This window comes from Zingiber officinale, chromosome 1B, assembly GCF_018446385.1.
Source record: "Zingiber officinale cultivar Zhangliang chromosome 1B, Zo_v1.1, whole genome shotgun sequence".
Taxonomy (NCBI): domain Eukaryota; kingdom Viridiplantae; phylum Streptophyta; class Magnoliopsida; order Zingiberales; family Zingiberaceae; genus Zingiber; species Zingiber officinale.
In genome coordinates, this window is record NC_055986.1 from 138,576,063 (window position 1) to 138,648,151 (window position 72,089).

At 38.2% G+C, this 72,089-nt stretch overlaps 3 protein-coding genes across 5 annotated transcripts; 2 read left to right on the top strand and 1 right to left on the bottom strand.

Moving 5' to 3' along the window:
- Window positions 1-12,419: 12,419 nt before the first annotated feature.
- LOC121981812 (60S ribosomal protein L14-1-like) lies at window positions 12,420-15,732 on the top strand. 2 transcript variants are annotated; one of them, XM_042534566.1, is made up of 7 exons: window positions 12,420-12,497; window positions 12,619-12,720; window positions 13,435-13,564; window positions 13,652-13,764; window positions 13,865-15,057; window positions 15,214-15,408; window positions 15,492-15,732. In XM_042534566.1, the coding sequence occupies exons 1-5, from the start codon at window positions 12,495-12,497 to the stop codon at window positions 13,919-13,921; spliced, it is 405 nt and encodes a 134-aa protein (XP_042390500.1). In that variant the 5' UTR covers window positions 12,420-12,494; the 3' UTR covers window positions 13,922-15,057; window positions 15,214-15,408; window positions 15,492-15,732. The 2 variants fall into 2 exon arrangements, with proteins under 2 accessions (XP_042390500.1, XP_042390491.1); XM_042534557.1 differs by having other exon boundaries at window positions 13,865-15,408.
- Window positions 15,733-18,543: 2,811 nt separating this feature from the next.
- On the top strand, window positions 18,544-25,666 carry LOC121981826 (calcineurin B-like protein 3). 2 transcript variants are annotated; one of them, XM_042534577.1, is made up of 10 exons: window positions 18,544-18,810; window positions 19,403-19,476; window positions 19,561-19,712; window positions 19,934-20,016; window positions 20,280-20,339; window positions 20,881-20,989; window positions 21,883-21,935; window positions 23,117-23,197; window positions 24,004-24,116; window positions 25,357-25,666. In XM_042534577.1, exons 3-10 carry the CDS (start codon window positions 19,592-19,594, stop codon window positions 25,412-25,414), a joined length of 678 nt encoding a protein of 225 aa, XP_042390511.1. In that variant the 5' UTR covers window positions 18,544-18,810; window positions 19,403-19,476; window positions 19,561-19,591; the 3' UTR covers window positions 25,415-25,666. The 2 variants fall into 2 exon arrangements, with proteins under 2 accessions (XP_042390511.1, XP_042390509.1); XM_042534575.1 differs by having other exon boundaries at window positions 18,544-18,760.
- Window positions 25,667-32,164: 6,498 nt separating this feature from the next.
- Window positions 32,165-37,445, bottom strand: LOC121981835 (110 kDa U5 small nuclear ribonucleoprotein component CLO-like). The gene is made up of 10 exons (XM_042534590.1): window positions 36,620-37,445; window positions 35,570-35,638; window positions 34,269-35,462; window positions 34,086-34,184; window positions 33,841-33,999; window positions 33,532-33,617; window positions 33,244-33,442; window positions 33,033-33,143; window positions 32,693-32,899; window positions 32,165-32,625 (listed from the first exon to the last, which is right to left on the bottom strand). Exons 1-10 carry the CDS (start codon window positions 37,391-37,393, stop codon window positions 32,527-32,529), a joined length of 2,997 nt encoding a protein of 998 aa, XP_042390524.1. The 5' UTR covers window positions 37,394-37,445; the 3' UTR covers window positions 32,165-32,526.
- Between the last annotated feature and the right edge of the window lie 34,644 nt (window positions 37,446-72,089).

Sequence of the window (72,089 nt, forward strand, 5' to 3'; positions counted from 1 at the left end):
GACAAAGCTTGTATCCCTTGGAGCTTGGTTGGTGGAAAAAGATCTTCATCTTTTGGAAGCTTTGTGCTTGGCCGAAACTTGAAGAAAGGAGAAGAAGGTGCTTTGGTGGATTCTCATCTCGGAAGATCGTTGCCCACACAACGTCCGAGGTTAGAAGAGGAATACGGTAGAAGATCAAGAGGTCTTTCTAAAAGGTATAACTAGTATTTTTTCTTTCCGCATCATACTAGTTATTTTTGGAAATAATACCAAATACAAGAGGCTTACGATTCTAGTATTTCGAATATGTTTTTCGAAGTTGTGTTCTTTTGTTTTATTTTTCCTTGTGATTTGATTGTTCTTTTCGGTTAACCTAAAGTTATTTTAGGAAATTAAATATTAGATTTCTATAAAAGGTTTTGTCTAGTCGGTGGTGGTTGCTCCCATATCCAAGAAGGTCATGTGCCTCGCCACGTCAGTACTGGGAACAAATTATGGAAATTAATATTTAATGAAATTAATAACTTAAGGTGATTTGGGTCGAACGTGTTAAGTTCCGCAGAAGATCCAAGTCAAAACCTAAAAGAACAAATAGATTAAGTTTTGGATCAAACGTGTTAAGTTCCGCAGGCGATCCAAAATTTAATTTAAAAGAACACATGGTAGCTAGGAAAAGGTTCAGACCTTTGTACAAAATTTTTGTACAGTGGAACCTCTAGGCTTTCCGAGTAGCAACCAACAGGTGCAGGTCCGAGCGCTGGAGCAGCGCGCTACAGAATTGACTGACCTGCTATCTGCTGAGAAAGAGAGTCGATCTGCCACTGAAGCTAAACTGCAGGCAGATAAGAAAGATCTCTAAGGAGCTCTCGACACCTCCCGAGCGGCGCTAAAGGAATACCAGGACGGAGAAGCTGACCGCTTCAAGGTGATGAAACAGAACTACCTTCGATCGGACGCATTTGGTGACAAGTTTAGCGATCGGCTAGTTCTGTCCTTCGAAGGGGGCCATCCGGGCGACAACTGTTTACCTGAAGGCCAAGGGACATCTCCCTGAGGATACCTCTATCCCTCCCCGAGACATGGCCGGCCTGCTGGAAGCTGTTCCGGAGTCCATCTTCGAGCCCATAGAGTGAGGAGCGCCTTTGTTCTTTGTCTGTTCCGTCTTCTTTGTCTGCCTACCGTTCGGCGTGTTACCGTTAGCTGTTTTGTTTTTTGCACTTCTAGACAATTAATCAATATCAAAAACTTATTTTTGTTGCTACTGTTTGAGCCCATACTTTCCAGGCAACATTCGTTAGTGTGCTCCCGGTCGGCGAACCGTTGAATGTAACTTGGAATGCCAACTTTTGCTCTGTTAGTCCTTCTCTTGGTGCTCCTTATGACTGCGTTATCCAGTTAACCCTTCTCCCGTATGGCATTTCTTACCTCGGTCGATCGATCGAACGACTTCTTTCTATGCCTGGTCTCTCTTAACTTCTCAACTTCGTCGCCCGGTCTAACGACTTTCCATTTTGCATGGAATTTCCGCTAGCAACTTGTTGAAGTGCTCTTGCGAGGCGCTGTCTCGACTGGGGGGTTTATAGTCGCCGGTTCGACTCTGGGGTTTAACGTCGGAGCTCGACGGTCTTCAAGCCGGAGGGTTTATAGTCGCCGGTTCGACTCTAAGATTTAACGTCGCTGCTCGACGGTCTTCCGGCCGGGGGGTTTATAGTCGCCGGTTTGACTCTAAAATTTAACATCGCTGCTCGACGGTCTTCAAGCCGGAGGGTTTATAGTCGCCGGTTCGACTCTAGAGTTTAACGTCGGAGCTCGATGGTCTTCGGGCCGGGGGGTTTATAGTCGCCGGTTCGACTCTAGGGTTTAACGTCGGAGCTCGACGGTCTTCAAGCCGGAGGGTTTATAGTCGCCGGTTCGACTCTAGGGTTTAACGTCGGAGCTCGACGGTCCTCCGGCCGAGGGGTTTATAGTCGCCGGTTCGACTCTAAGATTTAACGTCGCTGCTCGACGGTTTTCGGACCGGGGGTTTTATAGTCGCCGGTTCGACTCTAAGATTTAACGTCGCTGCTCGACGGTCTTCAAGCTGGAGGGTTTATAGTCGCCGGTTCGACTCTAGGGTTTAAGGTCGGAGCTCGACGGTCCTCCGGCCAGGGGGTTTATAGTCGTAGGTTCGACTCTAGGGTTTAACGTCGGAGCTCGACGGTCTTCCGGCCGAGGGGTTTATAGTCGCCAGTTCGACTCTAAGATTTAACGTCGCTGCTCGACGATCTTCAAACCGGAGGGTTTATAGTCGCCGGTTCGACTCTAGGGTTTTAACGTCGGAGCTCGACGGTCTTTGGGCTGGGGGGTTTATAGTCGCCGGTTCGACTCTAGGGTTTAACGTCGGAGCTCGACGGTCTTTCGACCGGGGGGTTTATAGTCGCCGGTTCGACTCTAGGGTTTAACGTCGGAGCTCAACGGTCTTCCGGCCGGGGGGTTTATAGTCGCCGGTTCGACTCTAAGATTTAACGTCGCTGCTCGACGGTCTTCAAGCCGTAGGGTTTATAGTCGCTGGTTCGACTCTAGGGTTTAAGTTCGGAGCTCGACGGTCTTCGGGCCGGGGGTTTATAGTCGCTGGTTCGACTCTAGGGTTTAACATCGGAGCTCGACGGTCTTCCAGCCGGGGGGTTTATAGTCGCCGGTTCGACTCTAAGATTTAACGTCGGAGCTCGACGGTCTTCAAGCATAACTGAAACCCGGTCAATCGGCACAGGGTCTTCGACATCGAGCCTATGGCTCGGATAATATACTCCCGGCCGAACGGCACGGGGTCTTCGCCATCGAGCATTTGGCTCGGATAATACATGCCCGGCCAAACGGCACGGGGTCTTCATCATCGAGCATTTAGCTCGGCTAATATACGCCCGACCGAACGGCACGGGGTCTTCATCATGCCTTCATACAACTATCCGATGGGCGCACAGTGCTCATGCCTTTGCTTTGTTCTTATAACTTTCATTCCTGTACCCAAAGGATACATCCGAACAGAATATTCATGAAAATATATTACATCGGCGCACCTTTCATCCGGCCCGATAGGGCTGGAGGTGGTTTGCGCTCCATGGCCTATCCAACTGTCGTCCATCCTCATCTTCCAAGTAGTAGGCTCCAGATCGGAGCTTCTCGACGACCTTGAAGGGTCCTGCCCAGGGAGCCTCCAGCTTGCCTACGTCCCTGACCGGCTTCACTTTCTTCCAGACCAAGTCGCCCACCTGGAATGCTCGAGGAATCACGCGGCGGTTGTAGTTCTGCTTCATTCTCTGCCTGTAGGCCATCAGTCGGACGGACGCTTTGGCTTGCTCCTTGTTGATCAAGTCCAATTCTAGCTGCCTCCGATCGGAATTATCTTCGTTGTAGCTCTGGATCCGGACGGACTCTACGCCGACTTCGACTGGGACGACCGCCTCACCTCCATACACTAGGTGGAACGGTGTTACTCCCGTTCCCTCCTTAGGGGTCGTGCGGATTGCCCATAAGACCCCCGGCAGCTCGTCCACCCAGCTTCCTCCCATGTGGTCGAGTCGAGCCCGAAGAATTCGGAGTATCTCCCGGTTGGCTACTTCGGCTTGACCATTGCTTTGGGGATACGCCACAGACGTGAAATGCTGCTCAATGCCATATCCATTGCACCATTCTTCGAGCTGCTTTCCGATGAACTGCCGCCCGTTGTCCGACACGAGCCGACGCGGGATGCCGAACCGACAGATGATGCGCTGCCAGATGAATTTCTTGACCATCTGCTCGGTTATCTTGGCCAATGGCTCGGCCTCCACCCACTTGGAGAAGTAATCTACTGCTACCAATAGAAACTTCCGTTGTCCGGTCGCCATAGGGAAGGGTCCTACAATGTCCATGCCCCACTGGTCAAACGGGCAAGACACTGTGGATGCTTTCATTTCTTCCGTCGGCCTATAAGAACAGCTGTGGTACTTCTGACAGGAAAGATACGTTGCGATGGTTCGAGCGGTGTCTTCGTGTAGCGTTGGCCAGAAGTATCCGACCAGCAGGATCTTCCTAGCCAAAGACCGGCCGCCCGGATGACCTCCGCAAGATCCTTTGTGTACCTCCTGGAGAATGTACTCGGCGTCTTCCGAGCTGACACACTTCAGCAGAGGTCGAGAGAACGCCTTTTTATAAAGCTGATCTCCGATGATCGTGAACCGGCCAGCTCTCCGCCTCAGTAGCTGAGCTTCGTCCCGATCGGACAGCGTGGCACCCGAGCGCAGAAACTCTGTGATTGTTGTTCTCCAATCGCTCGAGAATATAAGGCCATCCATCCGGTCCACGTGCGCTACCAAAGATACTTGCTCGATTGATTGCTGGATGACGACCGACGATATTGAGCTTGCAAGTTTGGCTAACTCATATGTCGCCTGGTTCTCCGCTCGGGGTATCTTCATGACCACTACCTCGGTGAAGCTGGTCTTGAGTTTTTCAAAGGCCTCCACGTACAATCTGAGTCTTGCATTGTTTATCTCAAAAGCGCCCATGAGTTGCTGAGCGGCAAGCTGGGAATCTGAGTGGATCACCACCCGACTGGCACCAATATGACGTGCGACCTGCAATCCGGCTATGAGTGCTTCGTATTCTGCCTCATTATTTGTTGCCTGATAGTCCAGCCGGACGGATAAATGCATCCGCTCTCCCTCAGGTGAAAGTAGCATGATCCCAATTCCGCTTCCGAGCCGAGTGGACGATCCGTCCACATATATTTTTCATGTAGCTTCGGGCTTGGGATTTTGTATCTCGGTCACGAAATCAGCCAAGGACTGTGCTTTGATCGCCGAGCGGGGTTGGTATTGGATGTCAAATTCACTTAGCTCCGTCGTCCACTTGATGAGTCGTCCGGATGCTTCAGGGTTCAGGAGTACCCTTGCTAGCGGGCTATTCGTCATCACAATAATGGTGTGCGCCAAAAAGTAAGGGCGCAACCTCCGAGCGGCAAGGACCAAGGCGAAAGCCAACTTCTCAAGACCGGTGTAGCGAGACTCAGCATCCTTTAAGATATGGCTTAAAAAGTACACTGGCTGTTCCTCGTCGCTCGGCCTTACTAATGCTAAGCCCACAGCATGCTCATTTGAAGATAAATAAATACGGAGCGGCTCACCTGCGGCTGGCTTCGCCAACACGGGTAAGGAATTCAGGTAAGTCTTCAATTCCTCGAATGCCCGATCGCACTCCTCGTCCCATTGAAACTTGGTGGCTTTACGAAGAATCTTGAAAAATGGCAAGCTCCGGTCGGCGGTCTTAGAGATAAACCTTGACAGCGTCGTTATCCAACCGGTGAGACGTTGTACCTCTCGGAGATTTCTGGGAGGCGGCATGTCCTGCAATGCCTTTATCTTGCTGGGGTTCGCCTCTATGCCCCGCTCGGTCACAATGTATCCCAGGAAGCGCCCACCTTTTGCTCCGAACAAGCACTTCTGAGGGTTAAGTTTGACGCCATATCTTCTCAACGTTTGGAAGGTCTCCTCCATGTCCGTGTAGAGATCAGCCGCCCGGAAGGACTTGATAAGTATGTCGTCCACGTACACTTCCAAGTTACGTCCGATCTGCTCCCAGAAGACCTTGTTCATCAGACGCTGGTAGGTGGCTCCTGCGTTCTTCAGCCCGAACGACATTACATTGTAGCAGTAGGTGTCGTCCGCCGTGACGAAGCTGACCTTCTCTTGGTCTTCTCGGGCGAGCGGCACTTGATGGTAGCCTTGGTATGCATCCAGCATGCATATCAGCTCGCACCCGACCGTGGAGTCCACTAGTTGATCAATCCGGGGGAGGGGGTAGAAGTCTTTCGGGCATGCATTGTTCAAGTCCCGGAAATCGATACAGACTCTCCACTTGTTGCCCGGCTTGGAGACCAGAATCACATTCGCAAGCCAACTCGGGAATTGCACTTCCCTTATGTGGCCGGCCTCTAGAAGTTTTTCAACCTCCGCCCGGATGATTACATTCTGCTCCGCACTGAAGTCCCTCTTCCTTTGCTTCACCGGCCGAGCGTCCGGCCGGACGTGAAGTTCATGCTGCGCTACGCTTGGCGAGACCCCTGGCAGCTCATGGGTCGACCAAGCGAAGACGTCGCAGTTTCGCTGTAGGCATTTGATCAACTTCTCCTTCTGCTTCTCCTCCAGATCAGATGCTATGAAGGTGGTGGCCTCCGGTTGGGAAGGGTCAATTTGCACCTCCTCCTTTTCTTCATAAACCAAAGAAGGTGGTTTTTCAGTAATAGCATTTACCTCGACTCGCGACACTTTTCGAGCGGACTTGGATTCGGCTCGGACCATCTCTACATAGCATCTCCGAACCGCCAGTTGATCTCCCTGCACTTCCCCCACTTGCTCTTCCACCGGGAACTTGATCTTCTGGCAGAAGGTAGAGACGATCGCCCGGAACTCATTGAGAGCCGGTCGTCCCAAGATAACGTTGTACGCTGAAGGAGCATCAACCACGATGAAGGTGGTGGTCCTTGTCCTTCTGAGCGGCTCCTCGCCCAACGAGATAGCTAGCCGGACCTGGCCGACCGGCAAGACTTCGTTCCCAGTGAACCCGTAGAAGGGGGTCGTCATTGGCAGGAGTTCAGCTCGGTCTATTTGCAGTTGGTCGAAGGCCTTCTTGAATATTATGTTGACCGAGCTGCCTGTGTCAATGAAAATGCGATGAATAGTATAGTTAGCTATTACCGCTCGGATGATCAGGGTGTCATCGTGTGGGACTTCGACTCCTTCGAGGTCCCTAGGCCCGAACCTGATCTCGGGTCTGCTCGCCCTCTCATGGCTGCAGCCGACTGCATGTATCCTCAGCTGTCTTGCGTGTGCCTTCCTGGTTCTATTGGAGTCTCCTCCGGTTGGGCCTCCGGCGATGATGTTGATCTCGCCACGAGATACGTTGCCCCTATTTTCCTCCTCCCGCGCGAAAGGTCGAGATCGTTCGTGCGATGCCCCATGGTGAGCTCCGGGCTGGTGACGATGCTGCCGCTCGGGGGATCTCCTTTTTGTCCTTTGAACGGGGCTCCGTTGTCGATGTTGACGGTCTGGTGAGGGCAATCGGCGGCGGTAGCTCCTTGGCGCTGGATGAGAGATGGGGGGGAGGCTCCGACAGTCGTGGGTGTTGTGAGTAGCCGACTGATAGAGTGAACAAAACATCGGGGTCCATACCTTCCCCCCTGGGCTTGGGCCGATCATCCGTTACTTGCTGGACGGCGTGCGACCGAGTGTGCTGATGAGGACGTGCGGCTTCGGCTCACGGTCCTCTAGGTGGCTGGTGACTGATGGGCTGCTTCTGCTCGGCGGAAGCTGGTTGGTCGCTCAGGGCTTCTTTCCTTCTCGCCGCCTGGGCTTCCTCCACATTGATGTATTCGTTGGCCTTGTGCAGCATGTGGTCATAATCCCGAGGCGGCTTCCGGATGAGCGAGCGGAAGAAGTCACCGTCCACGAGCCCTTGCGTGAACGCGTTCATCATTGTTTCCGAGGTGACCGTTGGAATGTCCATGGTCACCTGGTTGAAGCGCTGAATGTACGCTCGGAGCGGCTCCCTCACGCCTTGCTTGATGGCAAAAAGGTTGACGCTTGTCTTCTAGTGATGCCTGCTGCTTGCAAAATGATGGAGGAACGCCATTCAGAATTTCTTGAAACTTGTGATGGATCCGTCCGGCAATCTCCGAAACCACCGATGTGTCGATCCCGACAGCGCGGTGAGGAACACTTGGCACTTCACACCATCTGTGTACTGATGCAGAGTGGCAGTGCTGTCGAACTTACCCAGGTGGTCGTCTGGGTCGGTTGTCCCGTTGTACTCTCCGATCGCAGGGGACACATAATGCTTTGGCAGCGGATCGCGAAGAATGGCGTCTAAAAACTGCCGGTTGATCCGCTCGGGTGACGCGTCCGTTCGGGGCGCCTTTCCTTTTCTGACGCCCCGGACGGGTGCTTCGTCCGATGAAGATCTCTTGTCTTGATTAGCTTGCGCTACCTCCGAGGGCGTCTGGAACAGAGCCCGATGAAAAGGTATCGGGGCGGGCGGCGCCCCCATCTGAGTGCCGGTCGGCCCCTTGTTTTGCCCCCATATTGAGAGCTGCTCCAGCTTATCTTCGAGCGGCGCTCGGCCCCCCGAGGCTGATGTCGCCTGCTGCACTGCCCGCTCGGCTTGAGCTTTCTCCTGTTGCTCCATGATTTTTGCTGCTCGCGCTTGGACGAGTGCTTCGAGCTATTCGGGAGAGAGCGTTACCAGAAGTTGACGTCCATCTTTTTCCATCTTCTTGGCTCGGATCCAGGTGCGTTCCCACAGACGGCGCCAATTTGATCCTGTCCGAGCGCTGAGTCGACGGACGCTGGGGACGTGGCACACTCTGCTATCTCCGACTGGTGGTGTAGATCTCCGGCGAACCTGCAAAGAAACCGAACCGGGAGGGGTTTCCCGGCGATGGCCCTCCGATGCTCAAGTCAGGTAACGAGAGAAGCAGCGTAACTGTGGCTACAGTAGAGATTTGCGCATACCTTTGTCGACGTCTGGGGTCCTTATATAGGACCCTGGGGAAGCGCGGGCACGCTTCCCCAAACATACCTTAACGAGCGTGTGACAGAAAAGTACCTCTGGCGTCATTCCGCAATCGTCCGAGCATATCCCGGATGTGACGGTGGAAGCTTCCACCGTACGATCCTGTGTACGGCTCGGCCGCCAACTCTGCTGTTTGTCGACGGCAGACGTCTCGAGGATGATGTTATCTCTTGCCTCCTTTGTCCTCTTACGCTTCTTGTCTATTCCGGGCCGAGCGGTTAGGCCACTCGGCGGGCATATCACCCTGCCTCGGTTGTATGCTCGGATGAGATTGCTCCTGCCTGACTTTGTTGTCTTGTGCCCCAGCCGAACGGACAGCCCGATTGGTCCTAAAACCATTTTACCTTGAGCATCGGAAACCCGACCTCTAGTCGGGTTGTCTTTTATTCCACGGGGTATTCCAGGCTGGTTGGCCTACTTCATCCGGTCGGTCAGCCAGAAATGTCCGGTCGGTCGGCTTGCTTCGTCTGGTCGGTTATGTCTCAGGGTTGAATCTCCTGACCCTTGACCTCCATATGTCGTTGACCTTCCATCAATGAAGATCCCTCGTCTTTATCATCGGATCACTAAAGTATTATACATTGATGAATTACCAAAAAGATGTACACCATGTTCTCTAATTTATCAACAAAAAAAATATGGACACCGTGTTCTCTAACAAAATATTTATCCATATTTTTTTATCCATATGGACACCATATATTTACATTTACACAAGTTTAAAATCCACCGCGCTCTCTATCAAATAATGTTTACCTATATAAAGATCAAACTCCATTGCTTCAGGAGATAGTCAAACTATGTCTACAAACAAAAAGTAAACGTAAGAGGAGAAAAATTTAGGATGGCAGTAGAAGTTTTTCATTGAAACTTTAAAATTTAGTCACCCCATCCCCTATCGACTTAATATTTTAAACTTCATTTGAGCATAAATAATCTAACGAAATGATAGCAATTACAATCTGTATTTGTAATTGTCTCAATAAGAATAAATTGAACAATCTCTACTCTTGAGAATTGTAACATACTTGAACATGCTTGTGAAAACATCCCAAAAATATAACATTCACTAGCAACCCGACTTTAACCAATTGCCATGTGAGTGTTTATGTTGATATTATGTTGAACAAATTCAAAGAGGAGACCATGGCTATAGAAACAAGATTTTGCAGCCAAAACAATATAGAGTGATAATTTAATAATATGTAACACTTCATGTGATATTAATAAAGTAATTGATAAACTTCATCATAAAAAAATAGGATAAAATACCTTTAACCCTCATATGTTTTCTGTCTAGTAGTATTTTGTTCCCTTATATTTAAAAAATAATATTTAACCCTCTTGACCAAAAGTCAAATGTGAGAAATTTTGTAAAAGACAATTGTGTTCTTATTTTTTTGTATCACTTTCGATAATAATCTTAAAAGGAAAAAAAGCACATTGAATAGATCATTATATCCTTCAATAAAAATTCTCATAAAATTTATATATATATCAATATAAACAATATAAAAACAGTAACTCTAACAGGGATAACAAACCAAAAACTCATTTTATCAGTCTCACCAAACCAAAAAAGAACATGAATTCTAAATTGATGAACCAAAATCAAATAAAGATAGAATGAAACTCATCATTAAAAATTTTCTCTCCGTTATCAAATGTGACAGACAATGAATAAAAGACAATTGTATTTTTTTTTAAAAAAAATTTATAATAACCTTAAGAGGAAAAAACATAATGAATTGACCATTATATCTTTCGGTAAAAAGTCTAATAAAAGTCATACATGGACTTGCATAAATAATAGAAAAACAACAACTTTAAAATGGATAACCAACCAAAAACTCATTTCACCACCTTCACCAAACCAAAAAAAAGCCAAAAATCTAAATTAATGAACTAAAATCACTCCTACTTCTTTGTATGCCACATTTGATGTTGAGGAGGAGATTTTTAATGATGAACTTTGTTCCATTTTCATTTGATTATCATTTATCAATTTAGAATTCTAGTTCTTTTTTGGTTTGATGGGATGACGGAATAAGTTTTTAGCTAGTTATCTCTTTCAGAGTTATTGCTTTTCTATTGTTTATAACAGTATATATATGAATTTTATAAGATTTTTTATCAAATGATATAATAGTCAATTCAATATATTTTTCTCCTTTATTATTATTAGTATTATTAAATAAATAATAAAAAATAAGGGCATAATTATCTTTTTCAAGATTTCTCATATGACTTTTGGTCGAAAGGAGATTAAATGTTATTTTTTAAACAGAGCAAGTAAAATGCTAGAAAATATAGGGGTTAAAGGTATTTTATCCTAAAAAATATAGATAAATGACATAAACAAAACATGATTAACAAAAAATTGAAAAACATGAGCGCTTACCGGCAAAGGGGCTTCATAAAGACAAGGGAGGGCATAGTGGGGAAAATCAACAAGGGAAGCAACTTTTCGACTTGCAAGTTTAAATTTAGAGAGAAGACTTGTAGATCAAAATTCAACTATCTTTTAAAAGTTTTTTCTATCTGAAATTTATGTTTACTGGCAATGGAGTTCCGTCGCGGTGAGGGAGGGAGGCGTAGGGAAATGGAAACCTTAGTTTTGTCATACACCTTGTGACGAGTGAGGGAGACTTGGGGGAGGACACAGTGAGGGTCAACGTTGCACAGGGAGCTTCGTGGTATCGAGGGAGAGAAAGAGCTCATCTTGTTGAGGGAGGGCGCCTTTGAGAGAGGGCTCGTTGAGTCGTCGCAGTGAGGGAGAGAAGGCGCGGAGAGGGAGGCTTTGGCGAGAAGAATCGCGAGGGTGAGAGAGCGAGAGAGGGTATATCTATAGATAGCTAGAAAGATATCTTGTTAATGAAAAATTTCATACGACTGCCCTTTATCTATAGATAGCTAGAAAGATATATTGTTAATGAAAATTTCATACGACTATCCTTTATCTATAGATAGCTAGAAAGATCTCTTGTTAATGAAAAATTTCATACGACTGCCCTTTATCTATAGATAGCTAGAAAGATATCTTGTTAATGAAAATTTCATACGACTGTCCTTTATCTATTGTGAGCCTTTGTTTTCATCCTCATGAGCTTGTAACTGATCTAGATCTGATATATAAAATAATATGTTCTTGTCAAATTTAAGAATATAAGTTAATTTTTAAATTGAACTTAGGCTTTTTTTAAATTAAAAAAAATTAACTAATAAAAGTTTTTATACGTCCTTCCTTGACTAAAATATTAATATTATTACACTAGAAAGAGTTCATCTTACTATTTAACTAAGAATCTGAACTTCTTAATAATCAATTCTTAATTAATTTAATAGAATTTAAAATTAAATTATATTAATATTTTTTTTCCTTTTACATCGAGAATAATTTTAAAATTTATTAGCATTTTCAACTTCTTATCTTTTTCATACATCAATCTATCTATACCAATTATTCTGGCTTAACCTATGATTAATAATCTAATTTCCTATCTTTCTTATTATTTTAAGATTTTTTTTATATATTTTTTTAATTATGTTTTTTAATTTAATTTTTTTTAAAATTATGTCAAAATTTTTATAAAATAAATCATATTATCATTAAACAATATTATTTAATTATTTTACAGTAAATATTATATTGATAGTTAGTTTTAATAGAAAATCTAATTGTAAATTATTTTTATAAAATAGCAATTAAGAATGTTTGGGGGAAAGCTACGCACTTTTTAGTAAAAATCCAATTATAGGCATTTTAAAGTAATTTGTCAAAAAAAAATGAGGGGTTTGGGCATTAATGTAATTATAGTATACCCTAGATCGGACGGCACTATAAAACCTTGGCTCTTCTCTCGACCGTCTCGACGCTCACTCCTCGCCTGAGACGCGGCTGATTTCCTTTTTCCTCTGTCGCCCCCAGGATGGTGAACTTTTCTTCCTTGTTTCTCTCGATTTCCGCTTCTAACTTCGTCTTTCGTGCGAATTCAAGTCCCTCTTTGTGTTCTCGAGCTGAGTTTGCTTATTTTCTAATGGGTTTTCCTGCAGCCGTTCAAGCGATATGTGGAGATCGGCAGGGTCGCCCTCGTGAACTACGGGAAGGAGTATGGAAGGCTCGTTGTTATCGTCGACGTTATCGATCAGAACAGGGTACGTAGCGTGTTCTTATTCTCAAAACTCCAATTTTTGGGGCCGGATTGAATTGCGTCGATCGACAATTTCATACTTTGATTAATTTTTGTTGCATTATTGTGGCAAGGTAGTATAATAACTTTACTATAATGTCCTAAATTATCCTTTTGTGAGGAATGACTTAATTATACACAACTACTTGTACTTCCTGTCATCTGTCCACTATTTCGAACTCAATGGTGTTGCATTGAGATGAAATTTTTTATATGAAGGTGGCCACAACAAAGTTGTAACGTCATAGGAATTTGGTGCCAAGGTCCTCATTGAACAACACGCATTAAATGCCAGCTTGCTTACATATATGTATTTGGATATACATAGATATATATTCAAGAGAAGAACAATGATAAAATGCTTGATTAGTGATATAAGGATGAATTGCATGAAATTCATTCTGTAGTTCTTGCTGAATTCCATCCGTCTCCATATTTTCAATTGAGATAATTAAGCACTTGAGCGCTTGAAGATGCACATAAGGCTACATGCCAATCTAATCTGTTTGTCTTGGTAATACTATGATGTGAGATTGTCTACAATTGCATATTAGTTTATTATTTCACTTGGATCATATGCTGACCAATACTGCTCTGCCTTGACTGGTTTTGTAAATCTGGAGTTATTGACTACTGTATTAATAATCTTCTTTTTCGGTTGCTTCTGTCACAAATTTAGGCTTTGGTTGATGCTCCTGATATGGTGCGTGGTCAGATTAACTTTAAGAGGCTTTCTCTTACTGATATAAAGATTGACATACCACGAGTTCCTAAGAAGAAGACCCTCATTCAAGCCATGGAAGCTGCTGGTACCATATCTGATATTGTCTCTTTAATGCAGTCTAACAATTTTAACATGTAAAATATGTAGTTAAGAGGTGAACATGACACTGTAGATGTTAAGAACAAGTGGGAGAACAGCTCGTGGGGCAGGAAGCTTATCGTGCAGAAGAGGAGAGCTGCACTAAATGACTTCGACAGGTTCAAGGTCATGGTGGCCAAGATTAAGGTAAATATTGCATGCATCAGAATGTTCTTATTTTCATGCCTTTACCATAAACTTCCTCTGATTTGGTCATTATGCTGATTATTCTTCACTATTTCTCCAGAGAGGGCGTGCCATCAGGCAGGAACTGGTCAAACTAAAAAGGGAGAATGCAGCTTAACCTCTTCAGGAATATCTTATGTTGTGCTAGTTGTCACCTGCTGAATTTTTTAGATACTAGTATTGTACGGCACTTGAACATTCTTCCTTGTAAGATGCTAAGTGAGCCTAACTCAATAAGTAAAGGACTTGAAAAAGTCTGAAAACAAAAGCTATTGCTTAATGCTTTACAATACTTGGATACACAATACACATTTGAGTCAAGTATCCAAGTATTGTAAACTATCAAGTAATAGTTCTCTTCCAAACTTTGTTTGAGTCCTTTGCTTGATTTGAGTTAGGCATACTTAGCCTCTTACAAGGCAGAACATTTAAGTGTCACACTAATATTTAAAGAATTTAGAACATGACTTAGTGTTGTTTTTGAAAGTTGGTAGTCAAAGTTATTGGATTCATTTCCTCGTTTAAAACTTGAATTTCTTCAAATATTCCAAATCACGATTTTAGCATTTGCTGATAAAGATCCTCCTGAATATTCGTTTGAAAAATAGATGGATATAATCTTCCTTGCTTTACTAACAAGTATAATCATTTATGAATTATGACGAATGTTTGGACATCCATTCCTGATCTTAAAATTCGATGCAGAAAACGATAGTATCACATTCGTTGCTCAATTAGCTTTGTTTCAAATATTCATTTATTCTTCGATTCTAATATCTGCAAAATTACTGATACTGAAACATGTTATTAATTTAAATGTTATTGATGCAAATGTATGCTTTTTTTCACTTGGACTAGGAATTCCATTGTCTTTTATGTAAAAAAAGGTTAAAGATATTAGTAGGCCTAAAAAAATAAATTTATTATTTCTAAAATGTAAATTTAAATATTTATTTTTGTTAAAGACCATGAAAAAGATATCCCAAGCTTTTAATAGACATCTACATCTATTATTGTTGAACTGATAATTTACAACGTCCAAAACAAACGAAAATCAATAAAATAATTAAGATGTGATTTTAGTGTTCTTGGTTGTCTGTTCTTCGTGCCCATTTCTGTCCCCCGACAATAGCGGCCCATCAAGACTATAAATATGCCCCTCAATTTGTCGTAATTTGTCAAGCCATCTCCCCTTCTTTTTCTCCCCTTCCCATTTCCTCCTCCTCTCGATCTTCTGCAAGAAGAATGACAACAGTAAGTCAGATTTTTTCTTCTCTCTTTTTCTTCATAGATCTAAAGTTAATTTGTTCGATAAAATCTTGCATCTCAATACCCTGACATGGAATATGTCGATTGTAGAAAGAAACATATATAGTCGATAGTCATTATGCGTTTCTTGAACTCCGACAGGACAAGGGCCGCCCTTTACCCAAGTTCGGCGAGTGGGACGTGAACAATCCTGCTTCTGCAGAGGGATTCACTGTGATCTTCAACAAGGCTCGAGATGAGAGGAAAACGAGTGCCAAGGCCCACGAAAAGAACTCGCCCAGCAAGGAGGAGATAGCTTTTAAGCAAGGAGGGCCTTATGCTTCCAAACCACATGCTGTAAGAGTTTATTCATAAATTTCTTCATTCCTCCGATCCTTTTCGTTTATATTGTCCGATTATCTTCTTATTGCGATGAGCAGAAGAAATGGTTTTGCTGCATGGCACCGGCAGAGCAATGAGGGATGAAAGCTACGCAGCTCATCATTTGCAGATTTGGCAGAGGCTGAGTGAAGGCAGCATTTTAACAAAAGGCTTGAAGAAAAATTTGGAGTACTGAATGTTCATACTTTTATGTAGTTTTGTTTTTCCTTGATTCAATCAATTGTTCTTAATGATTAATACGTATACATCTATGAAGGGGAGTATGTGAATTTGTATTAATGTGTCTATTTTATTCTTTGCTCCTGAAATAATTTAAATTATTTTATAAAAAATAATAAAAAAAGAGGTAGCTATCCCTTTAATTTAAAATGTATTTTTTAAAAGAAAATTTTAACTTTGTTAATTTAAAGCTGTCTAGTCCATTAAATTGCTTTCCTAAACAACTTTAGGCAAAAATTTCAATAAGAAAAAAAAAAAAGAGTGAAAAGGACTATTTAACAATATTAGGGTCCTATGAATTCTTGGTAAATTTTCTGTTCGCTTAAAAACTAAATATTAAAAATAACTCATTTTACTTAAAGAAACGTTCTAATCCTTTTTTTAGTTTGGATAAAAATATTTTTTAATTACAGATCTAGTTAAAAATTGATTAATTTATAAATATAATATAAACTTAACATACGTAACATTCATTATTATTCATTTTATTGCCACTAAAATAAAGAAAATTTTACATGCACTCCTCAAGCAAAATTTTACATGCGATCTCAGTGTCAAAAAATTTTATTTCCACTCCCTAACTAAATATAATGAATGTCAATTTACCTAATCACCCTTCATATTTTTTAAGTATAAAAAGTCTAAAAATAAGTATAATTTCTCTTAAATTCAATAAATTAAATTATAATCTAATATATTTTCTATCAAATTAAGCATGACTATTTTTCCACATCAATTGGATAAACAATATAATAGATTCTCTTTAAATAATACTCAATTGAATGAAAAATATATTAGATTCTCTTTAAATGATTCTAAATTTAGGAGCAATTATATTAAGTGAGAAAAAAATCATACTCAATTTTCTACTCCCTATCCAAACATAATGGATACTAATTTATCCAATTATCTTTCATAATTTTTAGGTATAAAAAATTCAAAAATAAGTATAATTTTTCTTAAATTCAATATATTTAATTAGAATCTAGTATATTTTCTATCAAAATGAGCACGACTATGTTTCCACCTCAATTGGATGAAAAATATACTAGATTGTCTCTAAATATTGCTCAATTGGATGAAAAATATACTATATTTTCTTTAAATAATGTTGAATTTATAGGAGGAATTATATTAATAGAGAAAATAACTGTGCATAATTTGATAAAAAAAAATATACTCGATTCTAGTTTAAGTGCTGAATTTAAAAGTAATTATACTTTTTTTAGACTTTTTATACATAAAAAAAATATGAAAGGTAATTAAATAATAATATTTGCATGAAAAAATTAAAGTAAATAAAATTTTACATACATAGACCGAAAATAATTTTTTTTTAAAGATAAGAACTGTATTTAAAATTTAAGTTATATTTAGAAATTTTTTTCCAATTCACCGTTAAAAAAATAATAAGTGTACTTTTATATTGGATAGTTACAATTTATCTGTCCTCTTTGAAAATATAATATTTTAATATGAAACATAAAAATAATATTTGAAGCTTTTATGTTGGATACTACATTAAAAAATAAAATATTATATTATATTTGAATATATTATATGTAGATGTAATGTGCTGTATTTGTAGATTAACCTTAAATATTTATTTTTATCTAACATAAAGGCATTTTTCCAAAAAAGAAGATCCTGTAAGAATTTATAACTATTTACTTTTTTAATAATAATAATAATAATACAGAGAATTTATGTCTAAAAAATTAGTTAAAAATTTAATTTTTTTTCAAAATAACACAAAAAAAATCCTTAAAAGCTTATTGGGGAAGACTTCTTCTAAGTTATCAAGAAATATGTTGAATTTTAGAGTTTGAAATTCTTTTTAGTAAGAGAATATGAAAAAAAAAATTAATGTGTCAAAACAAATATATATTATATTAGATATTCCCTGTGAATTTAAAATATACTATTTTATTTTTCTAAAATGAAAAGAATCACGATTTAGTGAAAAATGCGCCCCACTTGAACTCAAAATTTGATAGCAAAAATATTTAAATAGACCACTATTTTAAGTTCTAGTTTGAAAAAAAAAACTTTTTATTATCCACAAGTCTCTTATTTAAAATAACCTTTAAGTTTCATGGAACTAAATTTTAATTAAAGTTAAATTAAATGTCAAAATAAAATTATCACTCTTACAAAACTTATGATCAATATATCTTACGATTATTTATAACTTTAGTTAGAACTTTTCTTTTTAAAAATTAAATATTACCCCGACTATGATACAGTAATAGGGTATTCAAATTATTACTCAGATATTTACAATTCGAACATCAGCTATGTCACATTTGTAGAAGTTTTTTTTCTCTAAATGAGGCGTACTACCAAGAGATGTTGGTTTCTGGGATAGAAAATTTTCAAGGGACTGGATCGGACCGGTCACCCAGGGCTAACTAGATTTATTATTTTTTTAAGAATTAAATGTTTATATTTTTAATCAAGATTTAATAAAATTAATTCAATTTCAAAATAAAATGAATACATATAAAAAAAATGACTAGGATGCTAAAAGGGTAATTAAATAAATTGTTTTATTTTACTCCTTCATACTCAACATATAAAATTTAAATTTTTTATTTCTATTTTGGTACCAAATTCAATTTTGATACAAGAGTTCGAAGCTTCGTGGATATTTAGAGTGATTTAATGGATCTTTTCAATTTTCGACTTTAAGATTTTCTAAAAAAAAACACTAAAATTCTCGTAAAGGCAAGAATATGTTAAGTAAAGAAATTGGCAAATATAAGCAGAAAAAAAAGGGAGCGTCTGCATCTTCCTTAAACAAAAATACAAAATAAAACGTAATATTTAACTGCCATAATAAAAAAATGCAATAATACAAAATAATATCATCGTCATCACTCGTGATCGAGCTGTAGACGACGACGCAGCACATGTAATCCCTCTTCCCCGTTTCTTTTCTTTTCTCCCATCTATCGCTCGCCTCCACCGCTTTTGATCCGCGTCCCTTGTTTTTCTCTCATCCCGGTTGCTCTGTTATTGGGAGTCGTCTCTGCCTCGATCGGACTTGGGAGGAGGATCGTCAGCGGTTCCGTCGGCTTTAGATCCGGTGACTTTATACGCTCCTCACTTTTGGGATCCGTGAATCTTCGTGAAAAGGTTTTTTTTCACATCGGTTTTTGGTTTTCCATCTGCGCTACGTTGGTTTTGATTCGATGTTGGGCGCAGATTCTCGCCCCTATTCGATTTATTTGCCCGTGTTGTTTGATTCTTCTTCGCGGAGATAAAATCATGTTCTTGCGCTTTTGTGAAATAATTTCGTAGTTGCTAATGGAACTATGACGAAACTAATTCGTATGATTCTTTTACCGTGAATTTAAAAGGCTCAATTTTTTTCCCCCCGAAACTGATAGGAAATTAAGGAAATCTAGATTAACATGATTCCATTCATAGTGCGCAGATGATGGATCTCCATTTAGGTGTTTTGAATATGAAAATTATTGCATTACAATCGGCCAGTGGTCCAAAGGGTCCATTTTTTTCCATCTAATTACATAGTAGATTCGTAGTTTTAGTATTGTCTGTGCTTTCTCATCTCCTGAATTTGCTTCCGGAATTGTCAACAAAGTTGTGTTAGTTGTGCTGCATTGTTTTCTTTGTATCCCTGATGTTACACAAGACATCCTGCATTTTTGCTACATCCAGATCTCTTATATGTGAGTTTATGACCTGATGGGATTTCTCCTTTCAGATTCTGATTTGATTACACGCTGAGGTGTACCTTACTCGTGAGCTTGAACTAAGACAATATAAAATGTGGAAAAGGTCGTTCTAACAATATCTGCTGCTTTTCTATTTTCCCTGGAGTACCAGGAAAATTTAAATTGTGCTTGCTTCGTCAAATTACAGGTATGGAGGGTACTAACGATAGGGAGATATCATGTTGCAGTGTCTAGAATGGTTCAAGCATTTCATTGCTGTCCTGGGGAAGTGCTGTGATCTTGAGTTGTACCAGCAAAAAGAACTCAAGGATCCGGAACGGTTAGCTCGGGAAACAGTGTGTATGTACCTAGAGATGTATATATGCAAGATTTTGCATTAGCTACTAGCTTCTTACTTGAGATAATCTGTTTCTTATATATATTTTTTTTTTCAATTTTCATTATTCTTGGCAGTTGTGATTTGAAATTGCTATTGCTAACTTTAGGATGTATTCTTTTATTCCTCGCCATTGCTATTTGTCACTCAATCCTAGCTAAAGGTGTGCTTGTTTGTTTTGCAGTTAGTGTAAGTGAAATAGAAGCATTATATGAGCTATTCAAAAAGATTAGTAGTGCTGTGATTGATGACGGGCTGATCAATAAGGTACTGGACATAAATATTCTTATTTCCCTAGTCTGATTGATAAGCTGCAGTTAAGAATTTGTAACTATCCGTTCAGATATGGCCTTTTTCGTAACATGTTAAATGCATAGGTCTCCATAATTTCATCGTCTAACTGAAAATAGCTGAAACAACCACATTTATCTTAAATTGTAGAGGCTTACCTCTTTCTAGAAATGGTCCAACTTTATGTCAATCTATGACTTGGGATATTCAAGACTTAAACATGTTTTGTGATTGTGCAGGAAGAATTTCAGTTGGCACTATTCAAGACTAGAAAGAAGGAGAGCTTATTCGCTGATCGGGTATCTTTCTCTCTATATATGTGTGTTTTCTGTGACTTTTTGAGTTGAATTAAATCACAAAAGGGATCTAGATTTGGATGCTCAAGTGGAATTTGTCTCTTATTCCCATATTTGACTTTGTATTGTAAAAAAGGAGAAATGCACCAAATATATTTTTCTTTTGGAAAGATTGAGCTGTTTGTAATTTCAGATGGCTCTAGATTTACCCAGTGTGCAAACATCTTTTTTTGCATTTTTGCAAGCAAGTTTGATGGTTTCAACAACAATGTACGAGAAACAAAAAAAAGTTGTCTGTGAAAATCTTGTAAACAAAAATTGATGGCTCTTCCAAAAATTTGCATGAGTTATGAAATGATTTTCAAACTAGTAGTAGTGCTAATATTTTCAATTTTAGGTTCCTGTCAAACAATAAAGAGGTGTTGTGGATTCCCTTGATTATTGTCATCTCAAGGCTATATCTTTGGCTACCACTAAATTCATTTTAGTTTAGTCTATGATGTTCTATAGGCTATAATTTCTAAACTTTTTACTATTTTTGCAGGTGTTTGACTTATTTGACACAAAGCACAACGGAATTCTAGGATTTGAAGAGTTTGCACGTGCACTGTCTGTCTTCCATCCGAATGCTCCTATTGATGACAAAATCGATTGTATGCCACACTGATTTTCAATGTTTCATCATTTTTATGGTTAAATAGAGAGTAGAACCCAAATCCATCTGCTTGTTGCATCTCTTGTTTTACTTGATTGTCATATAGATGGCTCAATCTTATGGTTCACATTTCTGAGTTATCTAGAATCAATATTTTGATACGATCAATATTCAATGATATTATCTGTTAATAATGTGTAACATTCATTATATTGTGTTATTAAAACTAGCTGCAATATGCTTTTGTATATATGGATCATAACAAATATTGCATCTTTTACCAACTTGATGTTAACAAATCCTCACACCTAGAAATTCATTTCTTACAATTGTATCTTTTCAAATTGTTTTTTTTAAGAACCAAAAATCTTGGGTCAAAATTACATATGCAAAATAGAATAAAAGACCTTGAAACATAACTGACCTTAAAGCACTACTTGTATACCCCTGACCAAAGCCTCCCATACTCGGATTGCTAGTCAATGGCAATTTAAGCTTGATGATTTCACCCTCTAAAACAAGAGGTTCCAATCATTGTCCATCTATCTTAGTTAAAGCAAGTTCATCATTTGTTTTTGTAAGAATGGGAAGTTTGTGTTGGAAGGTGAATTTCTTTTGTTCCAATTGTGAAATTTAAATTGCCGATGCAATGTGCTAAAATGCTATTAATATTTCTTAGTCACTGGTTGTCTAAATCCACAACGTTGGTAAGTGGTAACCTCATGGATTAGTCACCTTTGTTTAATTTTTTAGCAATCCTAAAATTCAATTTGCTTGTGTATTATGGTCCTGCCTAATTTTAACCATTATGTTTTTGTCAAAACTAATCAATTTCTATTGATAAAAAATGTTTCTTGATTATATGGAAATTTGAATTTTTTTTTATTGTAGTCTCTTTCAAGTTATATGACCTTAAGCAACAAGGCTTCATTGAAAGACAAGAGGTAATATAATTGTTATCATTTATATGTTTTTTCACATGTGTTTTTAAAATCTTGCTTTCAGTGTCAATTAAACTAGTAATTTCATCATTTTGATCCACATAGTATTTTTCAACTTTAATATCATTCCATGTATACGTTTTATTTAGAACATGCTAAAAGGAAGGTCTAGAAAAATATCAGTTGTGGGGAAATTGGAAGACTCCTTGTTTATGATTTTTAGATTTAATAGAACAAAATAATGATTTAATTATACAATCCAGTATTTTGCACTAGTACTTTTCTTGTACGGTCGAATAGAAGGAAACATTTCTTTTCCAGGTAAATATCATTTTTACCCACAAAAAAAAAGAGATATTATTTAATTTCTTTTTTTCTATGGCAAAAACTTGCAGATTGGATAGCAATCTGGAATTCTGAATGGTTTCTAGTTCTAGTTTCGTCAAAATAAATTTCATTACTTAAGCTGTCCGTCAAACTGCCAATGTTGTTTGAAAGATGTAATTTTTCGTTTTCATTGGCAAAAAATTGCAGGATGGTTAGCAATCTGAACAATATTTTTAGTTCTGGTTTCCTAAAATTAAATTTCATGTTGGATAAAGTGTCCAAAATACTACCAATGTCGCTCCCAAATCTAGTTGATAAAGGTTCATATTCAGGTTATGCCTTGGCAATTAGTGTAAAAAATGTCTTAACCCATGGAATTCAGTGGCTGACCCTAAATAATTGGGACTAACATGTCTTGTTAAGCCATCTGAACCAGTTTGGCCATCTAATTTCTTCAGAATATGGATCCAGAAAATTCCTGGCTAAATTTAATACTATGCTATTACCTTTATATCTCCCATTACAGTCAATGCAAACTTAGATGCTACTGTGGCACGGAAATGTATACTTGGAAAGTCAAATTTGATAAAATACACTATAACTTCCAGCTCAGTGCTTTCAAAGTTTGGCATTAGATAGTTGCCTTATAGAGTTTCTTAAAAACAATTGATTTTTCTTTCTTATATTATTTAAAACAATTTTGTTTGAGCAATAGATTTCAGGTGGCCAACTGGTATTGAGCCTTATTTTGAATTTCTCAGTATGTTTAAGTTTGTTTCTTATATATAATTGCTAACTGAGAATCAATAGTGCTAACTATTCAATAACTTACATTTTTTAATCATTTTTTCATCCAGGTTAAGCAAATGGTAGTGGCAACACTTGCTGAGTCCGGAATGAATCTTTCAGATGATGTGATAGAAAGTATCATTGATAAGGTTGTTTTTAAATTTTGTATTTACTAGACCTTTCCAGTTTGCTGGTGACTGGTGTGAAACTAAATTTGGATTAAAATACATTCCTTGATTTTAAGGCTTGATTTTTGTTACAGCGGCTAATTGCTATCATATCTTGTATAACGTGTTATCCTTCAGGCTTCCATAGTATATGGTTTAAATTGATATTTTGTTTGGTTTTCTAAACCCCAAGTCCAGCTTGTGTATTTTAAAAGATGGACAATTATTTGCTTCCATTTATTACTTTCTTTTAGCAATTCCATCCTCTAATTAGATCCACCTTATGCAAAAACATTTGGCATCAGGTTCAATGTATATGTCCAAGATGGTTGAGTAAGATCAATATTTGCATTGGCACATCAATATCTAAGCCCTGTTTATCCTAGCTATATGGGGACCATGAATAATTTCATCTAGTTCCTTCCAAAATTCTCTTTTAGTTTTGATTTGATCATTTAATCATACTTGAGGGGCATATGCACTTATATATTTAGCATCTTATGTTCCAAAATCAACTTTAGCACAAAATTCTCTCCAAGTCTTTTTAACTTCGACAAGCTTATCTACACTATACCATATTTATTTGTTAACTAAATTAACTCTTGGGGAAAAAGAACTAATTGGCTGTCATGAATTTCATGTCATACATTTAGTTGAATGAGCAACATCACAAATGCATGGATGGAATGTTCTTAGTTTTTCACATAATCTGTTTGACTACATGTATCTTTAATGTGTAGTTCCTTTAGTTTCGGAATAATGTTTTTGTTCCTTCTATATTTGTGTAGACTTTCGAGGAGGCTGACACAAAACATGATGGAAGAATTGATAAAGAAGAATGGCGTAGTCTTGTCTTGCGGCATCCCTCTCTTTTAAAGAATATGACTCTCCAATACCTCAGGTGATATTCAGTGAACATTTTTACCTCTGTATGTCAGTATGAACAAAATTTAGGTATAAATAAAATTCTTTTACTTTTGAAACAGTTGATGACTTATTAATGTTACATGGTAAGTCATGAACAATTGACTCATTAATAAAATCAATATATAGATGATTTTGCTTGATTGTTGTCAAACAATTATGCAGATGACAATTGTAAATAACCCTTACCCGAGTGGTTGAGATATTTGAGCCCATCGCTCAGGTAATGGGTTCAACGATGCAATGATCTATAGTAGTGTATATATGGAAAAATATATACAAAGCACAATTACTTGGAACATGAACCTTCTTATTTTACTTCCAGGTGATTTTAAGTTGCAAGTCAAAATTTCCCATGTAGAAATAGATTTCTCTATTTGATCCCATTGTACTAGTCGCTAGGTATGTCTTTTACAGATATTTCATGTCACAATGAGCCATGCAGGCCCTATTCATGCATTTAATACTGACACGGCAGTGCTATCTAGATCATTGACTCTGTAAAAGCTTGCTAAAGGATGTTGGTCGTGACCATAAAGCTACCCTAGAAGTTACTCAAATTCTATTCAATAGTTTATTCTTCAAATCCTAACATCTTTATATACTATCTACCATGAACAGGTTAAGAATTTTTTTTTTTATGCAAACAGTGTAGTTATATGCTGACATCCCGTTCAAGCTAATTGAACTAAACTGCTACTTAAGTGTATAACAAAGTTTGTGTTGAACATATTTGACATTTCAGTGAACCGTCTGTTGAGCTAGTACATGGTGATTTCACATTTAGTTAAACAAACTCTAAAACTTATTTGGGGATCAACAAATTCCAAGAATATAGTGAGCAGGGTTGTTATGGTTTCTTTTTTGACAAATGTTGCTTGCTATCAATTCTGACATTGCAGTCTTATAGCTGCTCATTAAAATTGTGTTTCAATTTTCAAAATGTACGTATACTTAGGCTTCAGGTGATTTGTTAAGAGTGGCTCGCTAAATGATTAGGCGCCACCATTCACTGTTAAGAGTTGAATGGTTCAGTTTATTTGAGAATCCATTAGCTTTATGATACATTTATTTATCATTTTGGTTTATATGATAATTTAAGTGACTACTATTGCTCACAATCATCCATCTTTTTTTATATCATAAAGTCCACTTTGTTCTATTATTATCTCTCTCTATTGTAAACTTTTCCTTACTGTAACCTTTCCCTTGTGTAGGGACATCACGACGACATTCCCAAGCTTTGTGTTCCACTCTCAAGTTGATGATACGTAGGGCTAGGCTACGTGGGTGGGAACAAACATTTCTCCTTGTGGGCTTGTACATCTCTGCCGAATATCTTTCTAATTTTTTCCTGTGTAAATTACTAAGAAGAATGTTAATAAGTTGGAGTATTGGTTGCTTTGAGGAAATTTAGTGTGGTGATATTTGATTAGCGACTGTATTTCTGCTGAGGTTGAGGTTTTGGTTCCTTTGATGATTTAATGAGACTCAGGATTTAAATGGATGCTTACATTATTAGGATTGTGTTTTAGAGTAAGAAACAGATGATATGGTGCCATAGCTACATGCAGAATTTTGATTAGATGTGGCTCTAGAATTGTTGTTATAAAACTCAAAATGATGTTTTAAGTTGATGGCAGACGTTCTTCACTGTTTCCAATCAAGTAATATAGGGCACCAGTTTTTGCTAGAACAATAGTATTGTTGATTTTTTTTTTTTTTTTTTGAAGATTTTTGTTTTGTTTTTGATTTGATGATCTAGGTACCCAGCTGCATTGTTTGTTGACCCTATGAATTGTGCATTCAATCATTTGATCTATTCTAATCTAGCAGATAAGATTAACTAAATGCTTTTATTGAAATTTGGGGTAAAAATCAAAAGGGGCATCCCAAATTAAGAGAACACTCCTTGTTTTTTGCAAAAAAAAAATAAATAATAAATAAATAAATAAATGGATATCTCTCCTGTGATTTGATATTGTTGTGAAGGTTATTGTTAGAATCCCAAGGTTGTTTTGATGTGATCAACAAGTTAAGTTAGGTCTTGTGGTGTTTTAACTATATGTCTAAGTGTGCAGGAGTTTAGGAGCACAGGAAGTTGAGCAAAAGACGTAGCTAGTGAGAAGAACGACATGAGAGAGAGCCGATAGGCTCGGTGCGTCTGAAGTATGAGGTGCTGCGGAAGAGTACGCGGGCGGACGAGAAGGAGGCGTGCGACGTTTTCGAGGGATGAGAAGGCAGAGCGGAAGGTTGTTCGAGAAGGCCGAAATTGGGTTAGGGTGAGCCTTATTTCGGTTGGCTGAAATCACCCAAGCAAGCGGAATCGGAGCGGAAGAACCGGACCGAGGCGAGCAACACCGGAGCAGAGGGCCCGGACCAAAAGTCAACTAAGTTAACTTTAGTGGTCCGGGCGCCCGGACCCATTCCGAGCGCCCGGACCAGTTCGAGCGCCCGGAACTGGATTTTGATCGGATCGTGGTCAAACACGATCCGTTGCGAAGGGGATAAAATTTTATCCCCCTCTCAGGCGCCTGAGACCATCCAACCAAGGCTATAAATACAGCTTTGGTCCAGAATCTTTTCATTTCATTCAAAAATTAGTAATACAACACTTATGAGCTTCCATTTCTAATTTAGCTTTCCTTTTTTATACGTCATTGCTGTAAGAGGCTTCTCCGTCTGAAGGAGGTCTTTAGTGTGTGATTCATTCCTTGGATTAACAACCTCCTCGGTTGTAACCAAGTCAAAATCGTGAGCCTCTTCTTTTAGTCTCTTTCTTTCTTTCTTTAATTATATGCAAGTGTTAAATTAAAAAATCTGAGAAGGGTTTTGCTTTTAATTTGTGCAAGGCTATTCAACCCCCCTTCTAGTCAGCCCAACGGTCCCAACAAGTGGTTTCAGAGCCAGGAGGCTTCAGGAGGACTAACCGCCGATCGAAACACCGAACAAATGGTCGGACCGAGTATATATCCATCGAAGTTCGAGAGGAAGTTCGCCAAAAAACGAATGCAGGTATTTTTCAAAACTAACTTTGATTTACTTTTAATTATGGAATTCGGTTTTGTAGTACTGGAGGGCAAAGAAAAATACTAGTGGATGAAAAAGGAGCAGACCCACTACGTGGCAAACGACAAAGCATAATTCTATCTGTTGAGCGTCCTTCCGCCACAAGAAGTCAACCGGATTGGTAACTACAACTCAGCAAAGGAACTGCGGGAAAAGTTCCTTGAGCTACACGAAGGGACGCCCGAAGCCAAGCTCGCAAGACGGGATTTACTTCGCAACCAGCTCACCAACCTGAGACTTAAAGAAGACGAAGCAATTACACATCTGCACTCGAGAATTAAGGAGCTTATCACCGGACTTTCGAATCTCGGAGAAAAGGTAAGTAACCGAGATTTGCTAAGGTACGCACTCAATTTATTTCCTAGAAATACTAAATGGGCATCACTAGTAGATGCCTTCTATATATCTAAGAATTTAGAAACTATTTTCTTAGAAGAATTATTTTCCACATTTGAAGTGCATGAATCAAAATGTGCAGGTACGAAGGAGACGAAACACAACATCGCCCTCAAAGCATCGAGAGACGAACCTGAGTCAGAGTCTTCTCTCGACGATGAGGAACTGTTAATGATGGTAAGGCGCTTTAAGAAATTGTGTAAATCTAGGAAAACTAACCATCCGTAGGGTAGAAAGAAAAGGACAATTCGATGCTACCACTGCAACGAAGAAGGGCATGTCAAGGGCAAGTGGCCAAAGCTAAGAAACAAGGACAAAGGAAAGAAGTCTGTCTAACCGAACAAATTCAAGACACTAAACGCGTCGTGAGACGATATGTTGTCCGAATCGGAAGTCGAGGCTTTTTCCGGACTTGCATTAATGGTAAGTCATCAAGACGAGGACTACGATTCAAGCTCGTCCGAAATGAGGATCGAGAGTATCAATGAAGGGGGAGCTACGTCGGAAGAAAGCAGCAATTCAAGGGGAGACACGAATAACGAGATCAACAAGGTAAGTCAGGTACGATCTCTTCCTCCCTATAAATTATTTAAGTTCGTTAAATTATTAACTAAAAATTACTGTAAATTTGAAAAAGAGATTAAAAATTTAAAATTAATTCTAGCTAAATCTTGCCCATTAGAAGAGTTAGACAAAGTAAAATTAGAAAATGAAAATTTGAAAAGACAAGTAGACAACTTAAAAAATCATATATGTTCATCAAATACAAGCTTTAGAAAATTCACTAATCTAAATTGATATTTTAGATATCACAAGGGACAAATTAGGAATATTTCAAAAAAGTATGTCCCTAAGAAATTTTTAGTTATCCAGTTGGCTGGAACCTATATTAGATTCCAAAGTCTTATTTAACCTAAACTTTACATTCAGAGACGGATTTACCTTAGGCCCGTCCTGGGCTATAGCCTAGCCTAAAAATATTCTTTTACATATTTAATCATCTATTTCAAATCACAAAAAGTGCCCTAGAAAAAAAAAACAAAAATCTTACTTTCATTTATCCCGATCAAATCATGCATGAGAAAGATTTTGCATTAATTATCCCTACCTCATGTCTTATTTAAATTTAATCAAGTATTTTTATTATTATTATTTTAAATTTAAAACCTTACTAAAAAGGATTTTTTTATAATTATATATTTTTATTATATTAATGAAAAAAATTCTTTTAAAAAAAATCCTAATATATAAATAAATCAATCCTATATTATTTATAATCTGATCAATCTCAATTAAATTTATCAAAAATAATTTTTAATGAATATGAAATATAGGTAAAAAATATGAGTAGAATATAAAAGAATAAATAAGAAAAAATTATTAAGTCAAATTAATTATATATATTAAAATAAATAAATCTCATTAGGTGTGAAATAAAATATATATATCTGTATATTGAAAAAAAATATTCAACTCATTTTAGCGCAAAGATAGGACTGCCCTGTACTCTAATCCTATTCAAAAAAAATAAACTATATTTTATAATCTATAATTTGACATAAAAAATTATTATTTTTTAATTGTATTTGATACTTAATTCATTTTTCCACACTCAAAGTTTAGCCCAGTCCTTCTCTTATTTCTGGATCCGTCCTTGTTTACATTAGACTTAGCACTTTCAGCGAGAAAAATTAAATATTAAATTTTTTTATGAGGCTTTGTCTAAGAAAGTTATTGTTGTTCCAATAATCAAGAAGACCTTCGCCACTGCCTAGAAGCCAAAATATTGAAATAAAATGTTTAATTAATTTACTGATAAAGCATTAAAATTAAAATTAAATAATGTCTTAAAAAAAATTTTCAAACATTTTTTTCTGAAAATTACTTAAAATTCTCTTTAACCTATAGAATTTTTTACTTAGAAAATTTTCTTGCTTTAAATTTTTACTTAGAAAAACTTCTCAAATATATATATATATATATATATATATATATAAAAGGATTTGTTATCCTGCGCGACGCCACAGTGCGCGACTGTGCGCGCCGCGCAGGATAACAATTGTTTTTATTTTTATTTTTTTAATTTTTTTTTAATTTATGAATTAAAAAATAATTGAAAAAAAATAAAATATTTTTTTAAAAGTTTATTTCTAGGGTTCAGGCTTTGGTTATAGTGTTAAAGTTATTTTTTTTTTTAGATTTTACCTATAGGGTTTAGGCTTCCCAATTAGGTTATAGTGTTTGGTTTTAAAAAAAAAATAAAATAAAATTAATTTAAGCATTTATTGAGTATTGTAATATGTTAAGGGGATATATTAAGGTATTAGAAATTTATATAAGGAAATGTGAAATTTTTTAATTATTTTTTAATTTAAAAACTAATAAAAAAAATAAAAAAATGTCGATTGATATGCTGCACGCGCACAGTCGCACACTGTGCAGGCGCGCAGCATATCAATCCTTTATATATATATATATTGCTAAAGTTATTGCAAATTTCTTGATATCAATCATTTTCAAATTTTTACAAAGTTTTTTATAACCCTTAGATTTTTCTTGGAACCTCATTTTATTATGTGATCAAAGGGGGAGAAGGAAAATGTTAAGTCTAGGGGGAGGTAGATCAATTTTTTAGTTTTTGCACTTTATTGCAATATTATTTATTTGTTTTACTTTTATGTCTATTTACCCTACCTTAACTTAGGTTGCTCACATCAAAAAGGAAGAGATTGTTGGAACCCCAAGGTTGTTTTGATGTGATCAACAAGTTAAGTTATGTCCTATGATGTTTTAACCTTGTGTCTAAATGTGCAGGAGCTTAGGAGCACAGGGAGTCGAGCAAAATATGCAGCTAGCGAGAATGACGATACGGGAGAGAGCCGATGGGCTCAGTGCGTCTAAAGTAGTGCTACGGAAGAGTATGCGGGTAGACGAGAAAGAGGCGTGCGACGTTTCCGAGGGATGAGAAGTCGGAGTGGAAGGTTGTTCGAGAAGGGCGAAATTAGGTTCAGGTGAGCCTTATTTCGGTTGGCTGAAATCACCCAAGTGAGCGGAGCCGGAGTGGAAAAACCGGACCGAGATGAGCAGCACCGAAGCAAAGGGCCCGAACCAAAAGTCAACTAAGTTGACTTTAGTGGTCCGGGTGCCCGAACCCATTCCGGGCGCTCGAAACTGGATTTTGACCGGGTCGCGGTCAAACGCGATCCGTTGCGAAGGGAATAAAATTTATCCCTCTCCCAAGCGCCTGAGACCTCTCAGGCGCCTGGGACCTCTCAGGCGCCTGGGACCATCTAGGCTCCCCAACCAAGGCTATAAATACAGCCTTGGTCCAGAAGCTTTTCATTTCATTCAAGAATTAGCAATACAACACTTGTGAGCTCCCATTTCTAGTTTAGTTTTCCTTTTTTCTACGTCATTGCTGTAAGAGGCTTCTCCGCCTGAAGGAGATCTTTAGTGTGTGATTCATTTCTTGGATTAACAACCTCCCCGGTTGTAACCAAGTCAAAACTGTGAACCTCTTCTTTTAGTCTCTTTCTTTCTTTCTTTAATTATATGTAAGTGTTAAATTAAAAGTCTGAGAAGGGTTTTGCTTTTAATTTGTGCAGGGTTATCCAACCCCCCTTCTAACCTGTCCAACGGTCCCAACAACTATTGGGTAGCTTCTTTAACGTGTAGCAGTTAGTGGATGATTTCTACAACTTCTTAAAGTTATTAAACAGCTGCTATAACGTGTAAAAGTCACTCTGTAACTGTTATAATGTGTTTAAGTGAATTTGGGATTTAGAATTTATAATGTGTAGTTGTTATAATATGTAAAAGTTACTCAATAGCTTCTATAACATATTAAGGGAGAGTCTAGGATTTAAGATTTATAACGTGCAGAAGTTATTTGGTAGTTGCTACAACATATAAAAGCTACCTAGTAATTGTTATAATGTGTTTAGTGTGAGTTTAAAGCTTATAGTTTAGAATTTAAGATATCTAAATATTATTATATCAAAATATTATTTATCAATTTAATTAAAATATTTTTAAAATGATACTATTTTGATATGATAGTGTTCAGATATCTTAAATCTTAAATTGATACTAAATACATAGTAACTACTAAGTAGTACACATTATAGTAACTACTAACTATTAAGTAATTTCTACATATTTTAACAACTATCCGATAACTTTTATAATAATGACGAGTCAAAGAGATAACTTTGGGATAAAATTATGAGAGAGACCCATTTGATTTTTTTTAAAAAAGGCCCCTTAATTATTTGTAAAATAATAAAATATGAAGCGCCGGGTCACTGAATCACAACTCAGAACTTTCATCTGCCCTGAACTCAGAAGTGCCCACAACAATGTTATGTAAATATAACAATTAACATAAGCTGAGGCCTCGTACTAATAAATCTTTTATTATTTGAACGTGCGACACATAATAAAAACGCTTAAGCTTGTAGCATCGCAACTCATTCAAAGCATCGTCAACTTTTGCACCTCTACTTCAGAAAAATGGATGATTGTATTCTTTTGGAAATATCCAAGATAAACAAACCAAAATGAAAAATAAATGCATCATATTAGCTCGCTGAATGCCACCGTACAATAATGAAATTGTAACATAACTCATTACATCATCATCGTAATCTTGCGTCCCAACTATACTATAGTGTAATATCAAGATCCAAGATAAACTTAGCTACATACAACTCTCTTCGATGATCAACAATCATGTTTGCCTTGCACTAGGGGCACAGACAAGTGCAGATTTCAGCTGCAGCAAATAGCACGGAGAGCCCAAAACCAGTAAGCCCAAGCACCATGTTAATTAACCCGTGAGGAGATGACATCATGACAAACATATCCATTTGGAAAACATCGGTCGAACAGACTACCAGGAAACAAGAGTGGTGTGTTTTTGGCTACATAATTTGCAGATGCATGTCAGCTGCCTGCTGTGCGAGCTCCACAACCATGGCTTCGTCAAAGAACTTGTTAATGCTCACATCTTCGCTCATACCCTGAAAAATATTTTTTCTCAGATATGCACTGAAATAGATATTTAAACTAAAAATAGAACAAGTGTACCTTTCTGCGTCTAGTCTTGACCATGAATTCACGAGCAAGGTGTTGTATTTGGGCTGGTTCAAGTGGTCGTAGAACAATACTCTTATCCAATGGATCACCAGGAACGATAGCCCAATGATCAAAAACTGAGAGACAAAAAGCTTGCCCTTGAGTATGGTATCTCAAGTCCGTCTCAAAGCCAAATGACTCGATCACAGGCAAAAAGGCCTGTTTTATTAAAATAAATATGTCAATAAACTATCTAGTCATCATAGGAAACGCCAAATCTTCACAAGAATGAAAGAACACTTCAGCAAAATGTAGTTCAAATGCAGAAAAAAAAATTACCAAAAGTTCAAACCTTTACGATATACACTGGCGTGCCAGGCTTAGGTACATCTTGGGTTACATGTCCTCGCCTTCGAGACAGCACAGTGTAAATAGCTGAGACACAATCTATTGGGGTTTGTATCTGAAATAACAAAAGAAAAAAAGAGGTGAAAATGCATTTCTACCAGTCATAAGTAAAACACAAGTAATTTGCTTCAACTGGTAATAAGAAGTCATACTACCTCAACATAGTAAACAGGTTCCATCAGCCGAGGATTTGCCATAAGAAAAGCTGAATACACCACTCTCCGTGCAGTGGGAATAATCTGTCCTCCTCCTCGATGCAAAGGCTCTGGAGCTATTGATGCATTTAATATTTTGAATTTTACATTACGAATGGGTTCATCGCAAAGAGGTCCTTCTCGGGCACCCCATTGGAAACTGGAGAACCAGAAAGGCTGGCAATTAGCAAATAAGATAAAAGAGGAAATTAATTTCTTAAATAAATTAATAACATAACATATTGCTACCCCTGAACAATGGAATCTCTGACAGAATTCAACAGATTCTTGTCAACTTCACTTGGAAGAGTGTCATCTAACAAGATATTAGGTCCCTGTACACACATTTCAACGAGACTGAGGAACAAAAGCAATAAAAACAAATAGATGAAGTTATAAGAATCTGTGGTTCATCAAGGCGATTAGCAATACCTTCTATCGTAAAAACAGTAGAAATTGTAAAAGGACAATTTTGGATAGCAAATATCCTAGTGGTTGTGTTAAACGACAATAAGCAGTATCTTTACTGACTATCCTTCATCAGATAAGATGTCCTACCTGTTTGTCTGGACCAAATGCCCAAATAGACCTTGCTGAAAGCAAATCCCAGTCATAGCGCTTCTGGAAGAAATCGCTAATATCCCTCTGGCGTGCATCAATATTAACAATGCCATTCTCAATATCTTCTGCTAACCCCTTCTCCAATGGCTCTGCAACCTATACATGAGAAGAAGGCAAGTTCATGCCCATCCATGCGATCAACTGCCACAATTATCAAAATCTTTTTGACAGTAGGGACCTACCATGGTAATTTTGTTCCTTTTGTTAGGTGTTTCTGCAAAACATTTCATTGACGATGTTTCAACCACTGTCTCGCAAAAAGTAACAACTGGATCTGCAACCTAAAGGATTAGATTTTGTTAGTTCTCAGCAAATGGACATGATTCTACTAAAACACATTAGGTTCAAGGAATTAATTGACAAACCTTAACTTCAACTTCAGAATAAAGTTCCCTCAAGTCTTTCATAATCGAATCAAGATAGATCTCTCCTGTCCCCAGGATAGTGTGCTCCCCTGACTCTTCAACCTTTGTAATAGCTAAAGGATAACTCTTACTAATTTTTCTTAGGCCCTCCACCATCTTAGGAAGCTCACTTGGGTTCAATGGTTCAGTTGCAGTCTTCACAACTGATAATGTATTGAAGCGAAGCGGCCTAAAAATGTACACATCTTCATCCATATCCAAAGGGCACAGAGTTGCAGTCTTCATTATTGAAGCATCAACACCTTCAATTAGAACCCAAGAGCCAGCAAGGGCTTTACTGATCGGAATCCGGTACCGAGCCTGATATACCCACAATTTGGTAACTTCTTTAACAGTCATATCTTCTTCATCTTCAGGCGAATATCCTTCTCCAAGCACTCGCAAAGTTTGACCAGTCTGTATAGTACCACTATAAACACGACCAAAAGCATCAAACACGCTACAATCAGATTTAGGGTAAAGTTTTGTGACATTGATCATAAGAGGACCAAATGGATCACATTTTTTCATAGCTTCAGCAATATATGAGTCCAGAGGCCCTGTATATATGTGCTCCACCTTCTTCATTGCAGCATCCCTAGCAGAGGGAATGTGCTGCACAAGCATATCAGTGAAACCAGTAGCTGATCCAAAGACAGAACTACAAGCCAACCTCAACAAAGGTCTCACATTCATCTTATAAGCTGCATTACTCAGTGTAACTCCAAGTTCAGCAAGAGTTGACTCAACACTCTTCTTATGTTCTCCAATGACTTGACTATAGATTTTGTACAATGGTTCAAGAATGAATTGAACAAATGATCTTTCTCCTCCACCCATAGGAGGTTTCTTTCGGAATACTCTTTCGTCAGGGTGATAATATAGGTCTCCCCACAAGCGTGATGCAAATTTCGAGGAGTCAAATGGTATGCCATGAAGCTTGACATATAGCTTAGCAAATGATTGCAATGTGAAAGACCAGCCAGCACTTGCACTAGCAAAGCAAACATTTCCAGCAACAGGATCAACCATTTGGGTACCTCCAACTGTTGTGGAGCAAGAGGATATCAGATCATTGATAGTTTCCAATGTGTGCCTCAGCTTAAAGTATGCATCAGTAGGAGGCAGCTTAAGCTCTGTTACAAGCCTATCAACCTAAAGCAAAAAATTTTAAAAAAAATGTAAAAAAATATTGCTTAAGATGTGTGTGTGTGTGTACATACATATATTAATGTTCTGACAACAATAAAAAAAACACTCACTTTATTTATAACCACCACTATTGGCATTCTTTCTTGGATTGCATGCCTTATAGCTCTTTCAGTATTCACCTGATCAATCAACAGTAGAAAGGAAGAATATATTTCAGTCTACAAGTTTTTGGAAAAATGTTCCCAATTAAGACAGCAGCTAGTTAGATGAATAAACCCATTTGTTTAACTAAAAGCAGCAAATATGGGGTAAAAAAGAGGACAAAGCAAATAGATTTTTCTCCTAAAATATTATAGATAATTGTGATAACTAAACCCAGACAAAGATATTTATGACCACATTTGAAGCTTAATATGTTTTGCAATGAAGTGCTTAATCACTACACTAAATCAGCCATGAGATTTTTGCACTCATTTGAAGCTTGATATGTTTTGCATGTACCATAAAATGGACAACAAGATGATATTCTTTACTGAGATTGCCACTTGCAAGTTGTTGTATCATCAAATAAAACTGTCAAGGGTTATCAAACTACTGTCAAAGATTATTGCAGTGTCGCATTAGTATCTATACTCAAAGAAGGTATATAGATGCATTATTTGGGAGGGATAACTTAATAGTTAATGCAAATGCATTTTAAAACTCACAAGGACAGTTAATATCATGATGTCAATTGGAGGCGTTGTGTTGATTAAATTTAGAGAGAAGCATACAGCTTCACAAACCAAATGGGAAATATTTAAATGACATTAAAACTATCTTAAGCTGCTCACATATTTTATGTATTCTGTGATTCTAACAATAAATATATTTCTATCCAAAAACCTTGCTAATTGGTATTTTAGTCATCTAGCGAGCACCTATTTCAAAAGCCGGAAACATTAGGCAAAATGTCTCACAAAAGAAAACTACTAGGAAGCACCTGAGAAGTGTATAATGGAATAAGATTCGACAAATTGAGAAGTATTGATGGAATTCAAGCATAATTCACGAAGAAAGAACTCCATTTACCAGGAAGTGCATTTCTTTAAACTTTGATGGTCAAATCAAGTCTGTGTAAATACAATTCATAAGGAAGGAGATAAAGCACAGTACAATACCATAACACCTTCTGCAGCATCCACAACCAGCACGGCTCCGTCTGCTAAATGAAGTGCAGCAGTCATCTCATCTGAGAAATTGACGTGGCCAGGAGTGTCCATTATGTTACAAAGATACGACTTCGCGTTGCTATCCTCAAGCACCAGAGACATTGGCACAGACTTGATCGATATCTTCCTCTCCTGCTCATCGATCCTCGTGTCAGTATATCTCATATGCCGCTCGCTTTGAGAATCAAAGGTGGAGATCTCGTGGGTCTGTTCAACAAGCATGTCCATGAAAACCGTTTTCCCGTGCTGGAGGTGTCCCACAAGCGCCACATTGCGGACCAACGAAGGATTGGAGGCAAGACCTAGCAGAAACTCGGTGGAAACGTAGGTGGAGGAATCCTTGACCCCGACCTCGAACTTGAGGGTGCGGACGGGTTTGATAATGGGCTGCTCCAGAGGCTGCTCGTCCTCGTCCATCACGAGGGTCTCCACACCCTCACCGTAGACTTCTTCAGCTGTAGGGTAGTACTTCTTGTCCTCAGCCAGAACGATCTGGTTGGCAGCGGCGTCGACGTCCATGTCGTATGGTCCGCCGGAAGTGGTGATCCAACCATTGGAGGCGGGGCCTGGAGGAGATGAGCCAGGCTCGTCGTCGTCTGAGTGTGCAGACCCGTCTGCGGACTTATCTCCGAGGGAGGCGTCCTCGTCGTCGTCGGAACCATGGTCGGACTCGATCTCAGGTCCGATGTAGTTGCCGAATTCGTCGTAGAGGCTATCGTCCATGAAAGATTTTGGAGGGAGTGGCTAGGGTTAGGGTTTCTCAAGACGAAAAGTGAATAACGAATATAAAGCCCACTATATTTCAATACCATTGCCTCTTTTTACGCAAATAGTCCAAACATAAAGCCCACTAAAAAGGAAGCCCGAAACGAACAAGGCAAAAGGCCCCGAATGAAGATAATCTTTGAATAACCCTTTAAATAAATTCCTCAAAAAGGACTGGGCCGACTTATAGTATAACAATACGATATTCAAATTATCATTTAGTTAATTATTTCATCCTTAGTTATAGTAAATTTATAGAATTTTTTTCAATTAAGTGCGTAACCAAAGGATGCTATGTTTTTTTGTCGTCTGTCATGAATACTTTCTGATTTACTCTGATGATCGATGAGAAAATTTCATGTGATCGGACTGATCATCTTAAGACTAGTCAATAAGGCTAATTGAATTCATCAATTTTTTTTTAAGGACGGGACCAGTGCATTGTTTGGGTTCAGCCAGATTTGCTCGTGGCTACCCAAACTAAAATACGAGTTCCACCGGATTATGCCCGAACAAAAAGGAGCTAGGGGTAGAACCAAGGAATGGGCTGATGCCTAAGAGCGTTAACGCCGCGTTGCAGATGCCAACGCGGCGTTAAAGTACTTGAATGCGTTCAAGCGTTCATGGGGTGGGCCAAGGCGGGCCCACCCCATGTGTAAACATTTTTTTTTTTAATAATGGCTTATTTTTTCTTTTTTTTAAATAACGGCTAGTTATTTAAATAAACGCGTCCAAGTGTTCAGTGAAGCGTTCATGGTGTTCAAGCTTTTTTAAATGTAAATTTTTAAATTAAAAATTAAATAACGGCTAGTTATTTAACGATTATTTTTTAATGACTAGTTAACGGCTAGTTCGAAATTTCATCTATAAATAACCATCAATATGCATACATATTTTCATTCCAACTCACTACTCTTTCAATTCTACTCTCTAAATTCTCTCACCATCTATTTTTTTCAAGTTCCTACCATCTTATTTTCTATCCGAAATGGATGAAAATAATAGGATATTTTTTACAAATTTCTTGAATTCTACAAACAACTCACAAGAATATTCATCTTCCCAAAATCCATAAATTCCACCAAATTATCAATACCCACATTCATTTCCCAATATGTCGTTTCCTCCACAAAATCTTCAAAATTTCCAAGGTTTTGTAAATTCTATGAATCATCTGAATTATGCCCCTCGAGGTCCATTAGTCCATATCAACCGCTTCCAACCGAATATTGGCAAAACATGAGTCATCCGTATTTCACGTCGTCGGTTGTTCATGGATATGGTACCCCGCACACAACTGGTATGTCTTTCACTCCTTCGATGTCGAATGAACCTGCAACTCCGACTTTTGTCCCGGAGACTCAACTTTCCGATCGTGAATCCCTAATTGAGGTGGTCAATTTAGAAAAGACGGTTTCAAATGCTAAGGGTACAAGAAAGCGTTCAAGTTGGATAAAGGTTGAAGACGAGGTCTTAGCGAGAAGTTTTGTCACTATCAGTGATGATCCAATAATCGACAATGATCAAAAGGCGGATGTTTTTTGGGGACGGGTTACAAGCTACTACAATGAGAATCTTCCCCTAGGTTCAAACACCAGAAGTGCAAATGTTATACGGTCACATTGGCACAATACAATCCAAAAGAAGGTATATTGATTCAACGTAAATTATAATAGTATTTATAGTTCATATCGAAGTGGTCATAGTGGTGAAGATATATTGAGGTTTGCGTACGAAAAATATTTATCCGAAAACAATGGTGTTGCATTCAATCTCGAACATGTGTGTGTTGGTACAATATTCCCTAGGTCAAGGTTGACCTGTTTGACTGGGCTTGAAGTGAGTCAAGCTCGAGTCTTGATGATTTGGTTTCGATGTTTGACAATACTTATAGACAACACATGAATATTGCAGGAGCAATTGTTCATGTGGGGAGATTGTGAAGGAGAGTCAAGTAGGTCAAGGTTGACTGGATACTTGACTGAAAATCCTAGTGAGTGAAGCTAGGTGAAAGTCCTGGTGAGTGAAGCCAGGCAGAAGGAAACCCTAGTGAGTGAAGCTAGGTGAAAGTCCTAGTGAGTGAAGTCAGGCAGATGAGAAGACCTAGTGAGTGAAGCTAGGCAGAAGGGAAATCCTGGTGAGTGAAGCCAGGTGAAAGTCCTAGTGAGCAGAAGGGAAGTCCTGGTGAGTGAAGCCAGGCACGGGGAAATCCAGATGGGTCAAGGTTGACCAGACATCTGGTGAAAGTCCAAGTAGGTCAAAGGGATTGACCGGATACTTGGCAAGAGGAGAAAAGTCCAAGTGGGTCAAAGGGATTAACCAGACACTTGGTGAGAGAGTCCTAGCTGGTCAAGGGTGACCGGATGCTAGGTTTTATGTACCAACAAGTCATGGTTGACTGGATGTTGGTTTAGGGGGTTTTTGACTTACTTTTGGGCAAAAACCAAGATCTGGATTGATCAGCCGATTGATCCAACAGATCTGGATCGATCAGCCGATCGATTGGATCATGCCCAATCGATCAGCTGATCGATCGGGTGAGTCCCCACGAACAGAGCCCCTTTGGATCGATCCGTGGATCGATCCAGAGGTCCCAATCGATCAGTGGATCGATTGGGAGCTTATGTTTGTGCGCGATAAGCCCTGGATCGATCAGCCGATCGATCCAGGCTATTCCAGAGAGCACAGAGGCACTCTGGATCGATCGATTGATCGATCCAAAGCCTCCCCGATCGATTGGGAGCAATCCAATCGATCGAGATCCAACCGTTAGCATCGTATTTAGCTGCAGGCGAGCGTTTCCTTCAATAGTGCTCACACGATTCATCTCCGATCTTCACCAGCGACTCCACAGCTCTCTCTCAAGTTCAGATCGCCAGTTCTTGAAGATTCTTGGAGGTTCTTCCAAGTCAAGAGGCGGATCAAAAGCAAGAAGAGAAGTTAGGGTTAGGGTTTATTATACGCTTTTGCTTGTATTTCATATCCTTTCCTTTCTTCTTGTATTGAGAGTTTGTAAAGGCTTCTCCGCCTTCGGTAGTTACCGTAGAGGAGTGTGTTTCATAGTGGAGGGTGCGTGAGTGTATGGATCCTTGGATTAGTCACCTCTTGTGAGGTGGATACCAAGTAAAATCTATTTGTTAGCGTTGTATTTTGTTTCTTGTACATTTCTGCTACACATCTTTGAAGAAACAAGCAACGCCAACCACGAAGCACGCGACGAGCTATTCACCCCCCCCCCCTCTAGCTACTTTTCGGTCCCAACAAGTGGTATCAGAGCAAGGCCGCTCTTCACCGGAATCATCGCCGGAAGGGGCAAACAAAACATGCAAAGCTAGAGGGTGAAGAAGTTGGAGCAAATTCATCAAAGTCAAAGAATTCAAGAAGCTCAACTTCAAGATGCAATTCCAAGATGGACTTGGATTTGACACAAGGGTGGCTCCACTGTACACATCTACTAGCTTCGATCTTTGGAAATCTAGGATCGAAAACTTCTTAATGGTGGAGATAGAGCAATGGTTTGCTCTAATGGAAGGCTTCGAGGCTCCAAGAAATTCAAAGGGCAAAGTCCTCAAGAAAAGCAATTGGAGCAAAGAGCAAATCCAAAGATATGAGACCAATGATAAAGTGACCAAGCTTTTGATCAATCTATTGCCTAGCCACATTCTTGGAAAAATTGGAGAGTTCAAGGATACCAAGGAGCTTTGGAGCAAATTGGCATCAATCCATGAGATTCCCTCCACTGTACCGAATCAAGAGGAATCCAAAGAGGGCGACTCATTGGATCAAGACCAAGAGGAGGACTCCGAAGTTGAGAGATGCTCAACTTCCGAAGAAGAAGTCCAAGAAGAAGCTTCATCTTCAAAGGGATGCAATGAAGAGGGCAAAGAGAGAGCATACTCCTTGTTCCATGTACAAGATGAAGATGAAGAAATCTCCACCTCTAGGATTGAGGGGGAGCAACTTTTGGTGACACCGGATCAAGTAGAAGGAGAAGTCTCCACATCCGGGTCAAGAAGAGAAGAGGATGAAGAAGCTTCCACCTCCACAAATCAAGACATATCTATTGGAGGAGAATCATTATCAGATCAAGAGGAAGCCTCCGCATCCGGATCCAAAGGAGAAGAAGCCACCCCTACACAAGAAGGTATAAATAGTTCATTTAATAATAAAAATCATATCATATGCTTTGAATGTAGGGAACATGGGCATTACAAGAGCAAATGCCCTAAATTGGTCAAGAAGAAGGGCCAAATGGCACAAAAGGGCAAGGAGAAGCCTAAGGAGACCACTCCCAGAACAAAGAAGAGCAAGAAGCATATTGTGTGCTTCTCTTGCAATCAAAGGAGCATTACCGAAGTCAATGCCCTAAGGGGAAGAAGGTGGTTAAGGCTCAAGGAGGAAGCACAATTTAAGGGGGAGCCTCCAAGGTAAAAAGGAAGGTATCGTTCATTGAACCTACCCCCTTTAATAATGGTAAAAAGCATGATAGTTCTAATCTATATCATTTTAATGCTATTTACCATGAAAATAGAAGGCATGATAAGATTAAGGAAAATATGTAGCTTATCATGCTAAAACCTCTCAACCTAGGCCTAGAAAGGTAGATAGGAATTTAGGCAAGAACCCTAAGGATTCTAGGTATTTGCCTAAGAAGAAGAAAAATCAAGATTTTAGTGAAAAACCTAAGGGTGAAGAATTATGGAAGGAAAATCAAGTCTTGAGGTCAAGACTTGACAAATTAGAGAGGACTCTTCGAAAAATAACAAATATGACACAAGGGTCCAAGAGTCAAAATCTAGGTTTAGGACAACAAGGGTTATCCAAGGGTCATAGAAGTTTGGGATACAAACCTAAAACCAAAAAGGATATACCTACTTATCATAGAGTTCCATATAGTTATGGAACAAACCCTAGGTCTAGTGGTCAAGTAAAGAATACTAGGGAGGTCATCCCTAAGAGTATTTTTGCAACCAATGTGACAAAGACTTCTAAGAAGTCCAAGAAAGTCATAAAGAAGGTCACAAGGGAAGCAATTCCTAGGGTTGACCTAGAAAATGTGACAAAGGCTTCTAAGAAGCCAAACAAGGTCACTAGGAAGGTATCTAGGGAGGTTATCCTTAATGAGTACCTAGAGCATCCAAAGAGCACCAATAGGTTTTGGGTTCCTAGGAGCATCTTCTCTACCCCATAGATGAGTTAGAGAGTGTCAACTCTAAGTGAAAGGGTAGTTAACCTAATCATGTTGAAGTTGACACTCAAGGAGCATTTTCAAGGTTATTATTAACCTTTGAAAATGAAATAGATATATCATTTACTCCTTGGAAGAGTAAAATGTGCCAAATTTTGGAAATAGTGATTTTAATCTTAATTAGCACAATTTAGGAAAATCATAAGAACTACCAAGTTGGGAGTTTGGTATGTTCTTAAGAGATTAAAGGCAATCCGGGCCTTAATTTAAAGTGTTACTCTTGTGGAAAAATGAAATATGCCAACACTTAAGGAATATGATTAATTTCAATTGGCATAAATTAATCAAGAGAATTAGAAATGCTAATTTAGACTTTGACATTGTCTTGGATTACTTTGGGCAATCTAGGTTAGATTTAAAATTAGCTATGGGGTTAAGAATACTTAGGTAGGTAATCTAGGTATTTTATTTATGCTAACTTGCCATGCTTTGTTTGCCCATCAAATGTCATGACATCATATTTATTTATTTGTGTTTGCACTCATGCCTTATTATGAAAAATATAAAAATACCATGTCATGTCATCCATACTTCATATAGTTATAAGAAATTTTCTTTTGAAAATTATTTCTTTTTGATGAATGTCATAACTGTTGGAGCAATCTAGGTACCCTAAGTTTTGATGTTTGGGCAAAGGTTTAAGTTAGGTTTATTGTTGTATTTGATATGCATTGTGAGTGTGCAGGATACAGGTACAACAAGGAAAGTCCAAGGGTGAGCCTTGGCGGTGTAAGTCCAAGCATGTAGTCTTGGCAACGTAAGTCCAAGGGTGATCTTGGCAAAGGAGGAAAGTCCAAGGATGAGTCTTGGCGATGTAAGTCCAAGCATGTAGTCTTGGAAACGTAAGTCCAAGTGTGACTTGGCAATGGATGAAGTCCCGGAGGCGCGACCTCTTGGCAAAGGAAGACCCGACAACAATGACAAGGCCGATGGAAGCTCCAGAAGGCAAGACGTGAAGGATGGGGAGTCATCCGAGGGACGCAAGACTGATGGAGGAGGCTAGAAGGCTAGGTTAGGTTGGTCGGGCGAGAACGAGTGCTGAGTGAATGTACTCGAAGTAAAATCCTAGAATTAGGGGTTACTGTAGCAGTACTGTAGCGTCACTGTAGCAGTCGACTGGTGACTGTAGCAGTCGACTGGTGCACTGTAGAGAGTCGTTGAGAGAGCCGTTGGGCTAACACTAGTCGACTGGTGCAAGGACCAGTCGACTGGTAACGGGCAAATCAGCTTACTGATTTGTTCCAAGCTCTATAAGAAGGAGCTTGGAATGGCAGACCAAGGTGACGAAATTGGACTTGGTTAAAGTCTAATTAGTAGTCTTTTGTGCTCAAGAGATCTTTGTGTGCCAAGAGGTCTTGGTTAGAGTTGTGGTGAGGTTTCTCCACCCACAAGGAGGTTGAGCTAGCCGGAGTTTGCCGGGGACTAATCCACCGACGGATTGAGGGATCGTCCACCTTACGGACACGCCGTGGAGTAGGAGCAAGTTATCTCCGAACCACGTAAACGAACGTGTCATTGGGTTTGCTTCTTGTTTATTGTCTTCTAGGGTTAGCTTTCTTTTTGTTTGTTAGTATTTTTATTTCCACTGCGACTAACAGTTGTAGGAAGCTATTCACCCCCCTCTAGCGAACGTCAAGGTTCCAACAATAACATCATCATGCATCATTTGAATTCCTTGTTTATTAAGGACTAATGGTATTAATTAACAAGTAACATCCTTGATGGATGTTTAGTATTCAAAAATGCCTAGATAGATATGCATGATTCCTAGATTAGGGCAAAACCATACTTTACATCTCACAAAGACTCATAAGGTGACTTGTATGTGGTTTAATGCACATTAGATACAAGTGAGATGTTAGGATGATGAACAAAACTCAATATGTTGATTTAGTGCATTCTTTTGAGTTATAAGTTCATCAAAACACATAAGTATGTGTTTTCCCATCATTGGGAAAGCTAATGTACAAGTCATGTGCATTAAGCCCAAGGAACATGGTGGGATATTGGTTTTGAAAATATTTTTAAAATGATTTTGGAAAACCTTGGTGAAGGCTATCTTTTGATAGTAATCACCATTGAATAGTTAGACACAAACTTGAAGAAAACACTAAAGTTTTTGCAAGTTTTTAAGTTTGTGTCAATCTTTGAAAATATGAAGTATCTTCTTAGAAAACTATTTTTCCATGATAAAGTATATCCTAAATAATGTCTACACAAATTTTCATGATTTTTAGAATTTTGTAGATTTTTTTAGGGGTTTTTGAAATTCACTGAAAGTGAATTTCTGCAACTATCAGACCTCAATCGATCACCCGATCGATTGAAGGATCTCAATCGATCGGGCGATCGATTGAGAGCAAGCTTCTCGCGAACAGAAGCTTCCTGGATCGATACACCGATCGATCCAGCCCTCCTGAATCGATCAGTGGATCGATTCAGCTGGTTCAATCGATTGGAACCCAACTTCAATCGATCGAAAATGCTGATTTTGGATGGGAAAGCTCATTTCCAGCATTTTGGACCAAGTTTAGTCTAGGAAATCATTCCAAACCCCTCAAAATACATTTGTATACATAAAAAGGGTGTTTTCATGTTGAAAACAAAGATGGATTGGTTGGGGAAGACTAAATTGAAGTTTAGGTTGAGGTTTGGTTTCAATATTGAATGTTTGAACCTCAAAACTTCTAAATTTGGGTTTCCTAAAGGTTTAGGGATTCTAAGTCATTGTTGGTGTAATGACAGAAGGTACGACCATGTCTTTAGGGGGAGTTACTCTTTAAGGACATGAAAATTATTTTTCATACACCTTGGGAGGTGGTTAACCTTCTTTTAGAAAAAGTGCTCAAGGTTGGGCATTGAAATTAATGGGGAGTGGATATCCTCATTGTTTAAGTGGAGTTTACTCATGGATGAGTATTTGATAAAAAATGAAGGGTATGAGACCTTCATTTGGGTTATTCAAGTGGTTAATGCTAAAGAGTGAGCATTGATGATAATGAAGGGTATGGGATCTTTATTGGCATGTTGATCACAACGAATGAAGTTGTGAACAACGATAAGCAACTCTTCAGGGGGAGAAGTTGTGGTTGATGTGTGCCCAAAGATGGGGGCATGTTTATGATGTGTGCCAATATGGGGAGAATGCATGGTTAAGTTAGGCCTCCAGTACCTAAAGGGGGAGTTTGCCCTCTAGAAAAGGAGAAGAATGGAGGGAACCATCATTCAAATATTGGTATGAAGGGAGTTGAGGCTATGGGATTAGCCTAATTTCCTAACTTAACATGTGGTATTGTCAAATATCAAAAAGGGGGAGATTGTTGGTGTAATATTCCCTAGGTCAATGTTGACCTGTTTGACTGGGCTTGAAGTGAGTCAAGCTTGAGTCTTGATGATTTGGTTTCGATGTTTGACAATACTTGTAGACAACACATGAACATTGCAGGAGCAATTGTTCATGTGGGGAGATTTTGAAGGAGAGTCAAGTAGGTCAAGGTTGACTGGATACTTGACTGAAAATCCTAGTGAGTGAAGCTAGGTGAAAGTCCTGGTGAGTGAAGCCAGGCAGATGAGAAGACCTAGTGAGTGAAGCTAGGTAGAAGGGAAATCCTGGTGAGTCAAGTCAGGTGAAAGTCCTAGTGAGTGAAACTAGGTAGAAGGGAAGTCCTGGTGAGTGAAGCCAGACAGATGAGAAGACAGATGAGAAGACCTAGTGAGTGAAGCTAGGCAGAAGGGAAATCCTGGTGAGTGAAGCCAGGTGAAAGTCCTAGTGAGCAGAAGGGAAGTCCTGGTGAGTGAAGCCAGGCACGGGGAAATCCAGATGGGTCAAGGTTGACCAGACATCTGGTGAAAGTCCAAGTAGGTCAAAGGGATTGACCGGATACTTGGCAAGAGGAGAAAAGTCCAAGTGGGTCAAAGGGATTGACCAGACACTTGGTGAGAGAGTCCTAGCTAGTCAAGGTTGACCGGATGCAAGGTTTTATGTACCAACAAGTCATGGTTGATTGGATGTTAGTTTAGGGGGTTTTGGACTTACTTTTGGGCAAAAACCAAGATCTGGATTGATCAGCCGATTGATCCAACAGATCTGGATCGATCAGCCGATCGATTGGATCATGCCCAATCGATCAGCTGATCGATCGGGTGAGTCCCCACGAACAGAACCCCTTTGGATCGATCCGTGGATCGATCCAGAGGTCCCAATCGATAAGTGGATCGATTGGGAGCTGCTATTTATGCGCGATAAGCCCTGGATCGATCAGCCGATCGATCCAGGCTATTCCAGAGAGCACAGAGGTACTCTGGATCGATCGGTTGATCGATCCAAAGCCTCCCCGATCGATTGGGAGCAATCCAATCGATCGGGATCCGACCGTTGGCGTCGTATTTAGCTGCAGGCGAGCGTTTCCTTCAGCAGTGCTCACACGATTCATCTCCGATCTTCACTAGCGACTCCACAGCTCTCTCTCAAGTTCAGATAGCCAGTTCTTGAAGATTCTTGGAGGTTCTTCCAAGTCAAGAGGCGGATCAAAAGCAAGAAGAGAAATTAGGGTTAGGATTTATTGTACGCTTTTGCTTGTATTTCATATCCTTTCCTTTCTTCTTGTATTGAGAGTTTGTAAAGACTTCTCCGCCTTCGGTAGTTACCGTAGAGGAGTGTGTTTCATAGTGGAGGGTGCGTGAGTGTGTGGATCATTGGATTAGTCACCTCTTGTGAGGTGGATACCAAGTAAAATCTATTTGTTAGCGTTATATTTTGTTTCTTGTACATTTCTGCTGCACATCTTTGAAGAAACAAGCAACGCCAACCACTAAGCACGCGACGAGCTATTCACCCCCCCCCCCCCCTCAAGCTACTTTTCGGTCCCAACAGTGTGGAGAATTGTCAAAGACCGTCCAAGGTTTACTCCATAGTCCGCTGATCACTTTGTGGCCACAAAGAAGACGAGGATCTCAGAATCGGGAGCAAGCAACACCTCCTCCAACCAAGATGTGAGTATAGATCTGGATTATGAAGATACTCGTCCAATGGGGCAAAAGACAGCAAAAAGAAAGGGAAAAGACAGTAAAATTGACCATGGAGGATCTGACAGTAAACTACAACAATATTATCACAAAGTTCACTGAGTACACAAGCGTGAAGAAGTCCGAAGTCGATTTGAAACACAAACAACTCGAAGTAGAGGAGATTAAGGCAAAAGCTGCATTGTCCAAATCTGAAGCTAAGAATCGTCGCTTGAAGTTGAAGGAGTACGAAATATTGAACAAAGACACCTCGCAGATGACAAAGGAGCAACTTACTATACATAAATGCCTATGCAAGGATATTTGGTCGAGATGAAATATCTAAATTATTTACTTAACGTTCATTTTCTAGTATTATTATATTTTCGAGTGATTGTAATTTTTAATTATTGTATTTCTCATTTCGATTAATGTGATTTTTAATTATTATAATTTTGTAAAATAGTCGTTATAAACAAGTCGTTGGAAACTAGCTGTTACAACTAGCCGTTGGAAACTAGCTGTTACATCTAGTCGTTGGAAACTAGACGTTACAAACTTACCGTTGCAAATTAGTCGTTGCAACGTGACGTTGCATACTAGTCATTGCAAACTAGTCATTGCATGAGAAAAACAATATATATAGACCATCATACCATTTCTCAAACACATATATTAAAACGTGTTTCCTCCAAAAATGTCTCATTCTACAGGCAGCTCTAGCTTAAGTTCCAGCTCGACAAGCGAAGACGAAGTCCATGTTGAAATCGATGAGCAATCTTATGATCCGGGTGAAGAACTGATGTTATTGGTTCTTCAACAACACCAACAAATTATGGAAGCATATCAGAGGAGGGACACGCGTAGAAGAAGGTTCGTCCAAAGAAATCGTGAAGGCGGGCATGAGAGACTTGTCAATGATTATTTCTCTATAACCCCGGTGTATCACGATGAAATATTTCGAAGACGATTTCGAATGCGAAGAGAGTTATTCCTCCGCATAGTGAATGCATTAGAAAATCATTCAGCATTTTTTCAACAAAGGGACGATGCTGTACGAAGAAAAGGATTGTCACCACTACAAAAATGCACCGTTGCGATTCGTCAACTGGCTTACGGAGTCTCTGCCGATCATCTTGACGAGTACCTACGTATGGGTGAATCAACTGCCATCAGGTGCCTTTTCAAGTTCTGCGAATATGTTGTTGAAATATTTGGTGATAGGTACTTGAGAAGGGCAAATGATAATGATGTTCAACGTCTTCTTCAAATGCATGATGAGAGACATGGCTTTCCTGGCATGTTAGGTAGCCTTGATTGTATGCACTGGAAATGGAAAAATTGTCCAGTTGCTTGGAAAGGTCAATTTACAAGGGGACATGGGTCACCAACAATCATACTTGAAGCGGTCGCGTCTCATGACTTGTGGATATGACATGCATTTTTTAGGGTCGCCAGTTCACGTAACGATATTAACGTGTTATATAAATCTCCTATATTCAACGTCTTGCAAGGAAATATGCCGGAGATTAATTTCACGGCGAATGACACTACATATACGAAGGACTATTATCTAACAGATGGAATATATCTCAAGTGAGCTACTTTTGTTAAGGCTTTTCCTTGTCCGGAGGATCCCAAGAGGAAGTTGTTTAAGGAAAGACAGGAGTCTGCAAGAAAAGATATTAAACGGGTATTTGGGGTGCTCCAATCTCGATGGGCGATTGTCAGAGGTCTAGCTCGGTATTGGTATAGAAAAAAGTTAAAACAAATCATGTTAGCATGCATTATTTTGCATAATATGATTGTTGAGGATGAGGGAGGGCACATAACAAATTGGTACAACGAAGAAGGTGACGAACCCGCACAACCTATCCATGGCTCAAACCGAGGATTTCAGGATTATCTTCGAACAAATTCTGAGCTACGTGACACTCAAGTTCATCACCAACTTCGCGCCGACTTAGTTGAGCATATCTGGGGGCAATACAACAACAATCCGTGAATTAATATTTCATATATTATTTTTAATGACATAATAGTATGGTTTATTTAAGTTATTGTTGCATTTCAATTTCATAATTATATGGTAATTTAAAATAAATTTTATTTTTCTAACTTTGTAATTTTAGCCGCTTAGTTGTAATTTCATTTTCCCAACTTTATAATTTTAGGTGTTCAGTTATAATTCCATTTTCCTAATTTTATAATTTCGTTTTCCTAACATTGTAATTTCGTTTTCTCACAAACATCTATTTTATTTAATAAATATATTTAAAAAATTAATATTATTTTTTAAAAATAATAAAATTATATTTTTAAACGTAAGATTATTATTAAAAATAATAATAATAATTTAAATATTTTAAAACATATTTAAAATATATTTATTTAATATAATATAATTTTAAGATGAGTGAGTGGACGGTGGGACCCATGAATAATAAGTATTAACGTTAAAAAGGAAGGATGTTGTTATAACAAATATGTGACAGTGAGCCTTATATTGATAGATGAGATGATAAATATTATAATATTAAAGTATTATGGATGTTCTAAGCATTGCCTGGATTTACTGCCGATTGAGGCAAGTCGAACATTTGACCATTGCTTGGATAGCTAGAGTGAAGCTACGTGCAAGTTTTGCTTGGCACGAGCCGCGTCTATATATAGTTCGAGCTTCTCTAGATTGCATATGTTTAGGTGAATAAAATAACTTAATTCCAAACTTACCCAGTGCCATAAGGTTGTGCTTAGCCTAACACATGCAGTTCTGACCACACATCGCGAAATTATTTTAATAAAAAATTAATTTGTATGTCATTTTCTACGCAACGTTGATATGAACCTAACAAATCCTTGCATCAGAGACTTAGAGTAGAATCCATGAAAGATTACAGATCTTGAAGTACATCGATCCAATCTCTACGATCTCCAATAAGATAATAAGATCTTGACCAAGTATGTATCTATACATGCATAAGCTTATAGCGTCTATAAGGACATATTGACGAAAATAATGAGAACAAGCAAATTATCTTTTTCACATATATATAAACATGCACAAGCTGATAAGCATGAACCTTGGCTTCAAAAGTTAAAGTCATCGCCGATCCAAGTTAAAGTCATTCGTTGACCGTTTTAACGAGCCGAGCTCGAATTTTGTAATAAAAATTTGATTCGAGTTCGAGCCGAGTTCGAGTCTTGTAATAAAAATTCGATTTGAGCTCGAGTTCGTCGAGCTCAAGCTTTGTAATAAAAATTTGATTCGAGCTCGAGCTCATCGAGCTCGAGCCTTGTAATAAAAATTCGATTTGGGCTCGAGCTCGATATAACTTAAACGAGCCGAGCTCAAGCCTTATAATAAAAATTCGATTCGAGCTCGAGCCCGAATATAATTTAAATGAACCGAACTCAAGCCTAATATTATTCGACTTTATTTGACTCGTTTACATCCTTATACATAAGGTCCGCACCGTATCAAATCTCTATTAATAAATACTATGCCTATATAAACAATTTACTGGATGTTGTGCGTGTGCGCCCACACTAGGCACCTAAGTGCAGCGGAGTGCCTCAGATGCCCAATGTGGGGACCTACTAAGTGTGCAGGTACTAAAAAAAATTCAATTTAGGGACAAAATTTTAGAACAAAATATATTCGGCAATTTATCAAAACACGTACTACGGTTAATGTATTTACCAAAAAATGCATCACAGTTTTGTATTTACCAAAATGCGGAGTTTACAAAAATCAATCCCCAGATTACCCCTCTGGCTAACCTGGCAACCGTCTTTTTCAAACATATTTTTCTAAGCATCCAAGCCGAAAGTAGAATAGAAAAATAATTTGTGGTTCGGATACACGTCTTCTCACCGTCTCTCTCCCTTCGTCCCTCTGTGTGGTGTTATAAACTTGAAAGAAAAAAAAATATGAACCCTGCGCTTGCCATTACTGCTCGTGGTGGTTGGCGATTGCAATAGACCAGTTAGGTTTATGACATAATTGCGTAAGAGTTGCTAGAGGAGACCAAGGACAAATTAAGTTAAGAAGGTCAGCCGAGAAGGACAAACTTCTTGCAAGAGGGAAATGAGTAGAAGCACACATTTAAAGATTTAGACATGTATGTATGGATTTTTTTACTGTAAAATAGGGTAGTGAAGGTAAATAAAAAGTACACCATTTGTCTGTGAAGGGTGGCAGCAAAAAGTGGTATTATGGTTAATTTTGGTTGTGTGGGGAATAATATTCAATAACACCTGAATTATGATGTAATAGAAGACTTAATCGATTTAATTCATGTTAGTTTTTGACGTTGATAGTTAAGTTTGGCTAGGGTTTAGTCAGTGGTGGTCCTAGTTTACAAGAAGTATCTGCTTCAAAAGTGGCTTGATATCTATGAGATCATGCCCAACGTGGGCCTGATATCATAGATATCAGGCCTAACGTGGGCCTGATACCTATGATATCAGGCCCACGTAGAGCCTGATATCGATAATGTGTTATGTGGTTAAAACTTTGCTTTTACATCAGACCGTTCCTAGTTTGAGCAAAATTACAATTTAACTACAAAAAATGATTATGTAGTTGCAAATTTACTAAAATAGTTTTTTAATTTATTTATCAGGGATGATCATATAACTGACGAAATTCTATATGAGATATGGAATACTCTTGATGCAACTTCTAGCATTGGACATGCAGATAATGTAGGAGAAGTATCCAGAACAAATATTCCATCATCTTCACAGTATACTTGTGTGCATAACACAAATAGAAATACGAGCAGTAATTTCACATTTGATCTAAATGAATAAGCTAGTATTCAAGAAGATGAGGTTCTGAACCCGTGTGCAACACTTGTTGATTACTATGAGCCTAGTTGGAGTGAGGAGGAAGGGTATTATAACCGAAATGGAGAGGAAATGCAATGCAATACAAATGTACAAGAATTCTTTGCCGATGATATACAGATTGAACAATATGAAATATTTCAAGAGTAGTATAGTGACTTAGAGGAGGAGTTCCCAATAGCTGATGATCCATATATTCTAAATTCTCGATTGCTCCAAAGGTCAATTGAAGAGGCAACAAATCAGCATGAATTTTTTGTAGGACAGATATTTCAGTCTCGACAAGAGTTCAAGAATCAACTTGTGAAGCATGCCATGGTTAAACATATGAGATATAACCTAGTTGACACTCGGAAAAATAAAGTAAAAGTTGTCTGCTTCAATCAACCGTGTAAGTGGAGAATAGTTGCCAGGGGGGATGTCGAGTTCATTGTTACGAAATATATAAAGAAACACCAATGTGGCACCATTAGGGAAAATGCTGATCATCAAGCATGCTCTTCATCCTTTGTAGCTTCTTTTGTTGAAAAGTAATTTCTTGCTAATGAACAATACAAGCCAAGTATGATTATAGCAGATATAAAAGCCAGGTTCGGAGTGACCATATCCTACAGAAAAGCTTACATAGCTCGAGAGAAAGCGATGAAGAAAGTTATTGGAGATTATGATCAAGCATATAGAGATCTTCCACTATATCTGCGTGAGTTAAGAGTAAGGGATCCTGAAACCTATGTTGCACTACACAGGAATGGGGATAATCAGTTCCAACGATGTTTTTGGGGTTTTGGAGCTTGTAGGAGAGTATTTAGGTCTTATCTGCGTAAATTAATTGGAATTGATGCCACACACCTAAGAGGCAAATATCCGGGTGTGTTGTTGATGGCTACATCAATAGATGCTAATGACAATGTCCTCCCAGTAGCCTTTGGAATCGCTGAAGTTGAATGTGGGTCTGCATGGGAGTGGTTTCTGGATCATATGAAGAGATTCTTTAATGTTGATCCAGAGTCAATGAGTATAGTATCAGATAGACATCGTGGCATTATAGCAGCAGTTAGGAAAGTATACCCTACTGCCCATCATGCTTTTTGTTACCACCACATGTCTTGCAATATGGTAACAGATACTGGCAGTAGGTCAGGTTTAGGGTTGTTTTGGGCAGCTGCTCGAGCAAACACAACACTACAATATGATCTCATAATGCGGTCCATGCTTGAAAAACATCCAGATGCTCATAAGTGGCTTCAGAACATTGACCCTAAAAGATGGGCTAATGCACACTTTAGTGGGAGAAGGTACACAATGCTAACCACCAATTGTGTAGAGAGTTTAAATGCTTTGTTCAAGGAGACGCGTGAACTTCCGATAAACAGGTTAATTGATAATACCAGAAGAAAGGTAGCTCAATGGTTCTGTAACCGTAAGGAGGAAGCGTCGAAATGGTATGTAGCATTGACACCTCATGCTACCAAAGAAATGCAATCAAGGAGAGAGAAAGCTAGACGATATAAAGTCCACCCCTACTCTCAATCCGAAATGGAAGTAGAGACATGGGGTGCTTCATACATTGTTGATTTGGAGAGGAAATATTGTAACTGTGGGGAGTTTCAAATTTCAGGATTGCCTTGCTCACATGCAAATGTCGTCATAATTCACCGGAACATGGATACACTCCCATATTGTGAGCATTATTTTCATTCACATAATTGGAAAACGACATACATGGATCGTATTTACCCCTGTCGAAGCAAGTAATTTTGGCCTAGGGGAGTCAACAACATTATAGTGCTATGTCCCCGTAGCCTTGTGCAGCCTGGTAGGCGAAAGAAGGCAAGGATCGAGTCAAAACATAATGGGAAGGTAAAAATCAAATGCAGCAGGTGCAAACAACTGGGCCATAATCGGAGGACCTGTAGAATGCCGCCAGCCCCTGGATCTTGACTGAATTGTAAATTGGCGGAGTTGAGGCATATGTTTTGTATGAAGTACATAAATAGGTTTGTAAGACAAACAGTTGTTAAAAGTGATGTTTCTGTTATATACGTTTATGGAGTATTTAGTTTGTGTTACAATTTTATGGTAGGTATGAGAAGTGTAAACCATCACCTGCAAGGCAGAAATAATACTTCACACCATATCTCCATTGTGTCAAATAAAAATGTGATACATTTCAATTCAACAGGAAGGGGCTCGTAATTTCAAAGTCACATTAATATGTAGTGAAATATAGATGTGTTAAAACATGCACAAAGGGAGTGTAGTAATCCATTCCATAGGATAGAAAAGAAAAGGTGTGCACTGTTCCGTGCCAACTGGCACGGAGCCATACTTCGTAATCCATGGTGTATAAATTATGTTTGACAGCATAAATATCATCTCCCCACCATGACCTTCACAGGGGACTTGATTTCATGAAAATCCAAGTAGGGGAGGGCCATCAGTGGGTTTTGGTCAAAACCCACTGATGGACCTAGACACATCGGATTGGACCCATTTCAGCGCTAGTGGTATTCTGGAGTTGCAAGGACTCAGAATCTGGTGGCAAATAAATGTTTAAATATTTATAGGTGCTAGGAAAAATTTAAAATACAATCAGCCTCCGTTGGGCCTGATATGCTTGGATATCAGGCCCAACGTGGGCCTGATATCCAAGCATATCAGGCCCAAAGTGGCCTTGACACTTATAAATGGCAACTGGCACGGAGCCATACTTCGTAATCCATGGTGTATAAATTATGTTTGACACCATAAATACCATCTCCCCACTAAGACCTTCACAGGGGACTTGATTTCATGAAAATCCAAGTAGGGGAGGGCCATCAGTGGGTTCCATCAGTGGGTTTTGGTGAAAACCCACTGATGGACCTAGACACATCGGATTGGACCCATTTCAGCTCTAGTGGTATTCTGGAGTTGCAAGGACTCAGAATCTGGTGGCAAATAAATGTTTAAATATTTATAGGTGCTGGAAAAATTTTAAAATACAATCAGCCTCCGTTGGGCCTGATATGCTTAGATATCAGGCCCAACGTGGGCCTGATATCCAAGCATATCAGGCCCAAAGTGGCATTGACACTTATAAATGGCAACTGACACGGAGCCATACTTCGTAATCCATGGTGTATAAATTATGTTTGACACCATAAATACCATCTCCCCACCAAGACCTTCACAGGGGACTTGATTTCATGAAAATCCAAGTAGGGGAGGGCCATCAGTGGGTTTTGGACCTAGACACATCAGATTGGACCCATTTCAGCGCTAGTGGTATTCTGGAGTGAAGGACTCGAATCTGGTGGCAAATCATTATTTAAATATTTATAGGTCTGGGAAAATTTAAAATACAATCAGCCTCCGTTGGGCCGATATGCTTGGATATCATGCCCACTGGGCTGATATGCTTGGATATCAGAACGTGGGCCTGATATCCAAGCATATCGGCCCAAGTTGGCACTTATATGGCAAGCATATCAGACCGTAATCCATGGTGTATAACTTATGTTTGACACCATAAACACCATCTCCCACCATGACCTTCACGGGGACTTGATTTCATGAAAATCCAAGTAGGGAGGGCCATCGGTGGGTTTTGGTCAAAACCCACCGATGGACCTAGAGAGTTGGACCAATTTCGACTCTAGTGGTATTATGGAGTTGCAAGGACTCAGAATCTGGTGGCAAATAAATGTTTAAATATTTATAGGTGCTGGAAAAAATTTAAAATACAATCAGCCTCCGTTGGGCCTGATATGCTTGGATATCAGGCCCAACGTGGGCCTCCTATCCAAGCATATCAGGCCCAAAGTGGCCTTGACACTTATAAATGGCAACTGGCACGGAGCCATACTTCGTAATCCATGGTGTATAAATTATGTTTGACACCATAAATACCATCTCCCCACCAAGACCTTCGCAGGGGACTTGATTTCATGAAAATCAAAGTAGGGGAGGGCCATCAGTGGGTTTTGGTCAAAATCCACCGAAACCCACTGATGGACCTAGACACATCGGATTAGACCCATTTCAGCGCTAGTGGTATTCTGGAGTTGCAAGGACTCAGAATCTGGTGGCAAATCATTATTTAAATATTTATAGGTGCTGGGAAAAATTTAAAATGCAATCAGCCTCCATTGGGCCTGATATGCTTGGATATCAGGCCCAACGTGGGGCTGATAATATAAAAAGTAATATTTCAAAATAATAATAAATAATCTTACACATAAATCGAGGCGATTAAATAAAATAAATTAATGAGATATCAGGCCCAAGTTTCAATCTGCAAAAGCGCACACTCTCCTGCTTCGGTCTTCATCTTCTTCTCGAAGCCATTCAACGTAGCTCCGGGCCAAAACCCACTCTTCCTTCACCAGCGTTCAAGAATCATTTCCGTACGGAGGTCGGTTGCTCATTTAGTTAAGCTTTCTATAACCGGTTAACCTAGGGTTTGTGTGGGTGTGTTAGAATAAGAGCGTAGTCGTTATTACGGGAACTAAGAGTTGTTTTTCTGTGTGTGGTTATACAGAAGTAGGTTCGCAATGGCAACAAAAGAAGTCTCCACAAGTCTGTGTGCTGATCGACCAAATTATCAAAGTTACGTCAACAGAGGAAGAACTAAAAGAATGAACTGGAAAAGTACCATTTGCCACTTCAGAAAGTTTATCTCTTCTGTTAACCCGATTGCAGAACAAGAACAGATGATTCGAGGCACACCTTTTTCCTGGATCCTCGACCTCCCTGATAGTTCTTTTGTAAGAGCTCAGGTACAAAATATGTTTGATAATTGGGATCATGAGGAAAAAAACTTTATCTTCCATGGGAAGAAGCTCAATTTTACAAAGGTAGATGTGGGACTGATTCTTGGCCTACCCGACAATGGAGATATAGTTCGTCTTGATTTAAATGAGGCTTCAAGCGCACTGTACATGGAGTTTTTCCGAGAATCGGATTGTTCTGCCAAACATTTAGAGAAACTGATTAGGAAGTCTAGATCAAACGACAAGCCGTACTGTCAGCTTTTTATCCTGTATTTTTTTACAACAATTCTGTTTTGTGGGAGTAGCAGTGTTCTCAGAATACCTGTGCTCTCCCTAATTGACTGTGTAGATGATTTTGAGAACTTAGCTAGGTTTAACTGGTGCAATGCAGTATACAGTTTCATGACTCAACAATTAGACTCCATTGGATTGGAGCTTACATTAAGACCAAAACCACAGGTTGCTGATGCAACGCCCAAGGCCCCCTTGCTAAAGGGATTTCCAAATATTTTAGCTGTAAGTCCGATTACATATATAGCAAGATATGTGTAAAGATTATAAATTACTTTTATAATCATATTGTAGGTATGGGTGTGTGAGCACATCAGCATTATTGATCCAGATCATCCAGAAAAATTGCCAAGAATACTGCGATGGAGGTGGCCTAACTATCATGTTGACACAGTAAAAAAAATGATAGACCGTGTAACTGCAGATAAAATTTTAGTAGATTTAATTCCGACAGAATCAGAGTTTAATTTACTACCAAACCGGCCTCAGCCATCTGAGTATCTTGAGTTGGTTGGCCAAGGATCTTTACATCAAGCCGAAGAAGGCCAACTCCAGTGTGACGATACCGTAGATTGTAGTTTGTGCAAGGAAAAGGATAACAAAATTGAGAGTTTAAAGCAAGAATTATATAAAGCTTCTCAAAGTTTGGAGGAAGCTAATAAAAACCTGGCAACGGTGATAGAAGAAAAGGATAGTCTAGTAGCAGCAAAGGATATTGTGATTGCTGATATGGAAGCTATGCTTAAAGAAAAGGATCAACAAATAAGTGACCTGGGTAAAGAACGGGATACGAGTGGCAACAAGGCTGACACTATAAATTCTGACATGGATAACAGAATTTTAACTGTAAAAGACAAAATCATAGCCGATGCCGAAAATCAGATTAAAGAGCTCCAACAAGTCATACAAAGCATATCAGGGGATACAAGAGCATCAGAAGGCATAGACCCAGCATCAGAAGGCATAGACCCTAATCTGCCTATAATTCCAACTATTTTTCGGGTAGGCCCCAAAAGAAAGAGAACCCAGAGAAGGTTGATATCCCAATGCACCAAAAAAAAAGACAAACAGTTTGTTCTTAGTGTCGAACCAGATGCTCCTGCACCATCAAAGACAGAAAATACAAGTTCATCACAGATAGAAACACAATGTCATGAAATTAACAAGGTCAAAACCAAAATATTGAAGGTACGGTCGAGAGTAGGTAAGTTGTTATTTTAGAATCCTTAATGATATAGTATTATTTTAATTATCTCAGCAAGCAAAAACATTTTTTAAAAAGAGCAAAGATGATGTGATAGCCGATGCATTGTTGAAGCTCAGTCAGTTAAGGTAACGTAGTTGTCAACCTAAATTCTTAACCCACATGTCAACAAAGGATTATTATTGGAGTTTAATGATAATTTTTTTATTTTCAATTTATTAAATACCATTGACTGTATACTTGTGTGTAGGGTGACGGTGCAACCAATATGGGCAAATGATAATTTCTCCTTAGATATGCAATCTTTTATGACAATATTTGATTGGACACAATATACCAATGGGGATTGCATAAATGTTTATTGGAATATTCTTGCTAATGAAGCCAAACACTCTAACTCACCATACCACCCATCCATATTTTGTGGGGTTGGATTCCCAGTATGTCCCTTATCTCATTGTAAATTGTTTAAATTATATATTGGATGCAGTCACCATAATAGCTCTATTATTTGCATAGGACTTGTTCGGAATGATGCACGTGGATGCATTGAAACAAACTGCAAAAACTGATGACGACAAGGACATTAGATATATTTTTTGTCCTCTACATAACCAAGATGATCATTGGCATCTAATGGTCATGGACCTGGAGGAACGACAAATAATTCATTATAACTCTCTTGGCACCACAGAAAATTACACTTCTGTTTTTAATCAAACTGTAAGTAACAAATTTCTTATATCCAATAATCATTGTTTATGTATTAATTACTATGGTTTGATATTTGTAGGTGTTGTTTTTTAAGGAGCTGAACTGGTCATACTATCACATATGGCATAAAGGTTTAGAACCATTCTCTGGGAGAGAGTATAAAACGATGCAAGTTATTGGCCCCACACAAAGCAAATCGTAAGTATTAGTGTATGTTCCATAATAATTCTATTTGCCTTTTCTATGATGGATTGTGCATTTGTTTTGTAGGTTGGATTGTGCTTTTTTTATAATGCGCTATGCAGAGAGTTTGATGTTCTGGAGATCTACAGACTTTGTACAAGCTGATATGAGAGCTTATAGATTTAGACTTGGACACAAAATCATGTCTGACAAAAATTTTAAACTATAGAAATAGTGAACAATTGTAATAATTTATTGTAGTAATGATTTACTGTCTGTGTAACTAAAATTTATGGTGAATGAAATTATTGTAAATTAAATTTATAAGAAAGGATACCATACCAAGGCCACTTTGGGCCTGATATGTTTGGATATCAGGCCCACGTTGGGCCTGATATCCAAGCATATCAGGCCCAACGGAGGCTGATTGTATTTTAAATTTTTCCCAGCACCTATAAATATTTAAATAATGATTTGCCACCAGATTCTGAGTCCTTGCCACTCCAGAATACCACTAGCGCTGAAATGAGTCCAATCCGATGTGTCTAGGTCCATCAGTGGGTTTTGACCAAAACCCACTGATGGCCTTCCCCTACTTGGATTTTCATGAAATCAAGTCCCCTGTGAAGGTCTTGGTGGGGAGATGGTATTTATGGTGTCAAACATAATTTATACACCATGGATTACGAAGTATGGCTCCGTGCCAGTTGCCATTTATAAGTGTCAAGGCCACTTTGGGCCTGATATGCTTGGATATCAGGCCCACGTTGGGCCTGATATGCTTGGATATCAGGCCCACGTTGGGCCTGATATCCAAGCATATCAGGCCCAACGGAGGCTGATTGTATTTTAAATTTTTCCCAGCACCTATAAATATTTAAACATTTATTTGCCACCAGATTCTGAGTCCTTGCAACTCCAGAATACCACTAGTGCTGAAATGGGTCTAATCCGATGTGTCTAGGTCCATCAGTGGGTTTTGACCAAAACCCACTGATGGCCCTCCCCTACTTGGATTTTCATGAAATCAAGTCCCCTGTGAAGGTCTTGGTGGGGAGATGGTATTTATGGTGTCAAACATAATTTATACACCATGGATTACGAAGTATGGCTCCGTGCTAGTTGCCATTTATAAGTGCCAAGGCGACTTTGGGCCTGATATGCTTGGATATCAGGCCCACGTTGGGCATATCAGGCCCAACGGAGGCTGATTGTATTTTAAATTTTTCCCAGTACCTATAAATATTTAAACATTTATTTGCCACCAGATTCTGAGTCCTTGCAACTCCAGAATACCACTAGCGCTGAAATGGGTCCAATCCGATGTGTCTAGGTCCATCAGTGGGTTTTGACCAAAACCCACTGATGGCCCTCCCCTACTTGGATTTTCATGAAATCAAGTCCCCTGTGAAGGTCATGGGGGGGAGATGATAATTATGGTGTCAAACATAATTTATACACCATGGATTACGAAGTATGGCTCCGTGCCAGTTGGCACGGAACAGTGCACACCTTTTCTTTTCTACCCTATGGAAGGTGACTATTAAAATTGATGTTATTTTATTATTTTGATCAGGCCCCTGTAAGAATGCTTGGAGTCTATATTAGGGGGAGATAGAATACTGCTTTATTAAATGATATTCATATCAGGCCCACGTTGGGCCTGATATGCTTGGATATCAGGCCCACGTTGGGCCTGATATGCTTGGATATCAGGCCCACGTTAGGCCTGATATCCAAGCATATCGGGCCCAACGGAGGCTGATTGTATTTTAAATTTTTCCCAGCACCTATAAATATTTAAACATTTATTTGCCACCAGATTCTGAGTCCTTGCAACTCCAGAATACCACTAGAACTGAAATGGGTCCAATCCGATGTGTCTAGGTCCATCAGTGGGTTTTCACCAAAATCCACTGATGGCTTTTCATGAAATCAAGTCCCTGTGAAGGTCATGGTGGGAGATGGTATTTATGGTGTCAAACATAATTTATACACCATGGATTACAAGTATGGCTCCGTGCCATTGATAAGTATAATGTCAGGCTTTGGGCTCGATATGCTTGGATATCAGCTACGTTGGGCACGATATCCAGCATATCGAGGACTGATGTATTTTAAATTTTCCAGCACCTATAAATATTTAAATAATGATTTGCCACCAGATTTCGAGTCCTTGCAACTCGAATACCACTAAGCTGAAATGGGTCCAATCCGATGTATCTAGGTCCATCGGTGGGTTTTGACCAAAACCCAGCCCTCCCCTACTTGGATTTTCATGAAATCAAGTCCCCTGAGAAGGTCTTGGTGGGGAGATGGTATTTATGGTGTCAAACATAATTTATACACCATGGATTACGAAGTATGGCTCCGTGCCAGTTGCCATTTATAAGTGTCAAGGCCACTTTGGGCCTGATATCCAAGCATATCAGGCCCAACGGAGGCTGATTGTATTTTAAATTTTTTCCAGCACCTATAAATATTTAAACATTTATTTGCCACCAGATTCTGAGTCCTTGCAACTCCAGAATACCACTAGAGCTGAAATGGGTCCAATCCGATGTGTCTAGGTCCATCAGTGGGTTTTCACCAAAACCCACTGATGGCTCTCCCCTACTTGGTTCTACCTGAAATCATGTTCCCTGTGAAGTTCTAACTGGGAAGATGGTATATTTGGTGTCAAAACGTATTTATACCCCATTTCTAATAAGGTATTGCTCCGTGGCAGTTGGCACGGAACCTAGTGACGTGCTCTGGAAACCGACTGTTGGTCCGAGCCTATTTGATTTTTTAAACAATCCCAACCGTTACCATGATTTCAGTTTTGAGAAGATAGAAATGGTGCGCATTACAACTTATATACATTGTCTCTTTCCACTGATAAGCACCAGCATTGCATTTTGTATTTTGTGATTTATATTTCTGACTAATCACTATGCAATATTATTAATATTCCAGTGACAGTTTCTAATCTTCTCATACACTACATACCACCGTATTATACAACAAAGACTACATACAAAGATATTAAAAGTCCTACACTACGTAATAAGTGCATTTACATTCCATATAAGTTTTTGCCTTACAAGACTGGATATTTAATCCAATGTTTTAAAATACTTATCCCTCAAAATTGCTACCATTACATCAATTCTAATCTTTTTCATGTCTCCTTGTTTGAAGTCCATCTTCATATCATATAGGAGACATCGAATGTATTGCATCACAAAGAAGCCACAGTCAACGCTGTAAAGAACAACAACATTTTAATTGTCAATAATTTTTTATCAATTATTTATATTCACACGTTGTGCTCGATTTACCTTGCTTGTTGTTGTGGACATTCAATTGTGCGAGAGACCCATCTATCAAACGGATAATGCCTTTCCAAGTTTGGATGAATAGCAGCAACGTGCTCACGACTATATAATTTAAAATCTGATACCTGAACATTGAAGAGGAAATTTTCATTTTCCATCAACTAGCATTTATATTAAAATACAAACAATATCATTATTATTAGATGCTCACGTCTTCTTCAAATTCAGATTTGTATTTACTTCCACTTGCAAGAGAATTGTATTGATTGAGCGTCATTGATTTGGTGTCCACCACCAGCAAGTGGAAGTGTGCATTATCACTGCACAAAGGTATAAATATATACCTTACCTCTTCATCTCGTCTATCCGTCTTTATCATGTGTTGGAAGGCAAACTTACTTGACGATTTCATTAATGACTACAAATATGCAAAGTCATACATACATAACCAACTAATAAAAAGAATTCTATTTTTTACTATAATCAAATCAATTCCTTACTGTGAAGAATGTTGAACAATATATTGACTTGTTGTATGTGCTTCCAGACGGGAATGCCCCCCTAAATAAAATTTTACAATACGTGTCGATTACATCCCCTCTTGTCAACATTTCTCCATTCACACCAGATAAAAGGGAATACAAATTTAAACAAAAGGGTGGTTCCTCCCAAACTATATCATTTGTAAACCTACAAAGTAAACAAATCACAGATTATTTTTACAAATTTCTTTTTGATAACCTTAGCCCAAATATGTAATCAGATATGCATATATTATACTTTACTATTCAACTATTTAATTTACGTACTTTATTTCCTCCAAGGCTTTTAACAAGTACGCCACCTCTTCGTCTTGTTTTTTTTTCTTGGAAGACTTAAATTGCTTCTTCACATACTATGCATACAAACAAAAAAGGCAATTAGATAATCCATTATATCTAACAAATTGCAAAGAAATTTGCATATATCGTCTTACAGCAATTGCTTGTTTCCTCATTTTGTCATATTTGGCAAACATTTCTACATCCTTGTCTGCCTCTTCATCAGATTTATCTTCCATCATTTGTACAATATTAATTTCTTCTTCCATTTCATTCAAACCTATTTTTCCTTTCCCCTTGCCCACAACAACATATTCTTTGACAAATTTTTTTCCTTCTCCTATACTTGTAACTTTTTCCGCAGGCTCACTTATATGTATATTTCTACGCTGCCTCTTAGGTAAAGTTTTGAGCCACAATGGACTATCAATTGGAGTATTCCTGTAATCATAGCGACTTCTGTCACGTCCTCTCCTACTTCTTGTTGTAACACCTACAGGTTCAATTTGAGGATCGTCTACAGGCTCGCTATATTGAGATTCCATGCCTTTTTTTTCAACTATTTTAAGTAACTCTTTCACCCTCTCCTTCAATTGCATGTTCTCCATTGTTAGCTCTTTATTTATGTTTGCTTGAATAATGCAATTACAACAATCCTTATTAATCTGCCTTCCTCCTACACTCACTTCAATTTGTGATGCCTCCATTGCATGTGGACTGTCCTCAACGCCAGCAAAGTTCTCAACCAATGATCTTTCATCTTGGTTAGGGATTAGGTTAATCACAACCTGTAAGAATATTAAACCACATGTTAAAACCATACTTTTTTACCAAACTATAGTCAAAGTATTCTAAATTTACCTCTTCAGATGAAACTTGGTTAATCATTTCTCTCACCTTACTAATATGTGAAGGAATATTCCTCCACTTATTTATTCTGGCTCCTTTTATTTTGTATGGTTTTTGGATTGGAACATGCTCCAAAAACCATGCCTGATTCACCATGACAAGGGTTAACTATTTTATAATTGTTCGCAAAATATTAAAAATTTTCACACAAATTAAACACTTACTGCCAAAAGACCAGCAAATCCCTTTAGGTAAGGGAGGTTGGTGTTAGCATGTTTTGTCTCAGTTGATGAAAATATGTCCCCAATCTTAGGTAATTGTGGAGCCATAAATTCATGGATTGATTCAACCCAGTTGAATCTATCAAGATTCTCAAAATCATCTACTATATCTATAAGACTTAACGGGACCTTATATGTACTAGAAGAAAATAAGACACAAACAAATATATACAAAATATAGAATTTGCAAAATAATAAAACATCATCTTCGACTTCAACGCGATTGCCATAAAATTTAAGCAACTCCTCAATTCTTGATCTAGTAGCTTCTTTTTTGTTTGAGAAGTAAGTTAGAAAAAGGTCACTGGATGCTTTAGCTGAATCAATCGGAATTGAAGCTCCTCGGTCTGCAATACCGAGCAGCAATGAAACGTCTCCTCTTGTGAAGCAAACCGGAACACCTGACCAAGTTAAATTATTATTAGAATTCTACCAACACATACAAAAGTATTAGGAACACCGTGGACATGATACAATGTCATATCAAGAACTGATACTCCATCGTATCAGGCCCACGTTGGGCCTGATAAGATGCCGTATCAGGCCCACGTTGGGCCTGATACGGCATCGTATCAGCCCCACGTTTAGCAAAAGCTTAAATTTTACCATACAACTACTTTGTAATTAAAATACAAATTTATAAATTGTACCTGAGAATCTAAAGGTTTGACTACTTGAATCCCAATTTTCAAATATATTTACCAAAATCCCATGGATGTGCTGCATATCTTCTATGTCCAAAAAAATATGAAAGGGTGACTGTTTGATCAGCACTATGTGTTGGTCATGTAAAATAACACCGCCTCCATGCGTTCCTTTCTTCGTGGATGGTTGAAAAAAACTTTTAAAGTGACCGAGGACACTGTTCCAATGCAGTTTCTGTCCAACATCAACTGAACCCTATACTTTATAAAAATAAAAAAATTTAAATCATACTAGTTCAGCTTCTCAATATCACAGAGTTTGTAAAATGATAACCTTTACAGCTAATTGATGTGGCGAGGATGATGATTCACCCGATCGACGTCTTTGCGCCATTATGATACTAGCTGATTAATGTAATGTAAACCCTAGAATCCTTCACTGATGGCTCACGAACACTCTTGGCTTTTAATTAAACTGAAATGCTAGCTAGATGGCACTTGAGAAAAACTCGAACTGATGGCTCACGAACACTAAACTAGGGTTTCACAAGACCGAGCTACACTCGCATGTCACGAAGGAGGGAGGTACCCTAATGATCGTTTTTTTTTAATATCTAAGTTTTTTAAAAATGTGGTTCGGATGCCTGGGAATTGATGACTGATCAGAGGTGTTGGTTGGCGGTAGGGTTATATTCGGTAATATACATCACTTACCTGCGCCTTTTGGTAAATACAAAACCGTAATGCGCTTTTTGATAAATACATTAACTGTAGTACGCCTTTTGATAAATTGCCGAAATATATTTGTCTCAAATCTGTAACATATTTAGTAACAAAAATAGAATTAATTGCTAATTAGCAATGACATAAAATTAATACAACATAGCAATAAATAATAGTTGTAGATTCCATTATCAATCAGTGTCAAAATTTGAAATTTGTTGCAATATTTGCGAATTCTGTGACAAAAATAGAGTTCGTCACAGAAGCTTACGACATGATGCAGCCAATGTTGCGATGAAATCCTGGATTTGCCACAAATTAGCGGCATATCCATGGATTCATCATAAATTGTCACAAAAATTTAAAATAAAAAAAATGTGTCTAAAATCTAGCATATGGATTTAGAGAACTCAGAATGACATAAAATAATATGTTCGTATCGATCTCTTGATAATATAAATGACCTCAAATATTAATTATACTTAATATATTTTTTATAGTTAAATCAATTAGATGGACCATGACTTAATAAAAAAGTTATTATTTGAAAATGTTAAAGTTATTTTTATATAAATAATCATTGGTCTCAATATCTTGGATGAAATTCATGTTTGAAGCTATTTTTGTTATTAGGAAATCAATACGAATACATAGGAATTAGTTTCATGTCATTCCGAACTTTTAGGTTTATTTGCAAGATTTCATATGTATTTATTTGAATTTTTAAAAAATTTAAAATTTGAGACAAATCTCTAGATTCGTCGCCAATTTGCGATGAATCCAGAGATTTGTCCCATGTATTCATCGCAAGTTGGCAAGAAATCTAGAGATTCGTTGCAAATTTATAATTTTTAAAAAATAAAAATAAATGCGCCCTAAATATGACAGATAGAATTAGAGAATTCGAAAAGACATAAAACAATTTTCTATATATTTATATCGATCTCTTGATAAATGATCTCAATTATTAATTCCACCTAATATATTAAGATACGTAATTTTTTTAACACGAATGAGTATGAAAAATTTAATTTTTGTTCGAAAAATCATCAATCTCAATATATTGGTGGAATTGATATTTGATGCCATTTATATTATCAAGAGATCGACATAAAATAAGTTTCTATATATTTATATCGATCTCTTGATAAATGATCTCAATTGTCAATTCCACCTAATATATTAAGATACATAATTTTTTTAACACGAATGAGTGTGAAAAAGTTAATTTTTGTTCGAAAAATCATCAATCTCAATATAATGATGGAATTGATATTTAATATCATTTATATTATCAAGAGATCAAATACATATAAATTGATTTCATATCATTCTGAGTTCTTTAATTTTATATGCCGAATTTCAGACATATTTTTTTTAAAAAAAATTATGCCAATCTATGACAAATTCATTGATTCATTGCCAAATGAATCCAAGGTTTCATCGTAGCATTGGCTACATCATGTAGCTTTTGTGACCGAACTCAATTATTTTTGTCCTAGAGTTTAAAATATTATAATGAATTTCAAATTTTAACATTGATTGACAACAAAATTATGACGAAATATTATTTGTTGCTATGTTGAGACAATTTTATTTCGTTGCCAATTTTGTTATCAATTAGCTATTAATTTTATTTTCGTTGCTAAATATGTTGTAGATTTTGAACGAATATGTTTTGCCCCTAAATTAAGCTTTTTTTTAATGGCTGTAGCATATTATTTTAATTTTTTTTTTAAATCAAAAGTATATTAATTAGGATTTTATTTTTAGGGATTGAGTTATAATATTAAACATAAAAAAATTTGAAATCAAATTTTTTTTTTTTTTTTTTTTTTTGAGTCTGCAGGAGATGTGGGATCCTAAAATCCTAGGGTAGCATTTCCCCTTTTATATATACAGATCAAATAATTTGGCCAATTTCCCATGGTTATGTGGAAGCCATTTTACAAGACAAAGACATGGAGTTGAATATTGAGGGAACCTCGAAAACAAAGTTTTTGATTTATGTCGCTCGTTTAACTACTTAAATTTGAAGGTACCAAATTAGCAAAGATCGAAAAGTATTCAAGCCTATTCAATCAAGTGACGAGCGTTTTTAGAATTGTTATTTTATTAAAAAAAAAATCCTATTTTAATGTGGGTCTCCCTAGCGTCGGTCAGAGACGATAGATTTTTCTATTGTTGTGGGTCTCCTCTCCTTTTGACGAGAGATAAGAGAAGAAATATATATAATATAATAATAATTAAAAAAAAAACTCTAGCAAAATATATGAAAAAAATCTTTGTCACCGTATAACTTCTAGAGCATTGTAGAAAAGAAAAGAAAAGAAATATCTTCGTGGAATTTTGATATCTGGTTGGTGACGATATAGTCATCAAGATTTGTAATTTGGATTGCAATTTCTTTCTTTTTATTCGCTTATATATAATGAAAGTACAAATCCTCTATTAGAGGTTCATTATTAGATTTACTTATTTTGATGGCAGAAGGATTGTTAATTTCCTCTAGATGTTTTTTTTTTTGTTTTAAATACTATCAAACTTTTTATTTTAAAAGTTTGAATGAAATATAATACAAGTCAATTTTAGATGATTGCAATATGTACTTGCATTCTAGAGATTTTAAAAATACTTGGAATTACTTACCAGAAAAAGAAAAAAAAATTCTTTTGACATCTAAGCAGCAACTCCGGCAAGGGTTTGCATGTTTACTCCACCGATAATATATGTTACTCAAATTCCTTTATATATACTCTGTTGTCAAATTCCTTTATATATTCTGTTAGTCAGATTTTTTCTTACATGTTTGTATTTGTCATGCATCTCAATATTTTGTAGAATTAATTTCTTTCCTGTTTTTCTTGTATGTTTGTGATGTTTGTGATCTATAACATTTTTCTATTGTGATTTCACGCATTGAATGTTTTTAAAATTAAAGAGGGTGAACGTGAGATATCTATTAAAAAAAAAAAAACATTTTTCTACATCTATAAATAAGGCTTTTTAAAAGACGTAGATTTATGTGTTGGTATAATTAAAATTAAATTGAACTAATTCTCAAATTGTATCAAAGTCAGATTCATTAGCATTAGCATGCAGACAAAAGCCTATTTACCTTTTAATTGAAGTGAGCTCTCAAGACTATTTGCCCATCACTAAACAAAGTTTAAAATAAAACATTTTAATATTTCATTTTTAATTTCAAAGATGGATTATAAAGTCATTTATAAATTTATTTTTAATTTATCTAAATGACATTAATTTCAAATTCAAATTTTATCATAAATCATCAGCAAATTTTAGTCCATTTATAAATAGGGTTACAATTCTATTTTAAAATTTATTTCTAAATCTATTTTAAATTTATATTACATACTATTTCTATATATATTTTATTTATATATAAATATGAAACAATAATATATTTTAAACAGATTAAAAATATTTAAAATAATTAGTTTTTAAAAAAATATATTATATATAATTAACATTAGTATAAATAAATCTTCATATATAGATTTAGTCATTACATGACGTCAGTACCCAAAAATCAAGAAGGAGGGTCCCTGACAAAAGTTTTCCGACGCTTAAGTCAGTACAAATTTCGAATGGTCAAATGAAAAACAACAGAAAACATGTGCGCAAGAGTAGGCCTGAGATATTAGACAAAACATACCTTACTAATGGAGATGATCACCTTTTGTATATCACATCTCATAACTTTCGTAATCATGAGGTGACATAGAATATCAGAGGTTACATTGTCAGGTAATGGAGAGTGTATAACCTAGGCAATGTGTAATAATTGTTTGAGGAATCTTTCATTACACACAGATATACCTCTTTTGTCGTTTATAAATTATGCCATTGATAAGGTGGTTAAATGAATATGTTATAATAAATGGTCGGTGATGCAAAACATGATAATCCTCGAACAAGGTTCCAGCAGAATATTCTCTGACATGTGGTTATTCTTCTGACGGGTTATTATAATTCTCTAATTGTTGTCAGCTGAGTATATCTCGACCGATCGTCTTTATGCATGTCCTTGCATTAAACTGCACGGTTATATATTGATCGTTCGCATAATAATTCATAGGTAAAGTGAACCTAAGATTAGGGCGTCTAGTTGGGTTTGTAAAGAGAGTTACTTTAAACTTATGAGTAGAAGAGATGGGTATGGAGCCATGTGAACTCGTCTGGCCCCATTATCGAGTGAATACACAAGCATATTGTCGTGTGCACTCGTAGGGTTGACCAGTAATAGGGTCGACCGAGTGTGTGTAAAAGAGATTTATAGGCATCGGGGAGATTGACCTTTATGCTGATCATACCTATAGCTGGTTGATTATGAGGTGGGTCGGACATCTCTTAAATTCGGTCGACTATTGAACGATCAAATATGTTAGTTCTCCAGTTCAAGAATAAAGCATTAAACTACCTATATTTAACCGAATTAAGGGTCGTTCAGCCCTCTTCCGAACGGCTTGTAATCCGGTCGGGCTGACATTGAGAATCTTAGTGCTGGGCGAATGACAAAACTGGGTGAAAAATGTCCTCTTCCCTTGACTTTGACCGTCACATTACATTTACTTTGACCGTCACGTCATCTTCAGAGTCTACTCGTTACATCCCGTATCATCTATTAATAATTTTATTATAGGGCTTTAAGCCCTATCATTAACCCAAAGTTTCTTGGATCTAACTCCTATGTTATGTTTTTTTTCGTTGAAAATGATAGAAGAAGACAATGTGGTATATGTATAGAAGATAATTATCTTATAGTGATGGAAAGAGTGTAAGGCACTTTCTTTCCTGAAGAATCAACTATCTATCAGACTATATATCACATTGGTAGAAGAATGTGTTGTTGATTGAGAGCACTATATTTGCACCAAAATAGCAAGCATGCAATAAACAGGTAAATAAAAGAGTAAGGTTCAGAAATTGTTATCTCCTCAGGTCGAAGCGTCGGCGTGCCGACTGTCTTTAGAGAATATATTGTAGCCCACGGTGCAGAGGCTCTCCGGCAAAATTCTCCCAAGATCCGACAACCACTCGCATCGTCCGTAGGTGCACTCCAAGACGAACATCACACTCGGTCCCAACCTCAGATCGCGGAATACCAAGCCTCAGGACAGCGCACGCACACACAGAGAGGGAAGAAGAAGAAAAGTAGACTGCTTGAGAGATACCGAACGAGGAACAGAGGCGCAACATTTATTCACTCTGAAGTAAAGCACTGCTTCGCTAGCGAACCAAAGCATGCGTCGGTTCTGGACAGCAGAACCAAACCGTGCGTAGCTTCCTCACGCACGCGGGACAGAGCCAAATCAAACCAAAGACTGGCAAAAACAAACCAGGCCGCTTGCAAGCGTGAGGCCCACGAGCTGGGGATTTGCACCCCCTGCGCGTGATGATAACCTGTGTCGCGCCCGATTTATGGATTTTCGGCTCGAACCCCCCAAAACCACTTGATTTGGGCTCGGCCCGGGCATGCGTGTAGGTCCCCTTAACTTTGCTAAGCAAGGATGGAAGGGCTCCATATATATAAGGTCTTCCAACCTTTTTAGCTTAGCAATGTGAGACTAAATGAATATACATATGCATTACTAGAACAACAACAAAAAACAAAGAATAGTTTGAATTAAAAACACGGAACTCAACAAATCCCCCACTAATTCAAATTATTTTGGTCGAAAACAAAGACTTATCCTGAGGCTTGGTTGCAATGAGCTTTTAGTGAAAATACCTTCCGGTT

Excerpts from the sequence above, each read along its gene's own strand:
- LOC121981812 (XM_042534557.1), top strand. Across the intron at positions 12,721-13,434 it reads ACGTTATCGATCAGAACAGG|GCTTTGGTTGATGCTCCTGA; the intron begins GTACGTAGCGTG and ends TCACAAATTTAG. Across the intron at positions 13,565-13,651 it reads TCAAGCCATGGAAGCTGCTG|ATGTTAAGAACAAGTGGGAG; the intron begins GTACCATATCTG and ends ATGACACTGTAG.
- LOC121981826 (XM_042534577.1), top strand. The coding sequence starts at position 19,592 with ATGTTGCAGTGTCTAGAATGGTTCAAGCATTTCATTGCTGTCCTGGGG. Across the intron at positions 20,990-21,882 it reads TATTGATGACAAAATCGATT|TCTCTTTCAAGTTATATGAC; the intron begins GTATGCCACACT and ends TTTTTATTGTAG. Across the intron at positions 21,936-23,116 it reads GCTTCATTGAAAGACAAGAG|GTTAAGCAAATGGTAGTGGC; the intron begins GTAATATAATTG and ends TTTTTCATCCAG.
- LOC121981835 (XM_042534590.1), bottom strand. The coding sequence starts at position 37,393 with ATGGACGATAGCCTCTACGACGAATTCGGCAACTACATCGGACCTGAG. Across the intron at positions 35,463-35,569 it reads TAGTGGTGGTTATAAATAAA|GTTGATAGGCTTGTAACAGA; the intron begins GTGAGTGTTTTT and ends TTTTTGCTTTAG. Across the intron at positions 34,000-34,085 it reads AAAGGAACAAAATTACCATG|GTTGCAGAGCCATTGGAGAA; the intron begins GTAGGTCCCTAC and ends TCTCATGTATAG.